This window comes from Lupinus angustifolius, unplaced genomic scaffold, assembly GCF_001865875.1.
Source record: "Lupinus angustifolius cultivar Tanjil unplaced genomic scaffold, LupAngTanjil_v1.0 Scaffold_45_19, whole genome shotgun sequence".
NCBI lineage: Eukaryota > Viridiplantae > Streptophyta > Magnoliopsida > Fabales > Fabaceae > Lupinus > Lupinus angustifolius.
Window position 1 is genome coordinate 85,847 of NW_017721771.1, and position 72,089 is coordinate 157,935.

The 72,089-nt window shown below is 32.9% G+C and overlaps 2 protein-coding genes across 2 annotated transcripts; both read right to left on the reverse strand.

The window, feature by feature from the left end:
- Window positions 1–4,978: 4,978 nt before the first annotated feature.
- Window positions 4,979–9,043, reverse strand: LOC109338818 (protein EDS1-like). Its single transcript, XM_019576143.1, has 3 exons — window positions 8,493–9,043; window positions 6,748–7,536; window positions 4,979–6,076 (listed from the first exon to the last, which is right to left on the reverse strand). Exons 1-3 carry the CDS (start codon window positions 8,823–8,825, stop codon window positions 5,366–5,368), a joined length of 1,833 nt encoding a protein of 610 aa, XP_019431688.1. The 5' UTR covers window positions 8,826–9,043; the 3' UTR covers window positions 4,979–5,365.
- A 16,770-nt stretch (window positions 9,044–25,813) lies between these two features.
- LOC109338822 lies at window positions 25,814–28,916 on the reverse strand. The gene is made up of 6 exons (XM_019576151.1): window positions 28,568–28,916; window positions 28,002–28,032; window positions 27,880–27,893; window positions 27,740–27,784; window positions 26,773–26,834; window positions 25,814–26,253 (listed from the first exon to the last, which is right to left on the reverse strand). Exons 1-6 carry the CDS (start codon window positions 28,802–28,804, stop codon window positions 25,989–25,991), a joined length of 654 nt encoding a protein of 217 aa, XP_019431696.1. The 5' UTR covers window positions 28,805–28,916; the 3' UTR covers window positions 25,814–25,988.
- Window positions 28,917–72,089: the final 43,173 nt, after the last annotated feature.

Below are 72,089 nucleotides of genomic sequence, written 5' to 3' on the forward strand. Positions count from 1 at the left end.
TGATGGTTGATCATTGCGCATCACGCAAGATCCCATGAACTCATACCAGAGGGTGGAGAGAGTGTTTTTACTTTCGTTTTAGGTGTTTTCCCTTTCTCCCAATTATCAGATTTATGTATGACCCTTAAGCTCTCGTGCAGATTGAGGGGAGTGGTGATCTTGCATTTATAGATTCACTACCCTCGGCAACTTCCGCATCAAAATTCAAAGTGTTATCTACTAGCATGTTTCTCTCCAAGAGATCCTCATATTTCACTTTAGGCATTCCCTCCTTCACTACTTGGTTCAACATATCAACTCAACAACATGAGTTCTCAAGAAAAATTTGTTTAATAGATTTAGCAATATTAAATTTAACTTGTTCATCCCATATGCTTAGAGAAAGTTTTCCATTTTTAAAATCAACTATAGCACTAGATGTATCCAAAAATGGTATACATAGTATGATTTGAATTTGTGCACCTTCTTTCATCTCTAGTATTACAAAATCCGCTAGAATGTAAAATTTCTCAACTTTGATAGAAACATCCTCCAAGATGTTTATAGGGAATTTAACTGACCTATCCGCTAATTCAAGTGATATAGTAGTGAGTTTTAGTTTACTCACGTCCAATTTTTTACACACGGATAAGGGCATGAAGCTCATACTTGCTCACAAGTCACATAAAGCACGATCAAAATTAGTTTATCAATTAAGCATGTGATAGAGAATTTATCACGATCTTTTAGTTTAGGTGACAATTTATTTTGAATTAAAGTGTTGTACTCCTCAGTTAGAGCATTTGTTTCATAATCCTCTAATATTCTCTTTTTTATAGAATATCTTTAAGAAATTTCATCTACGCAAGCATTTCATGCAGTACCTCACTGAAGGGCCAATTGATATATAATTTCTTAAGGATATCTAAGAATTTCCCATGTTTCTTTTCTAATTTTGCCTTCGCAGATCTCTAGGGAAAAGGAATTGGTGGTAAAAATTGATATATAATTTTGTTCCCCTTTAGGGAATTGTGTTTCAATATGTTTCTCTTCCACTTATGTATCATTCTCAGTTCAAGGAACATCCTTCAGTTCCTTCTCATTCCTTAATCAGATAGCCTTACAATGTTCATTATTTGGATTTTTATTTGGCTGTCCTAGAAATATCTCTATTTGCCTATTAAGTTACTCGCTTGTTGAACAATTTGTGTTTCTAACATTTTTTCATGGATAGTCAGATTTTCTATCTTAGAATTCAAATCATTTAACATATTTGCAACATTTTTATTAATCGTGATTTGATCCTTTTGAAAATTATTAAGGTTAACACGTAATTTTTTATGACCTTTGATTATTGTTATAAGAGTGAGATCAATAGGAAAAGATTGTACCTTTGGAAACTGTGTTGTAGGTTTCCTATTACCTTGTTCATCCTGATGTTGATGATTTAAAGTATTGTTGCTCCTTTAGGAAAGGTTGGGATTGTTCTGCCTATGTGGTGAGTTGAATTGCTGTCTGCTCCTCTCCTTGTATTATAGTAATTGCATGATTCAGGTTATTCATTGGCACAAGTTTCATGTACAGGTTCAGTGAATTGTTTGCATTCAGACCACTTATGCCCTTTTACTGCACACCCCTCACATGTTGTAGTAGACCTAATAGTATTAGCATGATATTTTTTCAGCTTTCCTAACCTTTGAGAAAGGTTCTCCAGCGTGGAAAGTACATTTTCCATTTGATTTCCTGGATATTGTGCACTAGAATCTCTCATTGGATGATGTCTCATCTCATTCGCCTATTAGCGATGATTGGAAACCACATTCTCTGTGGTCTTTGAAGTAACATCAATTCTTTTGCCCATGAAGGCACCATTTGTTGAAGAGTCCAACAATTGTTGTGATGAAAAGTTTAGCCCACCGTAGAAGTTATGAACCAACATCCAAGGTGGAATACCATGTTGAGGGCAAGCTTTAGTTAAGCTCATTTAATCTTTCCTCATTCCAAGGTGGAATACCATGATGAGGGCAAGCTTTACTATTGAGGCGAACTCTACAGGAGATTTTTATCAACAAATATTTTCCTCCTTCCTCCTCCAAATTGGTTTTGCATCACCATTTCGATTAGAGCAAATGGCGAAGAAAAGTTATTGCCTCAATAGTTGGGAGGATTATTCCATGACGTGAGCTATGAGCATTAGGGGTTGCGTAGTCACAAATTGGTTTTTCATCTCGTTTAGTCATTGTTTGTACATGTGCATGTCTTTCTCTTACTCTTTCTCTTTGTTGCCTTCTTCTTCTACAGAAAGTCATTTCTGGCTCTGAGTAGTAATTCGAACTTTGCATAAAGCAAATGGGCAACTTGCTGAGGTACCAAGAAAAAGAAAAACAAGTAATACATTAGAATAATGTAATGAATTAATTGAGAATTAAAGAAATTTTGACACAGTCCTCGACAATAACACCAAAAACTTGATAGGGCAAATCGCAAGTGCACGATTATGTTGTCAAGTAATAAAATATCAATCCCATGAGGACTGAAAAATTCTTTAATTATAACAATTGATTTATACTTAACTCAAATAGGAATTAAAAGTGAATTTAGAACAATTGAATAATTGACAAGAATAATTATGAAAATATTAAAAAAGATTGAAATCTAATTTAGGAAGAGTTTGTTGGGAAGTAAGTCCCACATCGCGTACCTCATTATCTCGGGAATGGTTTAAATACCTGTTGGGCTACTCCTCTCATTGCCAATTGGTTTTGAGATGGAACCTTAACATGGTATCAGAGCCAGAGCCCAACTTCTTCCTGGTTGTTATGGGCCAAAAGATGCCATTTAATTATGGGTCAAAGGTAACCATTCGCCTGGTCCGGCAGGCTTATGTGGAGGGGGCATGTTGGGAAGTAAGTCCCACATCGCCTACCTCATTATCTCGGGAATGGTTTAAATACCTGTTGGGCTACTCCTCTCATTGCCAATTGGTTTTGAGATGGAACCTTAACAGAGTTCCCACGATTAAACACCGACAAATTTTTGTTTTGCTCATTTTCATGAACTTTAAGTTGCAAGGATGAATTGCTCTTTAATATGTGACATCCTCTCTTGAGCTCCGACACATGTATTCAATTGAAGTCGCACCTACTTTCATGGTACGATTATCAATTGAATCATTTATTTGGATCTTTCTATCCAATCGCTTCGTAGTAACCGAAAGTGAATTTTAGAAACCCCCGAGAATTCTAATACTACTCTCGTGAATTAGGATTCTAGTTTGAATGATTGAATAGTTAGGTTCACCTCTCGGTACTTTCTCAATGTATCTAAGAGGTATAATTTGTTGGCCAAACAACTCACACGAATAAAACTCAGTTTAATGATTCAATCACAACACTCAATAAAAAGAAGTAAGAACAATCGTTTATTGAATGTATAAGGGCATAGCCCCAATCCTAGAAATAAAGGGAATTACTTTCTCATGATGGAGAAGAGAATACCAAATTCTAAATTAAAAATTGTGATGTAAAGTGTGCTCAATCCTCGAGGGAGAACTCTCATTTATCATAATTACAAAATATTGGGCTAAGTCCAACAAAATAAATCTAAAAAATAGAAATAGAATATAACAACCACGACTATGGGTGTATGTGGCACATTTACTTCAAGTTGTTTCTCTTCTATCCAGACTCTAATGTGACTTCTTTTGGCTCTTCGATTGATCTTCGCATAACCTCAGCATCGAATTCTATCTTCTTGCACCCAATCTTTACTCTTTTTGGCTTCATTCCGTCCAAATTGCACAACATAGCCAGAAAGACCTGCTCAATCCAAATAAAGAGAAATAAAATCTAAAAACAATTATAAAGTCATAATTATGTCCTAAAGTGCAATTTAAATGTAATGCTAATGTAGCATAATTTCGCACGCATCAAATTTTTTTAAGTTTATCTTTTGTTTGCCTTCAAGCAAGTGTTATGCCTAACTTTCACAATCATGTATGGATGACGATATGTAACCCATGACCCAAAATAATAAGCAATCTCGTGATAGTTTTGAAACAAACCAGACATCAAGACAAGACAATCACAAACAAATTCAATTCAAGCTAAATATTTGAATCATAACAATTGCATGAATTAGGATCACCCTTCTCTCACCACTCTCATTTGATTAAAGGTCATAGTGTTTTGCTCAAAAAATTTGATTCATTCTTATGACTTTCTAAAAGATAAAGGATGCTTTTTTCTTCTTTTTCAGTTTTTTATGAATTCTTTCACTACACATGGTCTTTTTATGTTTCATATTGCTTCAACCAAACATCACAAATTATCTCAAACTCTCATTTAAATAGTTATAAAAAATCAGTAAAGTTCAAGCTCAAAAATGGGCAACTAATAAATTTTCAATATTTATAGATAGTCAGCCTATGATTTCCTTGATTATTTTGAGATGTCATTGTTTTATTTTGAGATGTCATTGTTTTATTTTTTGTTGTGAGATACAGGGCTTGGAGCCCATGTCAGCTCGAGTGTTCTTATATGCTTACCTTTTCATTGTTGGCTTGTTGTTCTATATCTTTTAACATAATTGATTTGTAAAGAAACGACATGAGGCTTAATCTCCTAAGATGTGCATGATGTAGACACTATGAAATCAATTAAGTGTACCATTTTATTTTTTCGTGTATTATTATGCTGCATGGAGTTTTTGGTATTTTAAACTGATTGTTTAGTGTTCCATAGTTATTCATAGGAGATTATGATCTTCCATCTTATTTTTGGAATTTGGAAAGTGTGTAAAAGCTGTGCGCCTGGATTTTTTAAAAAAAATATCATGAGTAACGATGACTCAATTTTTAATAAACGAGATGCATAAATTAGTTTACAAACTTGTAATCTGTTAGCAGCTCATTGAAGACACACTATTAGTCCGTTTTTTCTTATTTATACATTTTGTTTACTAATAATCGAGTCAACATTAATAATGGTACACATGAAAATCATGGAACAAAGAGATCCAAATCCTTATTTTGGTTAAAGTTGTTTTAACCTTCATACACAAGTCACAAAACTCCTTTTATAAACTTCATGCAAATCTATAAAACTTACGAATCTAATACACAATACAAGTGCTGAACTCCATTATGATACAAATCAAACACATTATACAGTTACAACTTTATTTAGAGAGGAAAGATTGATCACTTTTTTCTTGGTATAACAAGAGTATCTAATTACCTCATGGTAAATGAATTAATGTCTTTCAGAGTGTGTGACTACCCTTTCCAGCAAATGTTAATGCCCGGAATTGAATTTTTAGTCTAGTATGACTCTTGGGGTCTTGTGGGACCGTAAATCACTAGATTAATACTTTGGTGAACTATTAATCACTGCATTCCTATTAATGTAGCAATGCAGGACGTGGCCTTGTGTTCTATAGGTAGAGTTTCCCACCACTTCACAAAAGTAGAATCCTTCAAAAACACATTCCTAGTTATTTCTCCCTTCTCAAACCATCTTTTAATGTCTTGTTCCAGTGTCATAACCTTTTCCTTAATATCTTCAAATGGTTTATTGTTATTACTCCAGCTCCAAAGCTCTTCCACCTCAGCTAAAATGGTGGATTCAGAACTAGCTCCTGTTGGAATCCTATTAGCATGTTCAACCCATCTTTGAGTATATCTATATCTTTTAGGCCTAGCCTTAATCATATAAGGTCCTGTATCTTCATTCTTCAAGTGTCTATAGTAGTTAGCAATATCTAAAGGTTCCACTAGGCGTCTAAAACTAGTTCCAAGCTTAACCCATTCTGAATTTCCTTCAAACTCATCAGGAAGTTCATATCTTTTCAGCATTTCAATTATCTCATCCCATATTCCTGCTAATACAAGTCTCTTCACATTGGCTTGAAAGTCCCTTGTTTCTTTTTGTACCTTGAATGCATCATAATAACCCTTTTGTATCTCACATGTTGCTTTGTATTCTTCAAGTTCCTTCATGCTTGCTAGAGCTTTCTTCTTATCTATTTTGTCTTCATTGTTCTTTTTATGTTTTTCCAACATACCTGCTGCTCTCAGACACAGTCTTGCTCTTGTGCTCTGAAATTTATGCCAAGATCATCACATGTTAGCTTAATTTTTAACATTGTAAATTTTGCTTGAAATACGGCAATTGTGTAACTTTACATAAAGGAAAAAAACAAAATGGTTAAATTAAGTTTTTGAGTAATGATATATCCTCCTGTAAAATCATCCTAAAATTTATTCTATACCATAAAAAGTGACATATGTTACTTGTAAATCAATCTAAATAAACAAAGTACCACTTTGTGACACATGTTGTGTAGAAGGATTTGTCAGAGGATAAATCAATTTTTGTAAGTATTTGGTTCTGTTTTCTGTAATTTTAATTTAGTCCATAACTTTTTGTAAAGGTCTGTTTGCGAGTTAGTTTTTAGAAGAGAAACAAAAAGATTTGAGAGCCCTTGCACAAGTATATTTCATGGTTCCTAAGTCATTGCTTTCTATTCATTTTCTGTCAAAAATCAACTCACAAACAAATCCTAAATGTCTTGATAGTTAAAAATATTTCAAAACAAGTCTCTTACACATAGCTTGACATGCAGTGGGAGTGTGATGTGTGCATGTGCATTGTTCAATTTTTGCAGCATTTCTCTTTGTCAAAATATTAACATAATTATTTTTTAAAGAAATAACAAACAAACATAATTTAACCAAAACTATATAGGTAAAAACAATGTGCTAATTACCAGTCCAAGGCCATCCAAGGCAGTGCTAATTGTTGCAATATCACTATTGGAACCATCATTAGACAATGGAAGCTCCTCAAGTTGGTTTAAGTACACTACATTCAGCATCTCAAAACAATCTTTCAATTCAACTTCATAGACAAGATGCTCCAATATGTTTTTGTTGGCAACTTCAGAAAGTTCTGCCAAATCTCTTAGCTGAGTAGTGTGGAACAAGAGTTGTAAGACAACATCTGAGTTTTTTACCACAATCATTTGTCCATTTCCATTGCAGAAGATGTATGTACCGAAGGGCCGATACGGGCTTAAATCAACAAAGTTAGTTACTGTCTCCAGTAACAAATTACTGCTTCCCATGAGATTACACGCGGCGTGACTTGTGACAGTAGCTGTGTTCTTCATCACAGTTGAGTAAAAATCACAAGTCAAAGTTCCCCTTCTTGTTGAATCTTGGGTGGAAGGTTTGGACTTGGGATTCAAGTACTGGAGAATTGAGCTAAACAATTGTTCAATAGAAGAGTAAGGAGCAAGCATTATTCTTGGCACTATGTCAAATCTCTTGACAAAATGTATGAAGTTGTGAGACCAATTTTCTCTCTTTGTAGCATGAGAGAATATATGATTACCAACTAAGGGAGAACCAAAAGTAATACATAGCGGAGGCTTGTGGTTCTGGTTTGGGTTAAGGTACTCTTCCAAAGCCCAAAATGTTGCAAGAATTGCCACTGCAGCACCACATGAGTGCCCTGTGAACACTATTTGCTTCCCATCTTCCATAGCTTTATTCACCTACAGATCTAGTTTTGCTTAATCACAATAGTTAACTAAAATTGAAAGTTGGGTAAATGAAACCATTCAAATACAATTCTCTCATTGGTAGAGAACCACGAATTGGTTCTCGGCTTCTCGCGTAACAATTTATGGTTTTTTGCGAATTGGTTCTCTATAGTTAATGAACCAGATTTTTACCTATAGTTAAGATAAAGAAAGAACAAAGAGAAAAAGAGTAATTGGTGATATGTACTCACTTACATGAATGAGTTACAACAAACATGAAATAATTTTATGCTAGGGTATTTTTCCTAAGATGAAGTCAAAGTTGATTCAAACCTAATAAGAAGTGACACTAGAAATGGTTGTATATAAAAACCCTGCTAAATATACCCTAACATATCGGTATTTGACAGAAATAATGTACTGCCTATTATATACCTGTAACAAAGAGAACCATGTATTAGGTATCTATGAATGAAACTACAAAAAAACAGAAAATAATAGTATTAATTGAGTAAATCATTTTAACTTTTATTGTAACTTCAAAACTTTCATGTACTATAAATTTTACTCAAACTATCACAAGCTCGTGGATATTGTCCAAATTAGTTAAGCAATGTAAGATTGTTGATTAGTGATTATCATGTTACTTATTCAAATCTTGGAAATACTTTTTAGCTTGTAGAGTAAAATTGTGATGCATTGCACATATCTATCCTCAGAGACTATATTAATTGAAAGTCTTATGCATTAGATCACCCTTTTAGCTGGGGGTTGTCAGACCAATTTGGGGTACTGCATATCTCATGTGAATAAAGAAAGGATTGTGATAATAAAGAAACAAATGAACAGTGTATCACATATCATGAAACTTTGAATAAGACTGCATAAAAAATGAAAGTATTTCATTGTTCTCAAATTTTTATTTGAATCAACTCATAAACAAATCCTAAATATTTTCAGTGACATACCTCAAATTTAAGTGATGAATTGTCTAAAATGTTTTTGAACTTCAGCAGGAAAGCTTCGTTGACCAAAGCAGCTTCATCATTTCCAACACTTCTAAGTGATGGAAACAGATTAAGATCTATCTTAGATTCCCCAAAAGGTTTTTTAGAAAACCAGTTATTTTGATCCCATGATCCAGGAAAACTAATAAAAAGATTAGATTCAGAAGAAATCCTAATCTTTTCAGAAACATAAGACTTTTCTGGTGATTTATGAGCTTTAAAAGCTAAAGAACATGCCTTCTTGATAACCTCTTCTTTCAATCCTATGTTGTCTATAAACAATACTCTAGTCATGTTTCTTATATTTCTCTCTTACTTTGCAGTTTTAGAACCTTTTGTGTTTGTTTAATTGTCTCCCAAAACTTGTTGTCTAAGTGCTTATACTTATAGGGGATGGTAAGTTTCTATATTGATTAAGAGTTGTTAACTATGCAGTTTTAGAAAGTGTTGTTGCTTATAGTTTGGTTTCTATGAAAGTGGGGTTAAATTTCTAAATTGACGAAGACTTTGTAGTTTCATAAACTTTTTTAAAGTTGGATGCTTGCTTCTGGAAATAGATATTCGGAACAAAACTATATTTTAGACCAATTAAAATATAATATATTTTCGTTGGTTAAAAAATATAAATATATAAAAAATATAAATATTTTTTTATATTTTAATATTATTAATTTGGAGTATAAGTTGATAGATCTTGGTCACCTTACTGATGATGGTGAAATCACTCGGGTTCTGTCCTCTTTAACATGGCAGTTTCATATTTTTTAATTTAAAAATAGGTTGAACTTTAGTTGATTAAAAATAATTTTATATCATATGTGATCCTCATCATAGTTCAGATTAGTGAGTTAAACCAGGCAATTAAACAAGCTGATAACGTATTAAAAAAAGTGTTTAAAATATTCACATAAAAGTCAAGTCTTTCATCAAAATAACTTCTTGTTGTATAGTGCTTTTGCTAAAATCAATCCAAATTCCACACGTCAAAGTGATGGGCCACATAATTATGCTTCCTACGTCCAATCAACTAAGGCTAACGAAACTACCTGTGACTTTGGTCCCAAAAGTAACTTCATTATAAAACAAGTGTTTATATCTACTATCTTTTTTTTATTAAGAATAGAAGGTTACTAAAATAGATATCCCCTTCTTTGACACTTGGATTTTAAAGGATTATGTCTGTAATAACAATTTTTATTTCTTTAAAACAATTATTACAAATTAATATGAAAGAGTTCTACAACTTGTATTTATTGCTACAGTTTGTCTAAAGTATAGGGTATACCCTCTACCTTCTAATGTTTTTCATTGTACGGTTAGAAATGTAATCGAGGTTGAGATTTGAAATGAAAATTGAAAAGCATTACAATCTCTCTTTCTCCATTTTCACTCTCCCTCTCTTTCCCCATTTTCACACACACTCTCTTTATTTTCAGCCTCTCACTCTCCATTTTTCAAATATGAGATTCACTAAACCATCAACATTTTTTTCTTCTACAAACTTCTTTCTTCATCATATGCACAACTTCTTCTTCCGTGAAATCAATCGATGGGTTCTTTGTTCACAAGTATGATTTTTCCTTACACTTCTTTATCATCAAATCTTATAGAATGTGGTTCTTTGTCAGGTGAAGCTTATTTGATTTTTTGAGTTCAAGATAATATTTTTTTGTATGAGTTCAAGATAACATTTTTACCCCACACACCAGAGCTATTATCGCTGGAGTCGTCACTGAGCCATTACAACACTTAGGTTAGTCATTTTGATATAAATATCTTATCATTTTAGAAAAAATGATTTATTTCTTATAAGATCAACCTATAACTTATGCATTTTGTCATAATGTCATTTTTATTGTATTTAAGTTATTTTGTGATTTGTAAAGATTTATAGGTTGATTTAAGAGTATATTTATAGGTTGATTTAAAAGTTTTTTTTTGTCATGTAGTTTATTTTTTTATTCTATTAATATTTAAGACTTTCAACTTTGACTAGAAAATTTATTCAAGACCACACATGTATTTGTTCCATGATTCTCACATGGAGTGAATTGAAAAGCTTATTATGATCCTTTAACTATAGGGTTGGTTCTCCTAGCTGTATATTGGTTTTTTAGCTTTACTTATGATAGATTCATTTTTTAGAGCTATTGTACACCAATTGCAAGCTCTCCCATTCACACCTTTTCATAGTTAAGCTTATGAACTTGTTATATGCTCTGATATTATTGTTAACCAAACTTAAATGGTTTTATATTTGTTGTTCATACTTTATACTAGAAACTAGAAACTTAAATGTTGTTACAATCTTTAAATTATGTTGGTTTAATGTTTAGAGTTTAAAACATAAATTAGATAAAGTGACTTATTTGATGTCATTATGTTTACTTTTTTATTATGGTTTGAGATGTTAATTCTTTTGATAACAATGCAAATAACTGATAAAATAAAATCTATTGTATGGACTTACTAAACTTCCTTTTGATCTTACATTGTCTCAATTATATTCAGGTGATTACCTATGGAGAACAAATATATCTCAGAGTCAAAGAAAAATGCTCTTCAAAAAAATGGTTTACCAATGAAGACATTAACTCCCTTGAAGAACTAATTGGAAGGTTAAAGAGGTTGAAGGAGAAGGTAGGGTTTATCATAATGAAGTTAGCAATATGAGAACGTAGGCTTGAAGGAGGTTAGAAATTTGATACTTTTTAATTTTTTATTTTAGAACCCGATTACATCTTATTTAGCCAATTTAGTGTGCTTGATACCATTGTAGAAATTAGTCTTTTTCACAACTACTAAATTTTGCGGTTATAGAATTGGAAGACAAAGAACTCCTCATGATAGTTAGAGGGTATGCTTAAAGTTGTAACAATCCTCATATATAAACTTGAGCCTTTTATGACTCACAAAATTAGACTTCTATCTCACTCATATTATTAATGGTGAAGTTGTCATTGTTTCAAAGAATGACACCTTCTCTTGCAAGTTGCAACCATTGGTTGTTTGTTGAAAACTTAAGATTCAGCAATGTGAAAGAATAAAATAAAAATGTCTTCACAGTAAGAAAATAGAAAAAAGTTGAAACCACTATTAATAACTATCCCTTTAAAGAGAACTCCTAAATCCTTAAAACCATACATTTCACTTTCTTATATTCCATGTATAGATCATTATCGATCCAATTCACATTGATCATTTTCTTTCCAAAAGATCCATGGTTTAGAATTCAGTTGTCTCTTGGAACAAGAGACAGACAGTTACATTAGCAAGTGCACCTGGATTCTAATTTTTATTATTTATTGTAAGCAACAATGTTAAAGTACACTTTGGTCGTCTCTGTTCCGGAAAAAAACATAAGAGAAAATCAACGCAGTCATTATAGTACAATTCAATCCTTAAAGTATAAGGCTAAAATTGAAAATGATTGTCCATGTAAAGACCAAACATATACATTTTGACCTGTGTGATAATCATTTTCACTTTGATCCTTATACATGACAACCATTTTCAAGTTGGTCCATATACTTTAAAAATAGTTATACATTTAGGGACTAAATTGAAGGGAAAAAACATTGTGGAGGGACCAAGTTAGAAAACGAGCGTCACATATTGGGACCAAAAGTATAAATTAATGTTTGATTGCTGGACTTTGATTGCATTCTTTTGGCATGATTGTTGGAGGTGTTCCATGGAAAAGGCAAAATGTGCTAGAGTTAAAGGATGGTTTTCATAATGTGATGTTACTTTGTGTTGTTATGGTACTTTTATACCACTCTGCTTCATTTCCCCAACTCTTTATAGACATATTGTTGTTGCCTGCCAAAACAAGAGAACTCTAGGAAGAAGCTGACCACTTAAAAGGAAATCTTTGCTTAGGAGAACTTCAGGAATAGTAAATTAGGACAGAGGGAGCTACCTTCAGATTTAATGCTAGAAGGGTATCTATGAATCAACATTCAAGTCACATTTTCATGAAAGCACATAGCACATATTCTTTGGTGGTAGAGTAAAATGGAGGTTTGATCAAGTCCATCTTATTCTTTCATGCACTTTGTGATGAGACACAGGTAGCTAAATCATCTTTCCTTCAATCATTTGGTTACATAATTGACAATTTTATCATGCTTTTGTTTTTATTGCACTTGAAAATGCTTTGGTAAAATATTATTTTAGTTAGATAATAATCATGTCTTCAATCTGTATTGTTAGACAACATAAGGTGTTGTAAAGTATTATCATTGATAACATTCATTGTTAGTTATAGCTCATAATTATATTCAATGAATTATAAATTTAACCATTTTTTTAATCCTTGTCAAGTGCTAAATCAAGGGGCATTTTAGATAGTGCAATCGAAACAGAGGACATAAAGCATGAATATTTCTTGAGGCTGTTAATTTGATATATATGATCATTTTCCTTCATTCTTTCTTCCCTCTCCCATGTCTTTTCTCAAAAAAAAAATCTCATTTTATTATTGGTTGACTATATCATAAATACTTTGTTTATGCAGAATCATATTGAAAGATAATTTGAATTGTCTGCAGACAAAGACATATTTTGTCAGTATTGTGAACAAATGTTGATTTCTATGTCAAAGTTTTAAAAAATCTTGATAATCTTTTTTCTTTCTCTATATTTTTGTGAAGTATAGAAAATTATCTTATTAAATGAGAAAGTTATGATGATAAAGGGAGCTCTGGTCCCATAAACCTTCTACGTTTTAAGAAGAGATTGACCATACTAGCAAGTTAGAAAAGGAAGAAAAAAATAGTTCATATTCATTCTGTGGCTATCAAGCTCCTAATAAATATGTTTTTTGTGGCTGTTGCTGCTCTTACTCCAAATGTTCTATCTAAATTTGACTCTTCTATTTTGTCAATAAATATATCAATATCAAATATTATCAATATTTTTTGTTCTACTTAATTTGTTGACATTTTTTATAGTGATCAATGTTATTGACACTACATATTGTCTTTATTAAACAATTATTGTTATAGGTTTTTATTTTATAAAGTTATCATTGATTAATAGGGATGATTACTAAACAATTGAGACTGACAAGAGTAAACTCATTCATAATCAATAATAAATTGTATTTTGTGTGGATGCACAAAATAAATAATTAAATTTATTTTATTATTTTATTTTAAGAGAATGTAATTATTGTTGGTCTTAATACCACTTAGTCGCTTGTTCATAGTTTTCTGAATCCAGATAAACGAAGTTAAAAAAAGTTAAGTTTGCATTGTACTTCCAAAATTTTAAACATAGTAATAATAACTTATGCATCATCTATCATCATTTTTTTATTCTTTTAGATTGATGAAACAAATTATTTAACATCTACAACATTTGTCAGTCCTTAAAAAGGGAAATTTTGGTCAATAAAAAATATGCATTCCTATAAGCAAAAAATTTCAATTTTAAAAAAAAAATCAACTTAAACCATATAAATTGCATCTCATGATTGAGATGTATAACAAAAATGAATTTGGAATTTATGGAGAGATTCTGCCCAAACTAGCACCAATAAGAAAAATGTCATTAATAACAATTTCTACAATCTAGGGTAATACTTGCATCAACAATTGAGATTGTTGATCAAATCAATGAATCTGTTATGAGTATAATTCTAGGTGAATTTGTTTTAGTTATATGTAAATTTCATTATGTTCAATATAATAGATTTATTAAAATTACATTAAAAAATGTTCTGATGTATAACTATAGGTGAGGAAAAGAAATACTTGAGTTCATATTCAGTTGATATGTCTGATGATAATGAAAGTGAAACATTCAATACACTAACTCCTGAATTTCTAAACTCATTTACAACATTTGGTCTTGCCAATCATAAGATCATGTTGAAAGTTGGAACTTCAACAATGCTATTTAGGAAATTAGACCAATATGAAGAATTATGTAACTATAAAAGATTGGTTGTCACTAAAATGACAAATCATGTACTTGAAGCAGAGATCACGTAACAAAAAATATATTGGAAATATCATATATATTCCTTGGATGTCTTCATCTCAATCTTCATGGTCTTTCAAGTTTATCATAAGATAATTCTCTATAATTATTTCATATGTTGTGATAATCAATAAATCTCAAGGTCACTCATCAGAAAATGTGGAGTTATATTTATCTAGACCAATGCTCATTCATGGTCAATTGTACATAGTTATTTTAATAGTTCAAAGAAAAAGGGATTGGAGATATTGATACATGATAATGATGGTCAACCATTAAGACAATAACAAATGTGATTTATAAATAAGTTTTCTGAAATCTATAACATATATTCTACAACTTATTTTACATTACCTTCCAAACATTTCTTCCTAACAATTATTTATTTATTTAATATAACACATTTAATATCATCTATGTTGTCAACAATTCTATATCAACAATCAAATACATAAACTTCTTTTTTATGAGATAACTCAATAATATTTTCATTAACAAATTATGTTTTTATTATTTAAATAAATTCATGCAAAATACATTATCACCCATGCGAATGCATGAGTATCCTACTAGTTTAAATAAAAATAACTTCTTATATATCTCATAACAAATTATTAATTTAATACATAACAAGAATTTTAAAGCTTAAAAGTACCTTAATGCAATTGATTGAAAACAAAAAAAAATTAAAACTAGTAAAAGTTGTTACCCACAATTACATAATATAATATTTAAATCTATAAGCAAATTGGCATTTCTCTTGGGTTTGTCTCTAATGAAACTTGAGTTATTGGGCTCACACAGCCCAACAATTTTTTGCAGTTATAGGAGATTAAAAAATATATTATTTGGGTCAAGATTTTCCCTGAAGTTATTGCGGGATGAGTTGTGAAAGCCAAGTTTGACTTTTACACAAGTTTGAGCCCCCCCTTTTACTTTGATGGATTTCATCAGGCTATTAATAAAAGAATGGAATCTACATTCAACTCAAACTAATTTCTTTTACCAAAAAGTTGTTGGTCGAGTAGTTTAAGGTTATGCTATCTCAAGATAACCAAAAGGTTAAATATTTGATTCATGAGAGCGACATTTGTTGAGAGGGGCAATCATGTACCCCAAAAGACATAAAAGGTTAAATAAATACCATTGATAGTACTAAAAAACTAATTTCTTTTACAGCTAGTTTGATCTAATATGTTGGTTTAGGTAAGCAATATAATGGTATTATTGGAAAAATGGGCTTGGACTGTGCACTCGTGTATGGGTGGGTTGGACATCCACTTTTCTGAATTTGTCTCCTCTGCATGTCTTAAGGGTTTGTTTGGTTGGACTTTGAAGAGATTTATGTTTGAACTAGTTAAATAAAATTATTTTGGTCCAAATCTAATTTTGAAGATTTTATCTGAATAACCCGAGTGAACCAATCCAATTAAGTTTGAGTTGGTTCAGATTAGATCATCGAGTCACTCTTATACTTTTTGAAAAAAATTTCAGTAATTAAGAAAAAATTAGAGAAAAAAAACATTTTCAAGGAAATAAAAACCAAGGTAAGGAAGTTAGGTTAACAAATATTAGTTCATAAAAAGAAATTAACGAATATTAATAAAAGATGAAAATAATTATCAAATTCATCCCCTTTGAACCTCTTGCACTACATATATTCAATGCTTAAAACCAAAATAATAATTTAAAACTATAAATTTATATTGTCGTTGACTTCTCTGTTGTGCTTGAATATTAGAACATATGAGAAGATTGGGAAATTGAAGAGGAGAAAGGGAATTAGGTCAAAGAGAGAGAAGAGAGAAGAAGAAGAAAGTGTAACTGTTATATTGATAAAAATGGAAGTTAGTTACAACAGAATGAGGCAAGAGTGTATTTATAGGATACACTAGAGAGCTTAACACATAAGCATTACCTTGCCAATCTTTACTAAACCAAAAATACAAAGTATAAATGAGAATACATTTTAACTCAGCTAATGTACAATAAAGCTATTCTCTAATATACCCCCTGAAGAGAATGGTTCTTGACTGAGTTGAGAACACTGAAGTAATCCTTAACTTGAAGTTGTTGACGAAAGCCAAGAAACTTGTCACTTGTGAGAGGTTTAGTAAGCACATCAGCTGTTTGAAGAGCTGAGGGAACATGATCATCAAATAAGGTCTTGTTCTGTATCTTGTCTCTCACAAAATAAAGATCAAGCTCAATATGCTTGGTCTTACTATGAAGAACAGGATTGTGAGACATGGCAACAATGAATCTCCTTTAGAAGAGGAGTTTGAAAAGTAAGCTGAATCTCCTTTAGAAGAGATTCTACCCACATGAGTTCTTGGGCAGCAAGAGCTAGACTCTTGTATTCAGCTTCAGTGCTGGATCTGGAGATTGTGTTCTACTTTTTAGACCACCATGTTATGAGATTAGGACCAAGAAAAATACAAGCACCAGAAATCGATTTTCTGTCATCAATGTCAGAAGCCCAATCAGCATCACAAAAGGCTGTGAGGGCTAGAGGTTTGGAAATACCAGCTCTTTGAAGATGAATACCATAAGACAAAGTGCCCTTGAGATACCTGAGAATTCTTTTAACAGCAACCCAGTGAGAGTTAAGAGGTTGACTCATGAATTGACAAACTTTGTTCACACTATAAGCAATGTCAGGTCTTGTTACAGTAGCATACTGTAGGGCCCCCACAATAGATCTGTAGAATGTAGGTTCACTGAAAGCATCATCTCCTAGTTTGGACAGTTTGCAGTTGCTGAGCATTGGAGCAGCAACATGCTTTGTTGTTCCTAAGTTGGCTCTCTCAAGCAAATCTTTGACATATTTGGATTGTGACATCAGAATGGATCCATTGTTGAGATGTTTGACTTCAATGCCAAGAAAATAGTCAAGTTTACCAAGTTGTTTAAGAGCAAAGGCATAATTGAGACCACTAATTACGTTATGAACATGAGAGATGGATGACCTAGTAAAAATAATGTCATCCACATATACAAGGACAAAGAGTTTGTAGGATGTGCATGAGTGTATGAACAAAGAGTTGTCACACTTGCTAACAAGAAAGCCTAATGTGACAAGAGTGGCTTTTAGCTTTTCAAACCATTGTCTGGGGGCTTGTTTAAGACCATAGATTGATTTGTGAAGCTTACACACCAAGGTTTTGTCTGAATGTTGAAATCCAACAGGTTACTGCATTTATACCTCTTCATTGAGCTGTCCATTAAGGAATGCATTGTTAACATCAAGTTGCTCAAGAGGCCACTCATAGGTGATAACTAAAGTCAAAAGAACTATAATAGTGATAGGTTTAACAACCGGGGAGAAGGTTTCTGTGTAGTCAATACCAAATCTTTAATGAAATCCTTTTGCAACAAGCCTGGCCTTGTGTTTGAGAATAGAACCATCAGGATTCTCTTTGATTCTGAAGACCCACTTGCATCCTATGGCTTGTTTGTGAGGAGGTAAAGGAACCAATGTCCAAGTGTTAAGAGCTAGCAATGCATCATATTCAGCTTGCATAGCTTGTTTCCGGACAGGATCAGATAGAGCAACCTTGGTACTAGAAGGTTCAGAATGAGTCAACAAAACCTTAGGAGCAGTTGGTTTGAAAATTCTAGATTTGGATATGGACTGCATAGGATGAGTAGAGCCAGAAGTGAAAGGAAGAGAGGCTGGAACATCATGAACTAGAATAGTCGACTGAGAAGAAGGAGTGTTAGTAGAGGAAGATGCATTAAGAGGTGAAGAGAACTGAGGAACATGGGAAGGAGGAGAACCAATAGGTGAGGGTATGACATGACTAGATTGTGGTGAAGATGTAGTAGGTGTAAATGAAAAAAAAAAAAACAATAGGGGAAGTGTGAGGTGAAGACGTGGAAGACTCAGGTGAAGAGATGGAAGGCTTGGAGTAAAGGAAGCATTAGTGAGAATTGGAAAGGAATATTAATTGAAGACAACATCCTTGGAAGTATAAAGCTTTCCATTGGAGGACAAACATTTATAACCTTTATGTTGAGAAGAGTATCCTTGAAAAACATATTCATCACTTCTAAAGTCAAGTTTGTGATTGTGATAGGGTCGAAGAAAGGGAAAACAGGCACAGCCAAAAACTCTAAGAAATGAATACTCAGGAACTTTTCTATACAAAATTTGATATGGAGAAACATTTTGTAAAACTGGAGTAGGAATTCGATTAATAAGATAGACAGCTGTTGTAAAAGCATACTCCCAAAATGGTAAGGGTAAGTGAGCATGGGCTAAAAGAGTTAACCCTGTCTCAACTATATGCCTATGTTTTCTCTCAACTGTCCCTTATTCATGATAAGCATAAGGACAGGAGAGCCCATGAACAATACCTAAGTTATTCAACATATAGGTAAAAGGCTAGCTTTAATAGTTTTCCCAAACTGAGTTTGAACATACTTAAGAAAAAATTGAAACATTGAAAGTGTATCGGACTTTTGTTTCAACAAAAACAACCCTGAATGCTTAGAATAAGCATCAACAATTGTTAAAAAGTACCTAAAACCAAATTGCGAGTACGTAGGGGAAGGTCCCCACAAATCAACATGAACAAGTTCAAAGGAATTGGAACAATTGGTGGTAGAAGCAGGGGCATAGAGTCTATGAGCCTTGCCCAAACAACAAGATGAACAAAAATCCAGCACAGATTTATTTCTATGTGAAACATTACATTGTTTAAGGACACTATGGACTATGGCCTCGTGAGGATGACCAAGTTGATAGTGCCAAAGTTGAGAAACAGTAGGTAAAAAAGTAATAGGAACAGAAACAGAAGTATGAGTAGCCTTAGAATCAACTTTTGGCAACACAGTAGTAGTATTATTATGAGAAAGTAAAGAACAGCTAGGTAGGTAGCTTGGTGTAAGACCATGAAAAGCATAAAGGCCCTCCTTGGTGAGAGTTCCTTCTAAGAGAAGCTGGTTAGAACCCTGAGATTTCACAAAGCAAGCATTAGAGTGAAACTCAAAATAACAATTATTGTCTTTGGAAAATTGAGAGACACTTATGAGGTTTTTGGTGATACGAGGAACATGAAGAAGATTATTAAGAGAAAAGGAAAATTCAGAATTAGATGAAGAAGAAAAGAATGATTTTCTAGTAGCATTAATATAGATACCCTGGCCATTACCCATGAAAATGTGTTCTAGCCCGAAATGCTCAGTTGGTTCATGAATTAGACCCGCATCAGAGGTGAGATGGTGTGTTGCTCCAGAATCAGGGTACCAAGTAACTGGTTTATGCTCAGCAGAGTTGATGTTGGCAGTCATGGCAAACGAAGTATATTGTCGTGAAGAAGGTAAGGCACCAAGATGTGGTTCATAGTATGAGGGATGAGTCGGGCTAGGTCCAAGGAGTGATGCTCCATAGCGAGAGTGAGAAGATGGAGGAAAGTCACGTGCTGAATAGAAATTATCTGGAGAATAGGGATATTGGGCTTGCAATCTGGATGGCCCAACACCAAAGTTGAATCTCTGTTGACGTGGCCCAGGAAATTGAGATCCACCATACCCTCCCTGATGTGAAGCAGTAGATCGAGGAGCATAAGGGGTATTACCACCATATACATAAGGTGCATAATAGCAAGCAGCAAGATCGTGACTATGATAGTTACAAAATTCACAATACAGAGGCAGTGAACGTTGGTAACTACGTCCTCCCCTCAGACGACCACCACGTCGCAAGCCACGACCACCACAAGGTCCTCCATAATTACCAGAATATGGAGGAAAACCAGAATCTGGTTTGGAAGGATAATGCACCAACGATGATGGTGAGAAAGAAGAACTTGGATATGACTTCGATAATATTGGACCAGGCGACATCGAAGAAGAAGGAGCAGCAGCAACATTGGCAGACATTGCATCAGAAATAGCCTTGGACTTATTTTTCTCAAGACGAGATTCAAATGTCAACAAAAATGATTCCAAATCATGTAGCGTCGGCAAATCAACTTGACTCTCAATTGAAGTTATAACATGTTGAAATTCTTCGTTAAGGCCATCGAGAACATAATCGATATGTTCAGAGGGAGAAATAGGAGCACCAATGAACACAAGAGCATCGACTAAGTTCTTGATCTTGAGAAAGTAAGCAGAAATAGAAGAAGAACCTTGAGAGATAGATCGAAGCTGAGATCGAAGTTGTCTCCCGCGCGCCTTCGACTCATAACTACAAAAATTGTGGAGCTCCTCCCAAAGCTGCCACGAGTGTGTACAACCAATAACACGAGGCTGAAGACTTTCCGATAAGGAGTTTATAATCCACGAGAATATTGCTCGATCCTATTCCTCCCACCGTAAGTACGTAGAACTAATACGATTGATAAGACGATCATCGTCGAAGAGGAATATCAGTTCCAAGCACAAAACGATTGGCACAATTCGATGTAAGTGTTGCAATCATAAAATGCCCCCACACAAGGAAGTTATGTTCAGTGAGTTTCATCGTCGGCGACGGAAGAACCAGCAGCGACGACACAACTTGCAGTGGAGAAGAAGTCAGTGGTGAAGAAGATGGAGAGGCACCAGGAACGGTTGGAGGATCCATCGGTGGCTCTGATACCATATGAGAAGATTGGGAAATTGAAGAGGAGAAAGGGAATTAGGTCAAAGAGAGAGAAAAGAGAACAAGAAGAAAGTGTAATTGCTATATTGATGAAAATGAAAGTTAGTTATAACAGAATGAGGCAAGAGTATATTTATAGGATATAGTAGAGAGCTTAACACATAAATATTACCTTGCCAATCTTTACTAAACCGAAAACACAAAGTATAAAGGAGAATACATTTTAACTCGGCTAATGTACAATAAAGCTATTTTCTAATATACCCCCCCCTGAAGAGAAGGGTTCTTGACTGAGTTGAGAACACTGAAGTAATCCTTAACTTGAAGTTGTTGACGAAAGCCAATAAACTTGTCACTTGTGAGAGGTTTAGTAAGCACATCAGCTGTTTGAAGAGCTGAGGGAACATGATCATCAAATAAGGTCTTGTTCTGTATCTTACCTCTCACAAAATAAAGATCAAGCTCAATATGCTTGGTCTTACTATGAAGAACAGGATTGTGAGACATGGTAACAGTGCTGAGATTGTCACAATAAATGAGAGGAGTTTGAAAAGTAAGTTGAATCTTCTTTAGAAGAGATTCTACCCACATGAGTTCTTGGGCAGCAAGAGCTAGACTCCTGTATTCAGCTTCAGTGCTGGATCTGGAGATTGTGTTCTTCTTTTTAGACCAGCTAATGTACAATAAAGCTATTCTCTAATAGAACAAAATGCAAGAAAGAAAATGATGAAGCCTAGACCTAGGAGAAAAGAGTATTAAAAAGCAAAATTTGTCAACTAGTGCAGGCAAACAAAGATGTGAGAATAGTTTCACAAATAATGGTAGAAAATAACATGAGAGATTGCCTAAGGTAGATATAGTGATAAACGAACTAATGAAAGAATTAAGATAAGGTAATGACAATGGATATGGTAGGAGAAAGTGAAGTGATAGATGAGGATAGTAAAAGGATTTGAAAATTTGGAATTGGAAACTGTACAAGGTGAGTAAGGAAAGAAAAAATAAATGAGAAATTGAGGTGATAGATGAGGATAGTAAAAAGATTTGAAAATTTGGAATTGGAAACTGTAAAAGGTGAGTAAGGAAAGAAAAAATAAATGAGAAATGAAACTAAAATTATTTTCAAATATATAATTTAATTTCAATGGATTAAGAAAATTTAAATCCAAGATTCTAACCAACCAGCCTTAGATTCACATAGAAAAAATCCTAAGCAATAGTATGAACCAATTCAAACTATCAATTTTGGAAAAGTGCAGAGACAAATTTATGAACTTGCTACATATTGATTGAAATATTATAATTTTGGTATACATTTTAAATTAATCATCAAAATGATATACTTTTGAAAAATTAGCATTAAGGTTGGTGTTTTGTACAAAACTTGGCAACAATATTATAAAATTATTATTTTTTTCTCAACTTTTTTATGCATGACTTAAGACTCAATGTCAATCTCCACTCAGTTTTTTAATATGTGATTCTTGCAATTGATTGCTTTTCGCATTTTTGAAAACGTTCTTCTCATTCCATTAATTGCACAACCACTTCTTGATTTACTCAACTATTTATTTATCAAGTTTTGGTGAAATTATTCCACCTACCAACCTTTTTCTTAGTATGTCTTTTTTGAAAAATTGTAGTTATATTATTAATCAATTATATAATTATTCACACTATTATTTTGTGTAACTACTCCTTTTGTAAATATATGTAAAATATTTGTCATCGTTGTCTTTTTAAGTTAAGATATTTACATGATTGTAGGATTTTAAATTTCATCATCTTTTGCTAGAAAAAACGAAGTCCTACGTCAAAAAACCTATGTATACATCGGTTATCTTTGACAACTTGAATTGTCATTGCTTTGATAGTATTATATGTAGGATATTAATATATATATTGTTTCATGTAACTGTTTTTGTTTAATTAAAAATAGATTCTTGTTAGTGGGAAATTTTGTCTTAAAAGCTATATATACATGGGGAAATTGACCAAACCTTTTATAAGATTGCACAACATAAATAAAATAAAATAATATTTGTAATTGATATTATATAAAGTAAAAAAATAGGTAATTGTTATCCCAATCTGTTAAAATAGTAGAGCATTGGTTAGTTGGTTAATTAGTTTAATTAGGATAATTAGTTTTTTTATCCTTTATATAAAGGATTCAATGTAATTTTGTTATCAATCTATTCAAAATTCAATGAATAAAACTCTTTTCTTTCATTTTTCTTGATTCATCAAGAAATCTTTTTCATGCATCCTACCATTTTAACATGCTTTTACCGTTCCAAGATTCAAGATAGAATCATCATCATTCATCAATCATCAAAGTGAAAAGAAGTTGGAGTTTGATCAAGGAAATTCATCATCATATTCAGAACCCTCAAACAAAGAACTCCTTCATTCTTTCTTCCTTATGTTTTCTTCTTCCTTGATCCATTCGAGGTTAAATTCTCATCATATATTGAAGAATGCTCAATCAAGTTTATATCATCAAGACTCATTCAAGAACTTCATCAAGAAATAAAGTGCAACTCTTTTATTACTTCTAGCATCTCGGATAGCATCCATTGCAGCTTAATAAAGAAGTCTTCATCTCTGGAATCATGTTTACATAAAGTGTCTATATCTGTTCCGGGGCCATGCATATATGATCCAAAAGTGAAAATCGTGGCATTTGCTTCATGCACCCGATGTTCATTGAATCCTTTGACTCGACTAATGGTTTTGATTTGTCATAAAAGTCTTGGCTTTGGTGCATATACATTCTTTTCATATTCTTTATCATTTACCCCATATTATGTTTTTTTTTTCTTCTTTGCTACTCTATTTTGTTTACACCTCTCTCATTAAACACCCAATACTTTGGTGTGTATTTTATATCATTGAAGCAGTATATTAGGATCAAAATTCAGACCCATTTTCTCTCTTTCATCCATTATGGTTGGTTTGGTTGGTTAAGCTTCTATCGAAATAGATGGTTAAGCTTTGGATGAAGTTGCTTCTGCCCTATGGTGGATAAGCGTCAGATTGCTTCACATTCAGATTTCAAGACTGGGAGACGAATATTCACTCACCAACAAGAAGAGGTATTAAAGCATATTATTGTGTTCAACACAATTATTTCAAGCTTGGAATGCTTAATACATTCCAGCTTGCAGGAGAATGTTAAAATAGTAGAGCATTGGTTAGTTGGTTAATTAGTTTAGTTAGGATAATTAGTTTTTCTATCCTTTATATAAAGGATTCAATGTAATTTTGTTATCAATCTATTCAATATTCAATGAATAAAACTTTTTTCTTTCATTTTCTTGATTCATCAAGAAATCTTTTTCATGCCTCCTACCATTTTAACACAATTCATTATTTCTAAGATGAAATAAGTACGAAAATAAGTAGATGAAGTTTAATTTTAATGCACTTTTCGATCGTGATTTTAAGAATAATTGTGGTAAAAGTAGATGTGATAAAATTATCCACAATTCATTTGTTAGAGCTGATAGATTTAAATAGATATAATCCAATGGATAGTGTTGATAGTGGATGAATTCAAATTCATCCATTATATTCAATAGATATTCATGGATATATCCATTTGGATAAATATCTAATCCATCCAAAAATAAAAATAAAAAAAATGATTTTATTTGCATTTTCAATTTAAACTAAATTCAAGCAAATTTATCCATGATTCTCACTTTTAATATTTTATTAAATTGATATCAATTATAGGAAACATGTATGTAGTTAATATTAAAATTTTATTCTTAAGTATATAACATATAGATGTATGATAAAAATGTATGCACTGACCAACGTATGAGTTTTATACATTGTCACTGCATCATCACAGTTTATATTTAATTATAATTAACTATTCAAAAAAGTAATCTAAATAAATAGTGAATGATATAACAATTTTGTATAAATCTTTATGCTGACAATGCATATGTATTACATTCTAAAAATATTTGTTAAATAATTTACACGTATAACTTTAAACAGCACATTTTCTATAAAATTTCAAAAAATGCCACCCCTAAGGAAAAGTCACTTTTTTCAATGACAAATGAGTAACAGTATAAAATTACCGGATACATGAAAATTAATTCTTAACATATCTAATAGATTATTTGGAATATGATATGATGTCACACATACACAATGTATACAGATTTTTTGAAGTAGAAGTTGTTTTTCCACCATATGTATGATTACCCATTTAGTACTCATCCATAATCTACATAACTTAAAGGCTAAAGTTATTAAAAACCACAAATAAATATTATATTTCCCCTTACAAATTTATATTATATAGTAGATCTATTCCACTTTAAAGCCTACCTATATTCATGGGTAACAATATGTTTTACAAGTTGTGTTGACCTCTCACCAGGTGAAAAAATTGCAAACAAAGAAATTGTCTAGCAAAAAGGAATAAAGTTGATAAAATTATTATGAATAGAATATTAGGTTTAGCCGAACAGTTTATACGTATAAATTTTCAACACAGGATTTCTGTGTTGTAAAAATGAAACACGAATCACAATAAAATATAATGCATTAACAAATACAAACTTTTAAAAAAATCATACCATTTCCTTCCAAAAACATGTAATAAAAACGATACATAAATTCCACTACCCACTACTATAATCATTATTGTATGCAAACACTGACTTGCAATATCACATATGCCAAACAGATTCAAATCCATTCATTTGACTTAATAAATCAGAAACATCATGTTGCCTAGCCTCAGTTTGAGAAACCACTGAAAACTACCAATAACTGTTTTCTCCAGTTTGCTCCCCAATGGACTCTTATTGTAGAAAAATGTAAGCACAACAAACCCATGAACTATCTGATTATACAAATACAAATTTCAAGAAAACATCCTTCATTGCGATTATCAGGAACAATTTGAAAGAAATCATGACGAATTCTCGGGTCATTTCCTGGTGAACATAATCAGCCAAAATCTCTTCTATCCCCGCACGTATGTGCCAGAATACAAAGAGATTTGCGGCAAGCAGGGAATAGGCATTAGGGTATATCAGAAGAAGCGGAACAAGTGCAGTAGCTTTAAGGAGCTGCTCTCTCTTTGTCTTCAGTCCACTGTTTCCTTCCTTCCTGTACATGCTCACCAATTAGAGAAAAATGAGAATTAACCCAAATATATCTACAATATGCCAGTTTTGATCAAGCGAAATTCAATGGAATGTTCTAATATCCTACAACCAACAACAACTTGTTCACTAGAATCTAGTATAGGCTTTAGGGTTTCTACTGGAGGATACCTATTCTCTTTGGTATTCTCTCTTACCTGTTTAATAATATTTCATTTTTCATAAAAGGGTGGCTCAGTGTACGATGCTCCCACTTAGTTGGGACTGACGACGTAGGTGAATGCACTCTTACCCTCATAAGAGGAGAGGTCATTTCCAATTTTTCTTATTTTATATATATAAAAAATGTCAGTAATGATAAGATGTAAATCAAACTTTCAACAATCTAGCTGTTACGTGCCACCTAAAGAATTCCAAGACTCAAAATCAAGCTCGTCAAAGCAATAGTGGAGGATACATAACAAAATTGGAAGTATGATCAATTTTATCATTGAATGCTTTGAATTATATGACACCAACTAACCTTCTTGTGACACCCCCTGTAGTAGCAGCTGTGGCATAACCAGCTACAGTTTGAGATGGAACCTGCGAGTCATTGGAAGTGCAATGAAAAAAGACTTAAGCATCTAGCTTTACCAGCACAGATACTGAATTAAGAAGTTCCATTCAACTTCCGATATTCAAAGTAGGTGTTTAAAATGGAAAAGTATGTAATCAAATCACGCAACATGATCCATGGGTGCTGTGCAATCGTTGATGGCAAAAGTCATGAAAAACGCTAGTTAGCACATGAACCTATTTTTTTGACGAAGCTGTTTAAAAAAACAAGCGTTAATCCCACTAGGTGGGGTCGGCTACATGGATCAAATGATATCATAATGCTCTATCGTTGATGAAGATGTTTCCATGGGAAAATTATTATTGATTGTTTATCCATTATTATTTTCAACACAGTCCAAGTTAGTTTGTATGTAGCATCTTAACATTTCTGAGCCAGTACTAAATGTCTAAATGGCATATAAAACTATTATTCAACAAAACAATATATTTTTGAGCATGAAGAACAACTTGTCAGTCCTCAAGCAGTTATAAGAATAACACGAAGGGTGATTTAATACTAAAAAGTAAAATGTTATTTATCTTTATAAACAACATTACACAGCCTACAGTTTTTCTATTCACTTACTTCCAAATAAATTGGGGGAAAAGCTCTCCACTTGTTGCTGGAAATTTCTAAAGAGAGTCCAAAAAACACGATGCTATATGAAACCTTTGGAAATAACGGTTCCTTATTAAGGGCCGTTGAGCATATACACATGTGGAGACAACATAACATTCCAATTCAAATACTAGACACGAATAAATTCCAATCACGATAAATAGTTGAAATATACATCATATGTTACAAGTCATATACAATAAATAAAATATAAAATCTCAACCAGGCATTTGAAAACAAAATAAATAAAATACAAAATCTCAGAACAAACCTTGATAGTGGATTTTCCACCAAGAGAGTGATATTGTTTAAGAACCTAATGAGATTTAATAACAACCCAAAAAAATGTTATACAACAATCTTCAACGATATACTATTTCATAATGAATTTCTCGAGTAACTAGTAGTTACCTCATAAGCGTGTCCTGGAAGCAAGCATATCCACCACGATAGCAATGCAAAGTGCATTTGTTAGTAACAGTAAAAATTACATATCGAATCATCACATTTAACAAATCAATTAAAAATTCTACCTCGGTTTTCGAAGAGATTTCCAACTCTAACCTGCACCATAAAAGAAACCATTATGAGCCCTAAAAAAATTCATGGCAGCACCAAATAATAATGCAATAACAATATACTACACGATCTTTAGCAATAATCATTTAAGAAATGGAAAATTACATGATCATCCCTGGAATTTTATTTAATTACTTTAAGGTTATTGTTACACTTCGAAAAGAATCATGTCCAAATATTGGAGACAAATTATTGTTTTTTGCATCGGAGAGACATTATTGTTTTATGCATTTGTATTGAAGGATAAAAATATTGTCTCATTATATCTAAAAAGTAAAAGTCTCATAACATGATTATGTGTTTTCATGTTGTTTTTTGATATACTTTTATTGTATCATAGAAGATCCTAACTCAATACACTTACCTCCACTGAATATGATTGAAATTAAAGTTACGAAAGTGTAGCGTTTGAAACGAGTGGCGTTAATGTAATTATTTCAAATATCAAGGATGTAAATGTAATTTAACCCTTAAGAGACGACAACATAAAACTGGAATAACAAAAAATTGTTAAACTTACATCAGATCCAGAGACTGTGAAACCGCGGCTTTGAGTGGCGGACCACGGAGCAGTGAGGAAGGATGGCAAGGCGGTGCCGTTGGCGGCGGATATCGGCGACGGTGGGGAGTTGGGTGGTGGAGAAGTGGTGGTGGTGGTGGTTGATGAAGATGAATAGGACAAGAGATTCGATGAGAATCTGAAGAGAGGATTTGAATTAGAGAGCCTCTTGCTCAAAGTTAGCGACAGAGATTGCATTTTTTTCTGTTTTTCTTCCTCTCTTCTTTAGATTGTTAGTGCTGCGAGGTGAACCCTGATTGACCTTTTTTATGCACAGAATGGGGAAAATTGCAATGCAAAATTTGTTGGAAAAGTTTGAAGTACACGTGGTTTAGGTTTATTTGGAGATTACTACACAAAATGTTTATTTGGAGAATAAAGTTATTTTATTTCTAAAGTTAAAACAAAAGCAAAAAAACCAAAACTGCATTTTTTAACAATGTAGGCCTGTTGGATGCTTTTCATTTTTTTAATTTTAAGTTTTAAAATTTCTTAAAATAAAGAATAAATATTTATTAGCCATCAAATTTTTCACGTGTATCAGTTGGTCCCTCGAAAATTAAAACACATAAATTTCTCAAAATATTAAATGTAGATAAAATTAGAAATTTAATATATCTTATGATATATCATAAGAACTATTTTGAATAACATTCGCGATTATTAAGTATTAGTTTGAATATGTTTTTTCGAAGATCAAATTAGTTTACTAGAAAATTTATATTAAAGACTAAAATGGATCTACTTTAAAATAAAAATTAATTTTAAATTTTATTATTTCTTATCTACAAAGATTCACTAGGTGGGATAGAGGTGTCAAAATGGACGGGTCAGCCCGCTAAAGCCCGAAAGTTTATAGGGCTTGAGTATTATTTTATATACTTTTTATTGAATTTGAGTTTTTTAGCCTGACCCGATCAGACTATGTTAAAATCAGGCTCGAGCCGGACTTACTTTAGCAGGCTCGGACTACCTGTTTTTTCCTTATGTTTGTAATCTTTTTGGGGACATTTGACTTGGTAACAAGCCTTAGGTAAAAATTATCTTACAAAATAACTTATGAAAAAAAATATATAGCAAATATTGTGTTATGAACTTTGAATAAAAAATAGAGTACTATCTATAACATAAATATTTATAAATTACAATAATGTTATAAAGTTAAGATTATATTATTTTTCATATTTTGCATAATATCCTTTTGAACACAATAACAAAAAAGTGTATCGAAATAAGAAAACATTAAACCATATAGATTTCAGTTTTCAATTTCTAATTGTGTATTTAATTATATTTAACTTATACACAAAAAACATAATAAATAAAATAACTTTTTACAACAAAACTAAAATGCAATATAATTGTTTAACATAGAGAACTCCACACAATCAAATTTAATATAATAGTTCACACTAAAAATGTTGATAAATATCATATAAAGGATCTTCATATTGAAAGTAAAGAATAATAATATTATATTATGATGGTTATTATACTTTGACATATAGAATTTATTCTATAATTGAGTCTATATTATCATTACTATAAACCAAAGTGATAATACTTTGATAATATCCAAATGTTTATATATTAAAGTGAAGTTACAAATTATATTGTGATAGATGATAGAGTCCAACATAAGACATTAGATCATATACGAGGACTTGAGATAATGTCTTAACTCAAACATAAGACATTAGATCTATAAGTTTGATTGCATTGAGTATAACAACTATGTTAAAAAAGTTATACATTATTATCAAATATATATATATATATATATATATGATCACGCACAATTTATGTTACACTAGTTATACTCAATCTCAGTAATTCATTTTCTTAAATCCAACTGACCAAATGAGTGAGTGAAATAAATGATGAGAGAGAAAAGTGAAATCTTAAATAATTTATTGCACTGACTCATTTGGTCAATTGGATTTAAGAAAATGAATGATTAAGAGTGAGTGTAACTAGTGTAACTTAATTTGGGTCTAAACGAATCCCTCCTTATATATATATAAAATAAATATTTTTTAGTATTTTGGAGACCGACCCGCCACATTCTGCAACCCACTTAAGGCGGATTTGAGCTACAATTTGATATGCGTAAAATATATTCGGGCTTTTTAGCCTAGTCCAGTTTAGCCTGAACCTGGTGTGGGCTAACCTGAACTCATCCAGATAGCCCGTTTTGACACCTTTAATTTGGGATTTATTTTTTGGGATTAAAGTGTACAAACTTAATGTATCATTATTAAATATAATAGTTTGCACATATGTCTTTTCATTTATGCGTGAAATATTCGAAATAAGTTAGAAAGAAAATATCAACCTTCTATCACATATTTATATGATATAATTAATTCAGAAAAGACCGGTTAACAAAATCTATTTACTCTTATCTCTTTTAAATTTATGCTACTATTGTTGTACAAGTTTCTATTTTCGTTGATAATTCCAAGTTATTATTTAAAAAAGAATAATATTGTTGCAAACATAATTTACCACTTCTGAAGTTGCTATTTAGTGTTTATAGTTGACACCAAAGCAAAGTTGGGTAATTCGTTCACAAGTCCTACTTAAAAATCACATTGAAGGCTTCCTCCAAGCCTATTTTAGGCTCTAATATTAACATATCTCCAAGCTTCATCAAAGAATGTTATAATTTCTGGTTAATAAGAATGAAAATCTTCGAAGTCCTAGGATTTAGATATCTGAAATGATATAAAAGAAGGTTCATTTATTCTTAGCATAGTTATTGATGGGGTTAAACAATCTAAGTCTGAAGGTAATGGTGACAATAAAAAGATAGTACAATATAATAAAATAAACAATAAAGAAGGGTTTTAATTCTCTAACTATCCTAGTTGAAGAGAGTTAAGGGTTTTTTAACAATTCACATATCAAGCTTGGATAAAACAACATTTTTATTCAAACAAACCATCTCAACTAGTGTCGACATTGTAGGGTTTCACATCAACTCACTTCTTTAACATCACGAAATCGAAATAATATTCCACCACTATGCTTAGCTTGCTAATATCATATGTACTTGAGTTTGTCATTTCAAAGATTGGAAGGTAGAAATTCAGAGGACTAAATCGTCTAGTCTTCATAAGAAATTTTCACACAACTAATTCATCATACTAAGACTGATTGAAAAGATGATCGAGAAAAACTTTGTGATATTACAAAGAAAAAATCTACATGTTAGAAATCAATTATATAAGCTTAAATAAAAGGAGATAAGAGAATGAAGATCGACTCAAGCTTATATATTGTTTCACCCAATATAGTGGGCTACATCTAGTTTTTTTGGGGTATCAAGATTCTACTATAATTCAACATTCATAATATCAACAACTATTCATTGCACAACTAATATCTCCAAGATCAACAACCCAAGTATTGTTTATATACCTAGCCTCTTTAGACTCAATACTAAATAATGGTTTATATTAAAAAGAGTATTACAATTTTTAAAATCTTTCAATCAAACTCATTGAGTGGAATAAATATGAAAGATAAAAACTATAAATTTGATAACAAATGATTGAATATAAATGTTCAATTTAGCTTAATTTTATTTAATACAAGATGAAGATAATGTAAGTAATAAATGTGTGTTGAATGTGTTCCAGATTATTCTCTGTATTCTTTGGTGTTGTTTATTTTATTCTTTAATGTTAATGCTATTTATAGATAATGTATTTAACGTAGCGGTTACTATGGTGGTTGAAGCTTTACTTGGACTTCTTAAAACTAAATATATGTTGAGACTTATCTTCTTTTCAGCTTAATTTTCTCTTTTACTTATGTAACACTATTAATGATTCGTAGTCATTCTAAATTGAACATTTAATGCTTCATTTTTGTTGAGGCTTTTTGATAGAAGACATTGAACGTGGTAATCTAAAAATGAAGTAACCAACATGTTTATTTGTACTTGAAGTGAGAACTTTCTTTTTGCAACAAAAAAGTACCTTTTGGTTTATGTAAAAATAGAGGGGTCAAATGAGCTTTGTCCATTGGATAGTTCATTTATGTATTTTCATTTTAAAACAAAGTCTTCAGAGATTTTAGCAAGACTTTTACATATTGATTCAACTATGCTATTCATTATCATAAATTTAATTAGACTGTGCATTTTCTCATATAATTATAATTATTCCTTTGTTGGCATAGATAAGTTTTTTTCCGTCTATGAGTTCATCAGAGAACTCAAGCATATCATATTTCAAGAGTATTATATCTCTTATAATAAAATATTGTATCTCATAATTAAATCATTAGTAATCATAATAAATGTCTAAATTCAAATGGTTGGACGAGTAGACATGCATACATGATACAAAATGATAAGAGTTAATATCATTGGACGCGATGATCATTGAACATAATTGTCACTTACAGGCATTTTCCTTATTTGCTTATGACTTGATTTTTTTGCACATGTTGTTGGACGTAATTGTCACTAGGTGTATTGTCACTCGAAATAATTGTCTGTTGATGTGATAACTCATTAGTCTGTTGATGTGATAACTCATTAGGACAAGGTTAGTTATCGGATGCATTTGTCTTAACATCAAAGCATATATATCATACAATATAAATATTAGGCCCATTAAACAAAAGTTTCTCATATAATTTATTTTGGAATTTGGTTTATTGAAAACTATTAGTGAGAATTTTTGGGTATGAAATCTAAAAAACTCTCAAGTCCGACATAGAAGAATTTTGAAAAAAACAACTCACAAGTCTAATATTGGAGAGATGGAGAACTTGGAAAAAATCTCATGTTATAAATAAATATTTTCCCCCTCATTATAACTCGCCCTAAATTGAATGCACTTTCATTCAACTTTTTCTTTCACCCTCATATTCTCCGCCGACACATTTCCGACAAACTTCTCCCTATTTCTTTCCGTGACACTAAGAATTGGCACAAACAACCAAATTGTGAGAATTTTGAGAACTAACACTAGTAGTCAGTATTGAGGGAAAAGAATTAGCACAGGTAGCCATATTGTGGACATTTCGAGAACTGACATTGGTAGTCAATATTGAGGGAAAAGAATTGGCACAAGTAGCTATATTGTGGGCATTTCGAGAACTGACACTGGTATTTAGTACTGTGAGAAAAGAATTGGCACAGGTAGCCATATTGTGTGTATTTCGAGCATTGCCATTGGTAGCCATGTTGTGGTGGGTGTATCCGAGATCGGTTCTTATAGTGCAGGAAGAATCCGATAACAGAGATCATGACTGTTTTATCTTGGGGATGACGTAATTGATAGTTTGCTTGCACAATTTGGGCATTGCCACAAAACGTCTTAAAGAGAGCGAACTGATCGTGACTTAGGCAGTAAATATTATTTCATGTCATTTAGAATTGTTGCAAGCAACGACAACAACAATTTATGTTCTTCTAAAGAATAAGTTACAACATCATATTATGTTCCCAAATATTATTTATTTTTATATTATGCTTTCCTAATTTAATTTTTTTTTGTTATTCATCAAAACATTACGAAAAGCATGAAATTCATAAGTTGGTTCCTCTAACATAATTTTTACTTGAAAATGATAAAACCATAAGATAATCTCAATGAGGATAACGTAGTCCTGTAATTGCATAATTCTATTGCTCGTTTGAAAGACTTCATAAGGAGTCATGGTAAATACATACATAGTTCATGTGTATATATATGCTCCCCTACGCACATGGTGACCACTAGAGATTGGAGAGAATGATATAGGCATCAACATTAATATATCATGTTTCCATGACTATAAGGTCATTAGTAGTTTTGTGAACATGCATGAGAGGCTTTGAGCTACCTTTCATGGGTATCCCTAGCGAAATGATAGTGACCTCTACATTGTGTCCCTTCATTGCTTATCTTGTTTCTCTTTTGATTTGTAACCTAACTTTACTTTTGGTTACCACACTATTATAATTTGTGTTGTATACCGTGGATATTTCCAAACTCGTTTATATTGATCTTTGTGTAACATTCACAATCAATAAGATATAAAGATAAAATATTTGTTAATCATGTAGTATTAATTATGCCTATTTTTCTCAAAAGCTGAATGACTATCTACATATTATTAGAGATTAGAATGATAAGCTATCCTGAGACCAAGTCTCAAGCACACATAGGTTTTATAGAATACGCGTATATATAGCCCTGTACTCGGGACCAATGTGTAACTCTAAATAAACAATTTTTAGAATCCTTATGTCGAATGTTGATGTCCACGACTGCATGCCCATACACGAACGGATAGTGCATCATTGCTTAGCATCAGATGTATTACCCATATGGTTTGGATTCAATCAATGCCTTGGTACACAGTCATGGTTGCTACCATACCTTACTTGGAGTCCTCTCTATAATTTCACATCTTCTAGTAATTCGAGAACAAAGTCTTGTATCCCGTATAGCCTAATCGTATTTCACATGAATATGATTCATCTACACAACACTCTTCATTAAGATATTGTAATCCTTATTACTATCATATTAATAACCCACATGTGATTTTGACATGTCTTCAAGTTCAAGAGAAAGGTGATTTGTGGAAGCTTTGATTTCGGTCCATACAAATTTTTGTTTTTGTTTTGATCCTTATATATTTCGAAGTTTTAGTTTTAGTCCATGTTAATAGTGTTAATACCATAATTGCTCACATAAGCAATTAATATGATATATGTCATGTGTGTATGTATTATTCATCTCAACATATGGGACTAAAATTAGATTTTTGAAAAATAAAATAATCTAAATAGAAAATAAGTATACACAATAAAACCAAACCTCACTTGATTTTAAGGGATAAGAAACATATTTAAAATTAATTTAAAATGGACAACAATAGATAACTCAATATCAACTATTTTGCTCTCTATGTCTCTATTTATAAGTTATTTTTATACTATTTCATATGGATTAAGAAAAAATAGATAAAATAGTTATTAGTCTCCAATTTATTAAGAAACACGAAATTACCGATATTTGAATCTTATCACCTTCATTCATTTATCTCTATGATTTAGTTAACACTTTCTAACGTTAAAATTTAAAATAATAAAAATAACAATATATAAAAATATGAAAACATTAATATCAAAATCACAAAATTTAAATATAGCTAGTCAGGTAAATTACACGCTTCATATATAAATTAATGTCAAAGGTGTTGAACACGTCTCGCTGAATATAAGTCATTAGAGAGTCATTTATTCATGCATCTCTCATTCAATTAGGCAACCTATTTTCACAATGGTCATATCTAAAAACTTTCTTTCCATGGTTACTATGATAACAACTAAAATCATTACAAACAAAATATAATATAATAGAAACAAAACCGAATAGAAACAGTAAATTATAGATTACAAAGATTCAAAGAGTGAATAGAAACAATGAAGCAAACAAAGAATAAAAGCAATGAAACAATGTTTGAAGATAATGAATAGAAACATTGCAATGAGAACAACAAGTTAAACATATAATGGAAACAGTGAAACAAAAATAATGAAATAAAAAAGGCAAACAACTATTCGAATGCAATGAATAGAAACAATGAAATGGAAACATTATAAGAGAATGGAAAAAATGAAATGTATAATAGAAATTGAAGATGCAAGCATGCATGAATGAGAAAATTGTGTATGCAAGCATGCATCACATAGATTTTGATGAAGACAAAAGTTGATGAAAAACAGAGTTTGATAAAGACAAGGATCAACAACAAAGATTAATGATCAAGGACAAGCTTGAAGGGATGAACAAATCAACAAACAACAAAATAATCAATAAAGTCAAGACTCAAGTTCATACAAGGCAAAGCATTCAAGAAGATATAGAGGCTAAGTATTTTATATCTTTATTAGGTCTTCAGATATTTGCCTAGTAAGAGTCTAGGCTATGATGAACCCTAATGGAAGTCTCACAAGCTAAAATCAATCATAGCTAAAATGATATTTACATGCATACATACATGATTTACATGCACATGCATACATACATGATCATATGCTTTTGGATGCATTTAAAAAGAGTTTTAAATCATACATCATTCAAAGTCATGCATCATACTTTTATAAATAATGTAGGAGGTTCATATATCATTGAAATTTCTTTGGTAAAACCATTAATCGATTAAGAGATATGTTAATCGATTAAGCATTGAATTCTTGGGAACCCGTTAATCGATTTATGGGTTTAATCGATTAAGGTTTGTTGTTGTTTTTGTTTTCTGATATTTTCAAGAACCCGTTAATCGATTAAGTTTAAAGGATAATCGATTAACTGCAGCTGAAAACAGAATGATATATTTTCCCTAGTTTTTTATATTGCTTAATAATATACATGAACATTGATTCATAGAGTTAGAACAAGTATACGAAAAATAGATTATACATTGTTCTGAAAATCTTAAGCTCTTTTACTTTCATATATTTAGAGAGATTTTCAAAATGTTCTTTTGAAAAAAAAGAAAAGGGTGAATCTTTAGAAAGATACTCATTGAGCTTAATCATTAAATCTTTTGTAAAAAGAAACCTTGTATCTGACTTTTTCTGTATTGTAATTGTGAGATTTGTAGAAGGGGTTTTAGATTCTAGAAGAGTGATAAATCTGCACAATTAGGTGCACATATAACTTGAAAGATTTCTAGATAAAGCAATAACACATTCTCTTGGTGTGATTGGTATCACTATTGATAGAGAATAAGTTTGAGAAAAATCATAGTTGTTGTTTGGTAAGTGTCTTGACGAGAAGCAAAAGAGCTTGGTTTTGAGCGATACATAGGTTGGGGCCAAATCGCGAAAGGATAGGAGATCTTAGTGGGCGAAATAGAGAGGTCAAACCAAGATTGTCAAGTTCATAGGTTCCAAGAAAGTAGCATCTTGCGTCTTGTATTGGAAACTTGTTTGTTAGAGTACATAAACATTCCATAGTGAAGAAAAATCTCCCAAGATCAAAAGGGGAGGCCTAGGTGTAGTTTGTAGTGGGCTGCAAACGAATCAGGATAAAAAGTCGTGTCCCATTCTTCTTATCCCTTATCTTTTTACATTTTCGTATTACTTGATTTACTTAACTTGATATGCATATCATTCCGTGTTAATTGCATATTCTGTATTGTGCATTTACTGTTCTTAATCATTTAAAAGAAATGCATATACCTTTAGTTAAATGTTGGTAATCTTAGAGATCGAAGAATACTGTTTTCATAGAACAAGAACTAAATAATCGATTAAGGTGTTTAGTTAATCGATTATCTGCAGAATGAATTAATCAATTATAGTTGTGTTTAATCGATTAAACAATGTATAAATTTTTGAAATTTGTTTGTTTAATGAGCAACGGTAATTGGATACCATATCACCTATTCACCCCCGTCTAGGTGACTTACAGAATCCTATTGGACCCAACAAGTGGTATTAGAGCTAGTACGACCATGCTAGCTTAGCCGCTTAGATCGTTGATCCTATGCACTTTTACTATGGGCTCTTCTAACCCTTTTCGCAGTGTTGGAGCATCCATCAATCGCCCTCCGGTTTTCAGTGGCTAGGGGTATGCCTACTGAAAAATCCGAATGAAGATCTTTATTGAGACCATTGATACGGATGTTTGGGATACTGTAGAATATGGACCTTTCATTCCACTATACATGGTGGACAGAGAAACTAATAAGAAACCTAGAAGTCTTGTAACCAACGAGGAAAAGAGAAAAGTGCAGCTTGATTTGAAAGCGAAAAATATTACAACCTCCACACTCTCATACGATGAGTTCTTTAGGACTTCCCAGTGCGATAGTGCCAAGGATATGCGAGACACTAGTGAGGTCAAACAATCTAGATTAAATATATTGATGCATGAGTATGAGTTATTTTGCTTGTTCCCACATGAGTCTATTTCTGATTTTCAAAAAATGATTTACTCACATTATTAATGATCTCATTGCATTAGATAAATCATTTTACAAACATGAACTAACAGTTAAAGTCTTGAGATGTCTGGACAAGAAATGACAACCCAAGGTGAATGCTATCATGGAGTCAAAAGACTTAGAACAAATGACGCTCACAACATTATTTGGCAAACTAAAAGAACACGAAATAAAATTAAGACGTTTGACACTCAATGAGCAAATGGACGATAACATCAAAGAAATCTCCTTCAAAGTGACAAAATCATATTCAAGAAGTCAAAAAGAGACATATGATGATGATGAGTCCGATTCCGACACAAGTGATGAAGCAATATCCTCCTCATCAACAAATTTAGAAAGTACTTAAGAAAGAATGGAGGACTCAAGAAGCTTCATAAGAAAGATGAAAAAGGTTCAATAAAAATGAGCAAGTATCCCAAAGACAAAGTAACTTGCCATAAGAGTGGAAAAGTAGGCCACATGAGGTGCACATGTCCTACCTCTCTCAAGAAGATTGAATATGAATAAAAGAAAGACTCTCGGGACATCAAATTTAGGAAGGCATACATCATTTGGGATGCACCCGAAGAGGATAATTCATCAACAAGCATCTCAGAAGATGAAGAATCAAACAAGATATGTCTAATGACTCAAAATCTGATTTCTTGCAAAGTAAGTGAGCAAGATGAGCCTAATGAGGTACACTCATCCGATTATATTTCAAATTCTGATATATTTCCCACGTATGACATACTTTATGATGCTTATGTTGAAATGCGTGAAGATCTTAAAAAGTTATCTAAAAAGTACATGGATGGAAAAAGGTTGATCTTAGATCTTGAAAAGAAAATTTGTGAATTGCAAAAATTCATTGATATGCTTGAAATTGAAAATGATGCTAAATATGCTAACTCTTCATATAATTGTACTACTAATTTAAATGTGATATCTACTTGTGAAAATTGCATTTGCATGGAAAATGAAAATAATGTCTAAATGGATAAAATTGCTAATTTCACATCCAGTAGTCACAAACTAAACAACTTACTTGCTAGATGTAAAAATGTTGCGATTAGATATGGTTTGGAATATATCCATGAAAAGAACACATTTCATAATAAACGAGTAGATGTTCTAAAAATTTCGTATATTAAATCCCCTACTTACTTTTATTGTGGATTGTATGATCATGTGTTGAATACATGTAATATTGGAAGGCTTGATGTTCCAAATGGAAATTATATGTCGATTATCTGCAGAACGAATTAATCGATTATAGTTGTGTTTAATCGATTAAACAATATATAAACTTGTGAAATTTGTTTGTTTATCGAACAATGGTAATTGGGTTTCATATCACCTATTCATCCCCCTCTAGGTGAGTTATAGAGCCATGTGGGACCCAACAGAAACAATGAAATGGAAAATGATAAAGAGCTATATAAAAAACCAATCAACTAAGAAGTGAAACAACATTTGAAGACAATAGAACAGTTTTGAAGGCAAAACTTGGTTTGTGTATGAAACAGAAAATCCCACATTTATGTGTTGTTCAAAGTTCTAACTTATAATTTGGGTTGAAGTTTCTTTTTTCTAGGTTGTTTTTTTCCATGGCAATATATAATTTTTTTAAAAATAAATCATATGGGTGATAATGATTAATATATATATATATATAAATTTTTCAAAAGAATGTTTTCTTATAAACGAGCTTAGTAGACTCAATGGCCCAATACGTCAAAAACTAATCTCTTGTTTAATTTTTGAAGTGTTTAAATGAATTTCTTAACTTTAAATGAAATGATTTTATTATAATTCTCTCCCAAAATTTATTTTCACAAACAAAATTAAAGGAGAATCTTGGAGAAATACTTAATGGATGATTAATGATTCCATAATGACCCATGATCAATCCCTTTTTCATTTTTTAATTTTTAATTTTTTTTAAAAGGTTTTTAAGTGACTTAATGATCACTTATTAGCTTTATATTAGGTAAAATGAATTTTATAGAAAAATATTATGACGAATATTCCTTAATTTCCATTTATATTATTTAATAAAAAAAATATTTTTTTGACCGTACAAAAATAAAACCATGGTTTTATGGAGTTGTTATGAAAGTTGAACCTTAAATCAATGTTTTTAGATACTTTGAAGTATTTTAGAGTCAAAAAAATTATACTACTCTAAAGTAGGTTACAATAATTTAGACTTTTTAATATAAAAAATGTTTAGATATTTTTTATCGAAAATGACACTTTTTGAGTGTCTCAAATTAAAAGAAAATTGAATTTTAATTAATTTTTTTATTAAAATTCGAATATCAAATATTAAGCACATGTGTCAAATACTTAGCTATAAATAGTGGCTATGTTCATACATTAAAGTCACATAAAATAAAAGTAAAAGAGAATCCATAATATTCAGTAGGAAATACATATTTAAGAGGAAAATATCGACAAAATAGAAAAAATATATTTGAGTGAAAAGTATCTACATAGAAAATAGAAAAAAATATATTTGAGTGAAAAGTATCTACATAGAAAAGAGAAAAAAATACACGTGAGAGTCCAGCAAAAAAAGTGAATTTACTAACTTACTTGGATACACAAAAAAATTTGGTGTAGAATTTGAGCCCTAAAGGAGTATTAGCAACAAAAAAAAGGAACCAACAGTAAGCAAAGCATTAGTAATCCACTGCATTTTTACTGAAACAAAATCATCACAATAAGCAAGTCCACGTGTTAGTATTTTATTGCATTCATAAGAATTCTTACATACTTTCATCACAAACATTGATAAAGCATTCAATCTAAAATCACATTCATAAATATTCCTCCATTGGATAAACATAAACAATACATAATCGCAATGAGTAAATTGAATCCAAACCTGTCCTGCTAACCTCTAAAACAGAATCACCATATGCATAACATAAATTGGTAAATTAAATTACAATACTTCACTTCGGCATTGCAGCCTTGCGGAGTAAAACTCCGCTTGACTTAATGATATGCACCCATATCACAGAAATTAGGGGAAATCCTTCGCCTATGTTGCAACACTCGTTGTTGTCGTAACCCCACCATTGCCTAACTACAATTCCTACCGTGAGTGCCCTGTAACTAGACCTGTCCAATATGGGTGGGTAGAAATGGGTAGACGTGGCCGTCCCTTCATCCTCCATTCCAATGGTCCAACAGTGACCAGTTCCAACCGTGGAAGAATGAGGAAGATGGTTGGCCAAGTGACCGACCTCCATCTAGACTTCTTGACCAACACAACCCATATTAACGATCAAGGGTTCTCCTAGGATGTAACGGGTCCTCCACAGTAACCTTCAAACAAGAACGAGAAATAGAAGTGGCCGACCAACCGATGCACTGCTCACCATCCCTCCACCGACATGACCATGTGTGCACGCCTCATATTCTAGTACTGGTTTCTCCAGTACTGGAGAGGAGTTGAACTTGAAGGGAAGGGGCTGGTGCATCCCCAAGGATTTGATTCTTTTATTTCTTTTCTTTTAGTTCCAACTTATTCATTTCAAAAGGGTCCCTTCCTCTTTACGGATTTGTTTTGTTGTTCTTTTTACACAATGGACCTTGGGCCTATCTTTTTTTTCCTTTTTTCTATTTCTCTCTCTCTTTTATCCAGTAAATACATAGTCTAAACCAACCATGTTAATGACAAACATATTAATTGTTTTAAAAGTTAAGCGTTTTCTTATTAATCTGAATATATAGCTCTTTTATACATAAAAAATAGTTTTAATAAATAAATTTGTTCAAATATTTTAATGGAGATTCGATAGCGAGATTATGTCTCTTGTTACATATTTCTTCCTCTTCGATTCGAGAAGCGGTTGTGGTCATTAGTACAACATCTATTATTCCTTGAAGCAAAAAATGGGTAAGTGAGCAATGTCAAATCTTTGTCTATTAATCTTCCTTTAATCAATGTAAATAATTTCCAAAATCAAGCAAATTAAATTAATCATTTAAAAATCAGAACTACGTAGTCTTGATTCTTCATGGCATGTAGGAGCAAGATTTACTCTTGTCAGACCCGAAAATAAAAAAATAAATATTTGTTACTTTACAATTTAATTTATTTAATAAAATAAATCAAGAGTATTTAATTTATGCAATTAGCTAGGGTACAATTTTATTATAGACAGATAAAGTTCCAATACTTTCCTCGAACCGTATAGACTCCTCGACTCTTAACTCTAGTTCGAAAGACCATTTTATCCAAATTGGATTTTATTTGAGTTTTCCTCGTTTTTTCCAAAAAAAACATGGTGACGACTTGATGTGAACCTTTTTGAGAAGTTCATTGTTTTGTGATCGTTCTTAGATTGTGTATCACCTTTGGCCGAGATTGTTTGAACCATGGCCTAGGCTAGCTTTACTTTGGCTGAGACAAAATGTAGACAAAAGCTTAACCAAGACAAATTGCACTTGGATCGAGCCAATTTGTGGACTGGTGTTGTTTGGCCGAGTCAAGAAGCAGTCATGGCCTAGGCTAGCTGTTCTGACTGCGCCTAGGTGTTTCTGGCCCGGTCTGAGTGAGTCTGACTGAGACTGGCTGATTCTAGCTTGGTATATTGATTCTGGTCGAGGCTAAGTGATTTTGGCCAAGTCTGGCTTGGTTCGGCCGAGTCTGACTGAGTCATAATTGGTTTTGGTCGAGCCAAATTGTGTATAGGCCAATTTTATATGGGCAATGAAGGTTTATATGTTAGGATAAAAAAAATGGAGTAGAATGAAGAGTGATGGCGTCACAAACAAGTGAGTTGTTTGATAAGCCAAGCGATAATTGCCACAAGGAAGATTGCTTGATCTCCTCCTCATTCCTTTGACACAGATATCATGAATGTAATGGATGTTATGGTTCAGTATTGGAGCCCAAATTTGAGAGTATTTGAATTCCCTAAGGTGGATGCACCTCCAACCATTGAGGAATATGAAGTCTTACTAGATATTGAGGTGCCTAACAAACAGAAGGTGCATCTATTCGCTGAGGCTCAAGGCGACAATGAGCATCTCACAGAAAGGCTTATTAGGGTGTGTCCATGTTAGATTAGTATCATCAAGCAAGGGATGGTATATGGTCTAAGGTTGAAATTTTTGAAGAAACATAACATTCAGGTGGCCGAACAAGGCAAGTGGGAATTGTTCGAACTAGTGTTCGCCTTAGCAATCTGCAGTATAGTCCTATTCTCATTCATCCATGAAATGATTAATCAAGCTGTCATAAATGTTTTTGTGAAGTTCAAGTTCTTTGAGGCCAACATAGTTCCAGTTGTTGTAGCCGAGACTCTACTGTCCTTCCAGAGGTGCCATGAAAAGAGTCATTTCAAGGTTCGATGTTGTTTTCAACTATAGTATGTTTGGATGATCAACAAGTTCAGGAAGACTGTGAAGAGGCCCATGCCATTGTTCGACTGGAAAGAATTGTTCAATGAGGTTACCCCTATGAATTTTGGGAGTAAAAGTCGCATGGACAACAAGAATGAGAAAGTAACATACTTATGTGGTAATTATCCTAACATGGTTATGATGGGACTGCGAGATTGGATCTCCTTCTCCCTATCTTTAGTACTTGGTTAGATGAAATGGGATATGATGCTAATTCTAGAAGAACAACTACAAGGGTTTGCCCTATGGTACAAATATGGTGACATTACTAAGGAAATTCTAGTTGTTGTTCGAAAATCGTTAAAACATATTCATATCTTTGGAAAAGCAGAATTAGGATAGCACCAAACCTTTTATGTAGATGAACACAAGCTATGGAGAAATGAAAAGAGAAATGGCAAACCAATTCTGATCTCATGTGCACTATTAGAGCCACTTGGTCCATTTGAGAACGTATTGCTAAAGGGAGAAATCAAGCTCTTAGAGGCGAAGCTAGAAGAAGCCAAGGATAAACATGATAAGGATAACTTGAGCCTTGAGAAACTCAACAAAATCATCAATACCATGAAGAAGGAGGATACCATCCTCAAAAGAGACAAAGTTGAAATGTGCTCTCAGTATGAGAATGATTACCTAATTCGGTCTATGAAAGAGAAAGACACATAGTTAGTTGACTTCAAAAAGATTAATAGATTGTGACAAGCACGGGACACACTAAAAGATTAATAGCTTATGTTGGGTGAAGGTCAAAAGAGGAAAAAACAATCTCAAAGTCAACCTGGAAAACACATGGAATATATCCTATGATGCATTGACATATGCGAGTCAACTATCAGAGCAACTCTAGAAACTTTGAACCATATATGATGAACTAGTAGCCAAGCAAGAAAAATGGTCGGGTAACTAGAATGGAGTAGTCAAGGAATGTCGATAGGAGAAAGATAAATAAGAGGGAACATGCAGGCAAATAATTGACGGACTCGGGGATTTTTCTGATGATTGGTTGAGGATGTTCCACAAGGTGAACCAAAAGATGAACTAGAAATAGAGTTTCTTCTATCAATGAAGGCATTATTTGAAACTTGTAAGGGTAGCTAGGCAAAATAAGAGATGGAGGGATGAAGCAACGAGATAGTTCTAAATGTAAAAAAGTAAGAAAAAAAGAATAAAGAAAATGTAGTTTCCTATTTGAAATATCAATAGAATCTCTCGTTTTCGCAACTCCTTCTAGTTATGTATGTAAAGACAAAATTGAGTCCCTCTATCCAATTATAAGTAAATATTATATCAAAGGGGTCAAAAGATCTTGCATTTAGATGCAATCTTGGTCCAAAACTTTATCTTTTCTCTAATGGTTGTCATCCACTTCATGCGACTTTGTCGGGTACACCCAGAAATCACTAAGTGCGGGACAAGATATTTAATGCTAGTAATCTAAAAAATGAAAGCAAACCTAGATGCAATCATGGTGTGAAAGAAAATGTTTCGTCTAAGAATAGTCATCAACACGAGAACAATTAGCGAGGTATGCCTCATAGTCATTAGATGTGGGTCGAAGTGTATTAATATACTGGCCCTCTCAACAAAAAGGAATTTAATTTTTGTTTCATGCATTTTTCTCTTTTCTCATCTTAAATAAAAAGTAAATTTTATAATCAGGTACCGTCAGTCATTGCTCCTACACCAGACTATAATCCAAGTCAATCGCAGACTCATATTCCAGCATTCGGGAGAGAAGGTTAGAGTTTGTTGTCTTGAAAGAATATATGAAAGAGATTATGAAGCTTATCCAAGGCTTATAAAGGGCCAAAACCTCGGATGAGAATACCTTTTCCCTAGGCATCCGACAGCCTAGTAGCCAACACCCACCTCCAGAGTCTGTAGTGAGGGTCGATCCAAATACGATTGTTGAGGCCATCCACCATAGGGAAGCTGTGATGAAAAGGCCTATGTATGGTCTACCACCTAACTATAATCCTCTATATGGGGATGCACGTGAGGAAGGTCCTCACTAGGAGCATCATGTATGCATCATTGGGCAAGATGAGAATCCCACCCATTGCCTTCCACCAAGGAGCACAACAAACAAAATGGTGCATTACAGCCAGACATAGGCACCCCCAGCTTCAGTAGGGACTCTGCTCAGGACCAATATTACCACAGTTACTCCTAGGGTCAGGATAAGGAAGAAATGGAGATGATAAAGGAGAAGCTAAATTGAATTGATGGAGCAAGTTGCCCAAGTCTAAAGAATACTTTTGGAATGTGCTTGGTTCTAGGTGTGGTGCTTCCACCCAAGGTGCCAAAATTGGAGAAGTATAATGAGATTACGTGTCCCAAAAACCACTTGCACATTTACGTAAGGAAAATATATGTGCACCATGGAAACTGCAAACTCCTAATACACTACTTTCAAGATAGCTTGGTAGGCAAGGCATTGAACTTGTACATCCGTCTGGAAAAGTCACATATCATAATCTTTTTGGAGTTGTCGGATGCATTTGTTAAGCAATATAAATACAACGAGGTTGCAGAATCTGATAGATCTCACCTACAGAGTATGTGTTAAATGCAATCAGAGAACATGAAAGAATACGTCCAACGACGAAGATGGTTAGCTTCTCAGGTCCTTCCCTATTCAAAAAAAAAGAAGAGCAATTGTCGATTTTTATTGACACCTTACAAAGCAATACTATGAACTCCTCATGGGAAATGTTGCAATTAACTTCAACTCCCTCATCAAGGTTGGAGAAACATTGGAAGGAGGATTAAGGAATGTGAAGATTACCGAAGGTAACGCAAACTCAAGGAAGAAACCCAATTTATTTAACAAAAAGGAAGGAGAAACACATTTTGTAATTGCTAAGCTTAAGAAGTTCCAAAACCAAAACACACAATAACTATCATGCACTCTATCAGTTCATGCAAACTCAAACCCAAAATACAAACGCATACCCCCACGAAATCAAAACACCATTGTCTATCACCCACCAAATGCTAACAAAAACACCATATAATCCAAACATCAACTAGTGTCCACCCCAACACAATAACACTCACCACCCAAAACAAAACACATTCTCCCAGAAGCCTAATGAAAAGAGGACTCCACATTTTGACCACATTGCCCAGAACACAAGTAACAGGAATGAGGTCGAAATGTGGGGGGTTGGGGTGGATACCAGTTGGTGTTTGAATTATATAGTGTGTATGTGTTAATGTTTCGTGGGGGGTTGACATTAGTGTTTTGATTTCGTAGGGTATTTGTTTATATTTTGGATTTCAATTTATGTAAACTGGAAGGGTGCATGAAAGCTATTTAGTGTATTTTGGTTTTGGAACTTCTTGGACTCAACACCCACAATATATGTTTCTTATTCCTTCTTTTTTAAACAATTAGGCTTGTTTCTTGAGCCCACACTAACTTCAATAATCTTCACATTCCTCAATCCCCCTTCCAACATTTCTCCAGCCTTGATGAGGGTGTTGAAGTTATTTGCTACATTTCATATGATGAGTTCATAGTATGGCTTTGTACGGTGTCAATAAAAATCGGCAGTTGCTCTTCTTCTTTTGAACGGGTAAGGACCTGAGAAGCTAACCATATCCACTAATGGACATATTCTTGCAAGTTCTCTAATTGCATTTTACACATATTTTGTAGCTAAGATCTATCAGGTGTTGCATCCTCATTGTATTTTTATTGCTTAACAAAAGCATTCGACAAGTCCAAAAAGGTTTTGATATGTGCCTTTTCTAGACAGATGTACTAGTTCAATGCCACGCCCACCTAGCTATTCTGGAAGTAGAGTATTAGAAGTTTGTCGTTTCCATGGTACACATACATTTTCTTATGTACATGTGCAACTGGCTTTTGAGACAAGTAGTCCCATTATACTTCTTGAAATCCAACATCTTAAACTTGGTTGGAAGCACCACATCTGAAATAATGCACATTCCAAAAGCATTCTTTACATATGAGGAACTTGCTCCTTCAATTTCCTTTAGCCTCTCCTTTACCCTGACCTTAGGAGTAATTCTTGTAATGTGGGTCATAAGTAGTGTCCCCGTTGAACCTACGATGTGCCTGAGTATGGTTGTAATGCATCATCGTGTTTGTTGTGTTCCTTGGTGGAAGACCAAGGTGGGACCCTCATCTTTCCTAGTGATGTCTACATGTTGTTCCTGGTGAGGAGCTTCCTCATGTGCATCCTCACAGAGAAGATTATAGTTAGGTGGTAGACCATAAATAGGTCATTTCATTTCAGCTTCCAGGTGGTGGCTGGCCTCAGCAGTCATATTTAGATCTAACCTCGGTGCATACTTAGAGGTGGTTGTTGGCTATAAGGTTGTCTGATGCCTAAAGTAGAGGTATTCTCATCCGAGCGTTTGGTCTTTTGTACGCCTTAGATAAGCTTCATCATCTCTTTCATATGTTCTTTCAGGTTAGTGAGTTGTGACTTAATTTTTCATATGTTCTCTCAATGGTTGACAATACCTCATTATGAAATTTATTTTTTATTTAAGACGAGAAAAAAGTAAAATGCATGAAACAAAAATTAAATTTCTTTTTGTTGACAAACTTGTATAGTAAGACACTTCGACCCGCATATGATGACTTTGAGGACTACCCCGCTAACTCTTCATGCACTGATGACAATTCTTAGTCTCTGACCATGATTACATATAAGTTTGATCTCTTGTTGTAGATTACTAGTATTAAATAATTTGTCCTTCATTTGGTGATTAGTGGGCGTACCCGACAAAGCCGCATATAGTAGATGACAACCATTAGAGAAAATATAAAGTTTTGGACCAAGATTTCGTTTAAATACATGATATTTTGACCCTTCCAAGATAATCTTTACTTATTATTGGATAGAGGGACCCAATTTTGCCTTTACATACATTACTAGAAAGAGTTATGAAAATGATAGATTTTATTGATATTTCAAGTAGAGAACTACACTTTCTTTATTCTTTTTTTACATTTAGAACTCTTTCGTTGCCTCATCCCCCTACCTTTTAAGTTGCTTAGCTACCCCCGTGCAAGTTTCAAAGAATGTCTTCACAAGGGTTTTCCATCTAAACCATATTGGGATAGTTACCACATGATTACATTATTTTCTCATTCTTGTCGCACGTTCGACTTTTACTCCCAAATTTCATGGGCCTCATTGAACAACTATTTCCAGTCTTCCTAAACCTGCGGAGTAGATATCTACTTCAATCTGATATTGATGATGTTTAAACTTGGTGACCATCCAAACATACATTAGCTGAAAACAACATTAGGCCTTGAAGTAACCCTTTTCATGGCACATCTAGAATGACAGGAGAGTCTCGGCTACAACATCTAGAACTAGGTTAGCCTCAAAGAACTTGAACTTCACAAAAACATTTATGGCGGCTAAATCAATCATGTCATGGACACACCCCAATAAGCCTTTTTATGAGATCCTCATTAACACCTTGAGCCCCAGTAAATAGATACACCTTTTGTCTGTTAGGGACCTTAATATCTAGCAATACTTCATATTCCTTAATGGTAGGAGATGCATCCACCTTTGGGAATTCAAATACTCTCATAGTCGGGCTCCAATTCAGAACATAACACCCATTATTTTCAAGGCATTTCTGTAAATGGAAATAAGGAGGAGATTAACTAATCTTTAACACTCTTTAGCGAATTAATCTTAGACTTTTTAAGGGATCTTGGAGATCTTGGGAATTATTTAATAATATGAATGTATGATATATGATGTGCTTGACATGTAATAATGTATGATATGCAGTACCGTATGATATATAATAGTGTATGATATAACCTTATTTACAATATATATAAGTGTCATGGCACCTATTATAACGTTAAGGCTTACATGAAATTCCAAGATATGAAAAAATTTCATCATTGGGGCTTTGACCCCATCAATGGGTATGATGACTATAGGTGGTAGTTAAATGATATAACCTTAGGCTTGTTGATTTGAGGAGAAAACATCCCTAGGGAGTTTTGGCCCATTGAAGGGTTTGCTGTAAATGAAATTTTGTCCTTAGGGCATTGAGCCCTTTGATGGGTATATAATGAAGGTTGGTCGTCTTTGTGACTTCAGATCATTATGGTATAATGATATTTCTTACATCACTCGGGCATATGAGTTATCTAACTTTGAAATGATAAATGATATGTATGGATTAGGAGTGGACATGATTTGCTTCCCGTGTCCTAGTTAAGGTACATTTTATATGTATTTTTGGTACGTCTATGGATCATAACCCTATTAGGTCTTATTTAAAGTAGTCTCGATAAAAGCTCTAAACTTATAAAGGTCATCATATTGCATTCAATCTTAAAAGAAAGGAAACCAAAAATCAAGGGTTAGTTACAAGAAGAGACTAGCTCCTCAAGCGACTAATTCATATTACATGGAAAGAATCTGGATGGTCCATCATGCCAATACCATATGTGACATGAGGCCACTTACCAGCAAAACATATACCTCTTCAATCTCAAACTTAATCTCTAATATTTGGGTATAAGACATATGTGTGTGCTAACTCAAGTGTATGTGTAAGTGTGTGGGAAACATACCAATTGAAAAATAAATTTCACCCTCAAAGATGCACAAAACATAGATAAGTACATTCACATAATTAATATAATTGAATAAATTCACATAATTAATATAATTGAATAAAAGGATGAATGCATGTACTATTTATTTATTTTATTTTATTTTTAAAAATGAGGGTATTTAGATCCACGCAAATAGCAGTAATGGACCTGACTCTCTTAAAAAAATCCATAGTGGCGTTGCCAACTGTCGCGTCCCGATTTTCGGCTACACAACCTCTTCGGATTCGCCACCATATTTTTTGGGTTAAAACGTGAAAAACTCAATTTAAGCCCAATTCATAAACGCGTCCCGATTATGAATCGATGAAGGTATTAGCATCTCATCCGCCCATAATTAAATGGTAGCCTAACTAATTGCATGAGTTAAATATACCTTTGTTTTTTTAAAATTAAATTACTTAAAAAAATTATTTTTTTATTTTTGTGTTTGACAATAGTTAATCTTGCTTCTACGTATCCCTATATATAATAGGAAATCGAGACTTAATGGTTTTGGTTTTAGATTAGTTAGTTTGATTGCTTTGGTTTTAGAAATTCATTGAAGGGGAATTAGTAGACGAAGAGTCAACATTGCTCATTTACCCCTTCCTCTTTGAAAAATAGTAGAGGCAGTACTAATTACTGCAACCGCTTCTGGCTCGAAGTGAAAAATAATATGCGACCTTAACCGTAACATCGCTATCAAAATCCAATTGAAACATTTATTTATTGAATTAATTTTTTTATAAATTTGATTGAGAGAATATTTATTTAATTTTAAAGTGGCATGATTGATCATCTAAAAATGAGTTGGCTAAAGAGTGTTTTTTAAAGTGACATAATGTTTAAATATTTTTTATATTAATATCTTTAGAAAATAATTATTTTAAAAGAGTGTTTTTTGCACATCAAAGAATGTATTTTCAATAAGGATGTCAAATGGATGGATGGAAAGTTATGCATTAATCTATATAAATCCACTTAAACTATATTTTAAGTTATCCTATTTATCCATATCCAATTTTAATGGATGAATTTCAACCATCCATGACTCCATATTCATGGATTTGGATTGATGAATATACAATCTATTTGATTTTTTTATTGGAACTAAAAACACTATTGAAGAAAATCATTATTTTAAAATTACTATCTCAACAAAACTTTTTTAAAATCACCTTCTAAAAAACACTTTTAAAAATCATTTTTCAAAAAAACTGATTTTTTTTTTAAATTTATTTTTTGAAAATTTAGGAAGAATTTGTTTTGTAATATTCTGCAAGCATGTGACGTTTAAAGTTCTACGTATATTTTTTTTAACAAATACTTATGGAGGGTAATATCTAGGCATTGTTAATGTAAAGATTTATACAATATCATTACATCACCCATCATTCATTTAGATTTTTTTTTTGAAAAGTCAATGATGATTGAATATAAATAGTGAATGAGACAATGATAATGTATAGTACATATTTTTTTTCAAAACTTATATGTATGGATGAAAAAACTTTCAATATTAATTACATACACATGTCCTACAATTGATATCAATTTAATAAAAATATTAAAAGTGAGAGTGAGAGTCATGCATTGATTTACATAATTTAATTTTTTTAAATATTAAATAAAATTGAAAAGCAAATAATGTCATATTTTGAATTTGTTTTTTGGGATGGATGGATATATCCATGAATATTCATTGATTATAATGGATAAATTGAATACATTCATTATCAACATTATCCATTAGATTATATCAATTTAAATTTATCATTTGTTCTACTAAATAGATTTAAATGGGTTTAATTTAAATATATTTGAATTGATTATGAATAATTTTGTCACCTCTAATTTTTTATCATATCTTATTACATATGTTAATTGTATTTCACCAATTATACCCTATATGCCACAAAACATGCACAATTGAATGTGTCATTCTTATTTAATTAAATACTCATTATTACTACTAGCATGTTCAGAGGTAGTGTTGTGTATGTCAATCCGTTTTCTATCATTTATAATGTGTAGTTTATATGTCATAAATATCAAATATAATATTTTGTGTTAAATATTTGTAATCTACAGTTGAATTTATTTGATTGGTGTAATTGAACATTCATATTGTATATCAAAAAGTTGATAGTTATAACGTAAGAAGTAAGAAATAACAAGTAGTTAAACAATTAATATGAGACATATATTGAATGGAGAAGAACATTGGGTTATATTTGATTTTTTATGGTAAAAATTAGAAAATAGTAAGGACAAAACAGGGAGAATCATAAACTACACCATGGTGGCTGATTATTTTGGATTTTCCAGATACTATTAATTATTATTAACAACTAAAAAATGAATGAAAAGAAAAACTTACCTGCATGGGGATTTATGAAAAAAGCACCCACTCTCTTCTCTTGCACTTGAATTTTGGAGGCATATTAAAAACCGCAACCCAGGTGTTGGAAAATGATGCAGCATTCCATGGTTTTATAAGAGTGTCCAAAAGGTAAACCTCTTCAAAATTTCCATTCCTAACTCCTAAAGCATCAGGACCAAGACCAACCAATTCTCCATTTTTACTACCATAAAGTGTGTGGGGATGAATATTGAGTGGAGAACATTGTTGATATTTCCATTTGTTTGGTGGTGGTGGTGATGAGTACTCACTCCTTCTGCTGTTTCACTTCTTGATGTTCTTCTCTTGATGAAGAACATTTACAAGTAGAGATGAGGGTATATAGAAAAATAAAACTATCATGTATAAAACGTTATTCTTGGTTGCTAGAGCAAAGAGAGTGTTAAGTTGAGTTAGTCTGAGATTATGTGAGATGATTTGGGATTGTAAGTGATGAAGAAAAGACAACGGTAAGGGAATCCAAAGGGATGGGTAGTTACTCTCATAGTTACGTTTTTTTCTTTTTTCGGCTTGCCTTTATTTCTCTATCTTTTATAAGTGCACCTACCTCCTATTTTTAGCAATTGAAAATGGCACATGTGCAAATAGGGAGAGATTCTCTCAATTAACCCCTTGGAGGAAGATAAGGACAAAATCAGTTTTGTGTTAAATTCACAATACAATCTGATTTATATCATTATGGTAAGTTTATATATACATGAATATAATCATTATCATGGGAAAAGTAAAAGTGTTTATTGGAATTAAATATAAAATAAAATTAATCATGAGTATATTTAGTATAAATATTTAATATCATAAAGTCATTAGGAAAAATCTTTTCACTCATAACCCATAAATAGTGTCGATAGAAATACTTACAACTAATTACAATGGCATTTTTTCTAACTCCAATAGAAACACTTCCTCAAGAAGACGTTACGAATCATGAACATTTTTTTGTAGCAGATATAAAAGATATATTGGATATTTTAGAAAAAAATAGCATTTTACATAAATTTTTAGTTTATTGTATTTTATTTTTCATCTTTATTTTAATATCTTATAATCCTTGGAGAAGATATTTGAGTTGTATGAATTCATTCTCATTGAATTGAATTTCTTACATACAAATGGCTAACTACTTACTATTTATAGTAAACAATTAAATAATTTCCCTAACAGATTATAAAGGGAAATAAGAATAAACCAGTCTATCCCTCAATGAGGATAGCTGAACCGAAAACCAAACAGTGCCTAAGCAAGCTATGAATCATATACAAGCTATTTACAAGCTTAACAGTCCCCCTCAAGTTGGGGAGTGGAGAGAACACAAACCCAACTTGGAAATGAATGAGTGAAATGAAGCAGAGGGCAATGGCTTGGTAAAGGCATCAGCTAACTGATCAGATGAAGCAATGGGAAGAAGATGGATGAGGCCTTGTTGGATCTTCTCCCTTACAACATGGCAATCCACTTCGATATGTTTGGATCTTTCATGAAAAACAGGGTTGTGTGCCAAGTAGATGGCAGACATGTTATCACAATAAACAGAGGCAGGATTTAAGAGAGGGATGTGCAGATCAGTGAACAAATAGTTGAGCCACTGTACTTCACAAGCAAGACTACCCAAAGCCCTATACTCTGCCTCAGAAGAAGACATGTTGACTGTGTTCTGCTTCTTGGACTTCCAAGAAATGAAAGATGATCCAAGAAAGATGTAGAAACCTGTGATGGATTTCCCGGTATCCAGGCAACATGCCCAATCTGAATCAGAGAAACCAGAAAGTTTAAGAGCAGATGTGGAAGAGAAGAACAATCCTTGAGCAGGGGAAGACTTCAAATAGTGAAGGACCTTTAGGGCTGCCTTATAGTGTACAACCATAGGCTTACACATAAAAAGGCTAAGTTGCTGAACTGCATAGGCCAAATCAGGTCTGGAAATGGTGAGGTATAGCAGCCTGCCTACAAGCCTTCTGTAGTTAAGAACATCATAAAGTGGCTCACCTTGTTCAAGTTGTAGTTTGAGAGAAGGATCAAAATGAATCTTAGAAGGCTTGGCAGCCAAGCAACCTGAATCCTTAAGAAGAGCCAAAGCATACTTTCTCTGATTTAGGTGAATACCATCTGGTCTTTGGGCAATTTCAAGACCTAAAAAGAACATGAGTGTTCCTATATCCTTGATTTCATCAAGATTAGGTGAAACTGCTTAACATGCTGGATTTCCTAAAGATTATCTCCAGCTAAGACCATGTCATCCACATAAACCAAGATAGCAATAAAAGAGGAGGAACTGAACTTGGTAAAGAGGGCCCGATCAGCTTGTGAGTGTGAGTATCCCAATGAGATTAAGGCAGAAGATAAAGTAGTGTGCCACTCTCTACTAGCTTGCTTTAATCCATAAAGAGACTTACGGAGTTTACAAACTTGATGAGGATTGTCAAGAGAACGGACATGAGGAGGAGACATATAAACTTCTTCATGAAAATCTCCATCAAGGAAAGTATTATTCACATCAAGTTGTTCCAAGTGCCAAGACTTGATGGCTGCCAAAGCTAAGACAGTTTTGACAGTGGTGATTTTCACCACAGGAGAGAAGGTATCAAAGAAATCCACACCTTCTAATTGAGTGTAACCCTTGGCAACCAACCTGGCTTTTTATCTCTCAAGGGAACCATCAACATGAACCTTAGTTTTATACACCCATTTGCAGCATATAACAACCTTTCCAGGGGGAAGGGAAACCAGTGACCAAGTATTATTCTGACTTAAGGCTATCAATTCAGAATCCATAGCCTTTCTCCAATGATCCAACTTAGCAGCTTGTTTATAAGTGGTAGGAGCAGGGGCACTAGAAATTGTAAGAAAAAATTTCTTATATGTAGGTGAACACTTGGAATAGTCTAGAACATAGGATAATGGATAGAGAACTTGAGAAGAAGAAGAAGAAGAATTAGTGTTGGCAAAACTATGAGCAAGAGAACAATGATAATCTTGCAAATAAGTAGGAGGTCTTCTCTGTCTAGAAGATTGCCTATGAGAAAGAACAGAATGATGAGTTGTGTGTGACTCGGGAAGAGATGTATGAGACTGCTAAGATATAAGAGACTCAACCAGAGGAGTTGTGTTTGACTCAAAATAAGGAAGTGTGTATGACTCGGGAGATGATTGACTAGAGAGTAGAAGAATAGTGGAAGAAGATGACTCATGTGTAGGTGATGAGTGACTGGATGGAGATATAGGAAAGAAATGTTCATAGAATACAACATCCCTAGACAAGAAAATGTCATGAGAAGATAGATCATAGAGAATGTACCCTTTAGTCCTCTCTCTATATCCTAGGAACATGCATTTTCTAGCCCTTAGGTCTAGTTTACTCCTCCATACAGCAAGGGTGCTAGCATAAGCCAAACAACCAAAAGTCTTCAATGACTCTAAGCTAGGTAGAGACCCATGGAGTAACTAATATGGACTTGAATTTTGTAATAGAGGGCTAGGTAATCTATCAATAATGTGGACATCATGTTGGATAGAAAAATTCCAAAGGGTAGAGGGTAAATGTGCCTGGAAAAAAATGGCTCTAGCCACATTGAGAATGTGTTGGTGCTTTCTTTCTACCACACCATTTTGCTTAGGTGTGGCAACACATGATCTTTGATGCATGATTCTTTTAGAAGAGAAGAAATCATTCATCAAAATTTCAGCCCCATTGTCACTTCTAATGGTTTGTAAGTGAGTGTTATACTGTTTTTTTAATGAGATTGACAAAGGTTACAATATGCTGCCTAGTTTCACTCTTGTGTTTCATTAGAATTACTCAAGTAAATATTGTAAAATTATCAACCAAAGTAAGGAAATAGTTGTGACCAAGAACAGAAGTAGTGGAGTAAGGGCCACATATATCAGCATGCAACAACTGAAACACTTTATTAGAAATTGTATTGCTATTACAGAAAGGCAATCTTCTTTGTCTAGAAGTATGACAAATATCACAAGGTAAAAGTTCTCTGTTACAAACATGAATAAAAGGAAACTAGCTAGACAAGGTCTTCATTAGAGATGTTGGAGCATGACCAAGTCTGAGATGCTAAAGAGTGAACTCATTGGTGAGACTAGTAGATGAATGAGAGACATAGACTGATGAATATGTCTTGTGTGAGAGATCTATGACAAACATGCCTTGTTTCAAGCTAGATGTACCAATCACCTTCTTGGTAGTACTCTGCACAATGGTACAAGAGTTGAAATGGAAGGTTATATGACAATGTAAGGAATGGATCAACTTATGGACAGACACTAGATTGACATGGAAGTTGGGAACGTACAAGACATTAAACATGATAAGAGATTCAGACAAAATGACAGTGCCACAGATAGATTTGCTAACTCTACTTCCATCAGGCAGAGTAATCATGACAGGTGAAATGCATCTTTGTGTGCTAAAGCTATGCAGATCATAAGCTATATAATCAGTTGCACCAATATCAATTAACCAATCTACACATTTGTTACATGTAGGTGAAGGTAATGCAGTGATGTTGCTTGTTGTCAGATTATTAGAGATCACAGAATTGACCTTGCTAGCATCATTTTTGCTTCTATCAAGTAATTCTAAGATAGATTTTACTTGATCATCAGTAAAAGTTTGCCTCTAGTTTCCCTTACTAGCAACAAAAAACTTCTCAGTCTGATGATATGAACCATCATGTCCATGTTCAATCTCTATAGGAAAAGTAGTGGTAGCATTTGCTTGTCTTCCTGATCTATTGTAATGATAACCAGGTGGATAACCATGTTTTAGAAAGCATGTATCCACTGTGTGGTTAGTTTTCTCACAGTGAGTGCAAAACCTAACATTATTTCCTTTGCCTACATTATTGTAAGGCATTCTACCTTTTCCTCTAAATGAATTACTTCCCCTGCCTCTATTTCCATTAGAGGACCGAAATTGAGAATTTCCTTGGGAATTAACTGTTAAGGCCTTCAAATCAGAGAGAATTGGTACATTGACCTGTCTCTCTTGTTGTATCACCATTGAAAATACTTTGCTGATGTTAGGAAGAGGTTCTAATAACATAATCTGAGACCTAACTTGTGAAAATTGATCATTCAAGCCTTTAAGGAATCTTATAACATAATCTTGTTCCCTATGCATTTTAACCATATCAATAACTCCACAATCACAAGGATTCACATATTTATAGTGACCTATGGCTCTATAATTCTCAATTTCCTCCCACAGAATCTTCAATTCAGTGAAATAATCAGAAATAGATTGATCACCTTGAGTCATTCTGTAGAATTCTTCCTGAAGTTGAGCTATACGAAACACATCTCCTTGTGAATACCTATCATGGAGATCCTTCCATGCATCAGCTGCCTCATCAATCCAGAGAATGGATTTCACAATTGTTTCATCAACATAGTGTTGTAACCAGGGTTGGACCATAGTATTGCACTAAATCCATTGTTTATGAAGGGAATGAAGCAATGGCGGTTGAATCATTGACCTATCTATGAACTTCAGCTTGTTTTTGGATTGAAGAGCTAGTTTCACAGATCTGGACCAGGAGTGATAGTTTTTGCCATTGAGATGAGGAGAAACCAGAATTAATGCAGGATTCTCATTAGAATAAAGGAAGTAAGGATTCGTAGGATTCACAATATAATCATCAAAGCTCTGATTCGCCATTGTATTAGAAGAAGAGAAACGAAGAGATGAATTCAGTGAAGAATGAGAAGAAATTGAGAAATCGAGATGGTGAGAAGACGAAGGAAGAAGGAGAATCACGATGAGGAAGAGGATGAAGACGAATCAGAGCAAAACTTACTTTGATACCATCTTAGAATCCTTAAAGAAGAGATTTGAGTTGTATGAATTCATTCTCATTAAATTGAATTTCTTACATACAAAGGGCTAACTACTTACTATTTATAGTAAACAGTTAAATAACTTCCCTAACAGATTGCTATAAAGGGAAATAAGAATAAACCAATCTATCCCTCAATAAGGATAGCTGAACCGAAAACCAAAAAGTGCCTAAGCAAGCTATGAATCATGTACAAGCTATTTACAAGCTTAACATAATACAAAAAAACTGAATTAAATTTTTTAGCACAACACTAAAGATACCACTCTTTAAAGAGTGAGAATTCTAACCTGGTGTGAGATCCTATCCCCTAAAAGATTAGTTAATGTAGAACCAGAAGTTAACAGATGCGTACAAAGGTTTTTATGGGAACCAATTATTACGCCCAACTAATATTTCAATCATTGAATGTGACATAATTGATACAATCATGTGCAATAAGAAATTAAAATCACACAAGGGTGTACTATTTCTCATAAATGACACATGAAAATTGTTTGTAATATTTTTACACATAATATAAAGATTTATACTCAGTGAGTGCATCATTCCCTATTTATTTGTATTACTTTTAATTAAAAATTAATAATAATTAAAAATAAATAATGCAATGATATAAAAAGCTCTTATATTATCATGAAAATTTCATTATGTTTTATCATAAAAGTTAGTCCGGTTTCAAATCACATACGGCTAAACTTCTCCTTAAAGCGCTTCTCGGCATAATGCATAATGGCATTGTCCAACTCAGCTTTGCAACCTGCTTCAGTGTGCTCTTAACGCGTATAATATTATGATTGTGAGTCAAAATCAGTGTCATTGGGACCGAATCAGCCGATCCGACCGGTCCGATCATGACCCATTATTAGAGACGGCTCCGTACAACACAAATAATCGGATTGACTTCCCAGCCGTTTTTGGCCATGATAAAACCGGTCCAACTGGGTAAAATCGAAATAATCTGGTGGTTTAAACAGGCTGGCTAACTCCAACAAAGCAAAGAGCAGCAGCAAACACAGTGCAACTAGAAAATATGAAAAGTGAGAAAACCTAGCACCTTTCACGATCTCTTGTGAGTCTCTCCAGTATGAATAGAATAAGGGGAGATTTGACATTTGGTGGGTATAGAAGATGAATGCATAATCACTAATGCAAGAAGAAGCAATCACCTAAACAATAAAATAGAAATAATGGCTAACCAAAGAAGAAGAAAAAGCAACACTGCTCGTTGATTACTATTAGGTTTAAGTTTTTTACAAATATAATGTGCATTTGGGCCGGGTATTCCTTGAGTAGGTAATTTGGCCTATTTCTGATAGTTATTTTTTATTATATGTATATATATAATATATTGTTGTACGGTTCAAACGGACGGTTAAACCAGTTAAACCGGTCATACGTTATACGAGGTATTTTTTGGTTTGATATTCGGTTCGTATTTCATAACATTAGTCAAAATAGTCTATATAAAAGATCTTAACGAAGTTTAGAAATAACTAATTGATTTACATTTGATATTTTAGGATCATTTTAAGTTTTTCAATTTTTGAGGGAACAAATTAATACAAACAAAAAATTTAAGGAATAAGATGTGTCTTTACTCTAATATTTTTTCTTGTGAATAACTAGAATTTGATTCCACAGTCATTATTTGCATCATTAGGACATTGTTCCTACTTCCTATGCATAAGTTGGAAATTGAGTGCAGTAATTTTAAGATATTTACTAAAAAATCATTTGTTTTACTTTCATGTAATAATAAAGTCAAAAATAACTTTCCAATGTCATTATGTAATTAGTCCTTTGCACGTAAAATACACAGGTCAATTTTCTCTATACATTCTAAGTTTTATCCTCATGTATTGAGAGAAATAATAGAAAAGAAATCAACTTTAATTCGTCTGAAAGTTCTGAAAATCATAACTTCCAAGATGCTGCAGTTGATGATATGCTTCTACTCAAATCTTCTTGTATAAATTAAAAGTTTCTCTTAATTCTTTAAGAATTAACCGCAAATATGAAATGTGAAGAGAATATCTTCATTGCTCCTCAACTAACATATGATAGTACCAACAACATGTTGATCTAATGGTATAAGGTTTTATTAGATTTTTAGTATGACCAAAATGTTAAATATTCAATTTATAAGAGGAACACCTACATACAAAAGAAAAACTAACATATGATAGTACCAGTCTACTATGCACATTTTCCCTTGACTATGGTGGACTATATTCAGTATCTTCAAAGTTTCACATGATACTTTCATGGGACGCATATTCCGTAGTTTGATTTCTGTCCAATTTTTTAAATTATTTTTTAATTAGGCGCGATATATAAAATTACTAAAAAAATCATAGTTACAGTTGTTTAAATGTTGACATTTTTGTTATATTACACAACAGTTGAATTATCTTGCAAGTTTTTTCTAGGGAAGTTGCATTTAACATCTTTGAATTTTTTACATAAATTCGTGAGTGTGGAGTGAAATGAGGAAGACTTTCGAATTGGGGTTTTGATTTTCTTTTTACACATGTCTACTAGAAAAAATAGGAAGCACATCTGTTGTCTCCAATATGTGTTACTCTATGTGCTAATGATAATTAGTTGAAAAAATATATTAAAATTAAAATTTTAATAATTAATTATTTTTATGACCAATCACAAGCAGCGACACATGAAATGATACATTGTTTTGGGACAACAAATGTCTACCCAAAAATATGAAGATAATGACATAGGAAAAGGCATCTTTACGTCTTTACAAAGAGAAAAAGATTTATATATCGACAGTGTAAAAGTTTTTTACAATGTCACTGTATTATCCATCATACATTTTCATTCAATATTGACTTTTCAAAAGAAAGTAACCTAAATGATGAGTGAATGATGTAATGACAGTGCATAAATTTTTATAATGTTAATGATATTACTCTACTTTCCAAATTGACATGCCTTTTCACTCAACTCAATGCAGAGTAAATTTCAGTAGATAATTTTATTCTATATTTGTATCCACATAAGAATGATTTATTTTCACTTTATTTGAATTTATTTATGATTTATGTTTGTTTTTATTATTTGGGTTGTTATTATTTTAGCGTTTGAATTGAATTTTGTCTATACAAAAATTATTTGGATTAATTTTTGTTTGAGTTTGACTAACTTGTATCATCCTAATGGATCAGAGTGGTTTCAATCCCTTATGACTTATTTGATCATTATTCTACTATCGAGGTATCGAAATTCGATTAGTCATCTTCATTTATAGTGCCACATTCTGGTTTGTATTTATTCATTTTTTTCTCGATCTCACAATTTCATATTACGTGCAATAAATTATCCAAATAAACAAACACAATATGCTTCAATACATCAATTCATTCTCTTCCTTTATATATATATATATATATATATATATATATATATATATGTTAATCTTCTCGCACACAATTATTCTAGTAGTGTTTTTTTCTTCCATTTACAAATTATATTAGTAGTGACTTGTTTTCCCATCAATGATTATTTCGTGGTGATTATACCACTTTGTTCTAATCGATGTTTATTCTGGTGGTCCCTTCTCACATTAACGAGTTATGTTAGTAGTGATTTCTTTTCCATCGATGATCATTTCAATCTGATTATATTAGTGTTTCTTTTCTCATCAACAATCATTATGATAATGTCTTTTGTCTTAGTGATGTATTATATTAGTAGTAACTTCTTTTCACTTCCACAATCGTTCTAATGTTGATTATATCACTAGATTTTGAAGTTCACAACACCTTTCAACAATTCTTTGTGGAGTTCATTTAATTATTTGATTATTTACATTTTTAAATAAATTTCTTGTAAAAAGTGTTAAAATATGGTAAGAGTCATGGATAAGACATATTTTCTTGATGAAACAAGAAATATGAGAAATTAATGAAAAAATAAAGAAAAGTTTGAAGAAACAAGAAAGTGAAAGAATGGAGAATCAAAGTCTCCATTGAAATGTAACATCTCTCATTATTGTCATTGAATTGAATTAATAAGAAGAGAACCAATGTGACTTATTTATACAAGAGAAAAGATGAAAAGAAAGCTTGTAAAGCAAGTAACTAACACAAACCTAACTTGCTAATTCTTAACTTCCTAACCAATAATCATCTTCTAAAAATAACATCTAATATATTTTTAATATCCCCTCAATCTGGTGAGTGATAATTTTCACTCTCCAGCTTGGAATTGATTTGAATTGATTTGAATTGATTTGAAGCAATAACAACGCTTAACCACGCACGGCAGAAGCTATATCATCAAACGAAATTTCGAATTGACATGTTAGATGATATTTGAGATGACATGTTAGATGATATTTGAATTTCTAGATATCATCTTATCTAGGATTTAATAAGTTTTGTTTTATTTGAATTTATCTATAATTTATGTTTATTTTATTAGTTAATTATTATTTAGATTGTTATTATCTTATCATTTGTAACAACTTTTGCTTATATAATAAATGTGAATTATTATTTAGGTTGTTATTATCTTATCATTTGGAAGCCTGTATTCAACCACCATAACACCACAATCACCCACACCTTCACTCCATGTTCTCTCTTCCTATCTTCCACTATAACATTTAATTCAAACCAATCACCCACATTTTTAATGTTGATTCGTCTTTCTTCATGTACCACGATATAAGAAAAAAAAAGGTGATGCTTTCAAAAAAGGGAAGAGGAAAAAGTATTCTTAGTGTCAATCCAACAGTAGAGTCTGGTTCTTTTTAGAAATATTAACAAGACTCAAAAAGCCCAATGTGGTTGGGCTTTAAAGATTTTTCTACATTTTTAACTATAAAATGTAGTGGCAACTCCTGAAGATGTCACATAGCCTTAGGGATAATTTTCATTCCCTTCGATAGGCTCAACGCCTTAGGGATACTTCTCATTTCCCTTCGATGGGCTCAACGCCCTATGGATAATTTTCATTCTCTTCGATAGGCTCAACGCCTTAGGAATACTTCTCATTTCCCTTCGATGGGCTCAACGCCCTAGGGATAATTGTCATTCTCTTCGATAGGCTCAGTGCCTTAGGGATACTTCTCACTTCCCTTCGATGGGCTCAATGCCCTAGGGATAACTTTTCTAGCATATTAATGAATTTGGAGTTTAAACGTTTAACTCATGTTCATGCACCCATGCATAAAATCATGCATTCATTTGGAAAAGTTAATCACTCAAACATCCATCTGAAATATATATTATCTAAATATTCATAAAAAATTTATCATTCAAACATTCATAAAACATCATAATTCAAGCATTTATAACACATTCATCATTCATTCACATAAAAAAGAAAAAAATATATCATTCATTCATGAACTCATACATTCATATACTTAAACAAAAAATAATCATTCAAACATTATATTTCACACATCATTACACCATAAATTGCATACACCATGCGTTATTGAAAATAAGTCTATTCATTCACACACACAAAAACATACATACATTATTCATGCATCATCCTCACATTTCTCCATACACTTCATACCCAAAATTGTAACATGCATTTCATTATCCATTGCCAAGGGCGCTCATGAATTAAAATTGATTTTAAAGGTGATATAATTGGACTTGACTGAAGCAATCCAGAAAGAGGAAATAAATCAATGGCCCAAATTGATACACCATCCTCAGAAGCTAGTTTGCGAACTTTTTTCCATATGGAGATCCCAGTTGAACAAGACAACCCCAATCACTCTACCATTCCCCGTGATCGAGAGGAAATAAATGACATAGAGAAAAGAATTAGAGCCATGGAAGAAGCCAATTCATATGGTTTGAAGGATGTCAGCGACACATGTTTAGTCTCGGGTTTGATTGTGCCACCAAAGTTCAAAGTGTCAACATTCGACAAATATCAAGGAACTTTTTTCCCTAAAGACCACCTGACTATGTACGATAGGAAGATGACTCTCTATATCAGAGATGACAAGTTGTTGATCCAATTCTTTCAAGAAAGCCTGACTGGAGCTGCCACCACTTGGTACTTGCGACTTGAACGTTCACATATTCAGTGTTTCAAGGGTTTATGTAATGCATTTGTCAAGCAATATGATTACAACATTGATATAGCTCCTGATAGGACATAACTCAAAAATATGATAAAAAATATTGATGAAACTTTCAGTGAGTATGTCCAAAGGTGGGCAAAAGTGGTCGCACAAGTTAAGCCCAAGATATTTGATGAAGATAGTATTTCAACGTTCATCGACACTCTCCAACCACCATTCTATAATAAGATGTTGGGATTAGTATCTTTGGGATTCCGTCACCTGATGACCATAAGGGAAAGATAGAAAGTCGTCTGAGAAGTGGCAGAGGCGTGAAAGATCCAACTCAACACATAACTCGAGATCAAACTACAGGTGAAGGGATAAAAGGTGATTCATCATTCATCGAAACCTTCAACTAACCTCAACGACATCATTCATCGAAACCTTCAACTAACCTCAACGACATCATCATCTCCAAAAAAAATTATATTTCAACTCACAATCAAGTAGGACCATCTCGAAAACAAAAGAGAAAAAGTCTTTATGATGTGATCCCCATGTCTTACTCTGAGTAGTTGCCAAAACTTGTTCAGAGGGGTTGGTTAACTATCCTTCCCTTTAAGGAGGTGGTGGCTCCATATCCAAAGGGTTTCAAACTGAATGCTCATTGTATGTATCATGGAGGGACATTATGACATTCGACAGAGGGTTGCAATCAATTAAAGAGCAAGATACGAGACCTGATTAATGAAGGCTTGATTAAGTTTCAAGGAGATGATTTGATTTGAGGAAGACATGAAACAAACTCCATTCGTGAGGAACTCACCCCAACCAAGTGCTATTTCTTTAGAACTATATTGTATTACACCTTCTTGGCTTCACCCTAGGGCTTTAGGGTTGCAAAATAAAGGGTCTCATGTTTTCTTCTTATGAATAAATAATTTATTACATGTATTTTTAACAAGTATATACTAGTACTTTGATCTTGCAAATTTACCATCCCATAATCCATCTCACAAATCATATTCACCCAAAAAATAAAAATAAATTCATGCATTAAACTGAGATATAAGATTTAAAAAAAAATGGAGGATGATGCAAATGTAAGACCAAGGTGGTGTGGATCCTTAGTCAAATTTTTCTGATGACATAATGCTTCTTTGGTAATTCCCAAACACTAAGAAGATATCATTAGTCACCCATTTGAGCCATAGTCATTATGAAAGGAGATCTCTTTTGATTAACCCATAAAACATCGATAGCATGGGGAGGGTAGCTTTTCTTCAATTTTCCATGACATTCAGTTATTAGGAAATAAATAAACTTTACATACATCGTTCACCATATCTTACCCAAAGGATAAAAAAAGGGTCAAAATCCAAGTCATACAAAAATGTTCATTTGGTCCAAGTGCAAAATAAAGTACAAAATAATAAAAGCTCGCCGAGAACCTTCAATATCTCAGGCAAAAGTTAGGGCAAATGAAATCACTATTAAAGACCTACAAAAGAAATATTCACATGCTATCGGGTAAGGTTACGATGTTGACCTATCACATTACAAAAATCCGACAGAATCCTAGCAATTGAATGTCATGTCAGAAAACTATTGAAAATAGGACAAAAGAGATATGAGAAAGGAGAAATGGGTATGGGAAACACATATTTGAGCCTTATATCTTTTCATGTACCTCGAAGTGAATTTTAAGCTTTTCGGATCTTGTACCTCGATGTGAAATTTAAACTTTTTGGGTCCTGTACCTCGATGTGAAATTCAAACTTTCTGGGTCCTGTACATCGATGTGAATTTTAAGCTTTTCGGGTCCTGTACCTCGACGTGAAATATATGCTTTTCGGGTTCTGTACCTCGATGAGCATTCAAAACCAAGCTTTTCGGGTCCTGTACCTCGAAGTGTAACCAAAGTTTTTCGGGTCTTGTACCTCGACGTGGAAATTAAAACTTTTCGGGTCCTGTACCTCGATATGAAATATATGCTTTCCGGGTCCTGTACCTCGATGAGCATTCAAAAGCAAGCTTTTCGGGTCCTATACCTTGAAGTCTACCTTTCCAAGGCATCAACCTGCGTCTGTGGTTTCAACCTTTCAATCCAAATTCTAGCAGTACACCAAACTGCGTCTTTGGTTTTAACTTGTCATTCCAAGTTCTGGCAGTACACCAACCTGCATTATTGGCTTTGACTCATATGTCTCCAAATTCTGACAGTATACCAACCTGTGTCTTTGGTTTTAACCTCTCACTCCAAGTTTTGGTAGTACACCAACCTACGTTCTTGGCTTTCACCCTTATGTCTCCAAATTCTGGCAGTACACCAACCTGCGTCTTTGGTTTCACCTTTTCAACCCAAATTCTGGTAGTACACCAACCTGCGTCTTTGGCTTCACCTTTCTACCCCAAGATCCGGAAGTATACTGATTAGCGTCTTGAGTTCACTCTAACTTTCTATCATGCATCTTAAGAACAAACTCGAGTCATCTTGAAGACAACTCAACTCATAAGACGATAGACATTTTCAAGCAATGAGTTGTTGTCATGTAAGTTTTTATGGACCTTGACAAAATTAGCATTCATTTCTTTACTAGTTACTTGTCATGATATCTCTCAAACCTCAGTTCGTTTGCTATCATGTAAGTAACAAGTAAAGAGGAACAGCTGTGAATACCCAATCTTTTCTGGCACATAATACTTTTTTCAAAAAATGACAAATAAATAATATAAATATTTTTTGCAATTTTCTATCGAAAAATGACATTTTTTTTAAGTATCCCAAAATACCCACAACATTCCTCAATCCCAAACCACCCACTCTCCCCTCTTGGAAGCCTGTATTCAACCACTCATAACATCACAATCACCCACACTTTCACTCCACGTTCTCTCTTCCTATCTTCCACTATAACATTTAATTCAAACCAATCACCCACATTTTTAATGCTGATTCGTCTTTCTTCAGGTACCACGATATAAGAAAAAAAGGGTGATGCTTTCAAAAAAGGGAAGAGGAAAAAGTATTCTTAGTGTCCATCCAACATTAGACTCTAGTTCTTTTTAAAATTATTAACAAGACTCATTTAGGGAGGCAATGCCAAAAGACTCATGATTCCAAACACATCACCAGTCTCACTTACATCCTAATATAACATACATTATCTCAAAAACAAACATGGATCTTCATCTCTTTCTCTCCACCATCTCAGCCTCAAATTACATTTTTCAATCTCCATATCCAACTCAATCTTCATCTTCTTCAAAACACAACAAATAGAAAGAAAAAAACCAACCCCATTTTCTAAAAAAAACACAAATTTCGTGTGGTTTCACAGTTGACAATTATGCTTGAGGTATTCATTCTGATCCTAATAGTTTCTCCATCATCCAAACAAAAAACAGATAATACACAATCCCCTAAACCATAAAATCATCCAACAACATTCACAAAAAATCCTTCATCATCAAACAATTGTCTTCAACCAAAAACAACATAAAAAAATCCAAACAAAAATCACTTATAAAGTCTTCATCTTTCTTTAACCACCATGAACTCAATGTGAGGTGTCAAAACCTCCCAGATTACTCTGACCATCGTGAGATCGCTATGAGATGTCGGAGGTTTCATCAACAAAACGACCAGAGAATGATGAGCATGGGTCGGCTCCTGCAGTCCCTTCGTTGGGGAACATGATATCCCTTGTGTTGGCAACGACAACGCTCCTTGCTGCCCCGTTACAACCCAAGGTTGCAGCACCGCTTGACGTCTTCTCTCCACCGAATTGAGGCTCTAAGGCCACCATGGGAGGATGGTTCAGAGCAATTTGCCGCTCGCCGATAGAGGTGGCAAAACGTGTCGCCCGGCCCGTTTAGCCCACACCCGCAAATGCCTGCAAAATTTAAGCGGGCATGCCCACATTGGTTAACTGAAAAAATTCAATGCCCTGACCATTTTAAAACGGGTTTGCGGGCGCCCACGGGCATTGTTGAATAATTAAAAAAATAAAAAATTCATATAATAAATGAAATTAAATAAAGTAGTTGAAGATAAAAAATCAACAAATTTTTTGATATTTTATATGAAGTTTAACAAATTACATTAGATTACAATTTTTTTAGGGATTAAAAATCACATTACATTATAACTAATCTAAAATTTTCTTATTTTTTCCTTCAATTATGTTTATGGGTCGCCCGCATGCCCAACGGAAATGCCTGCAAACTTGGTGGGAAAAATGAGTCGGGCAAAACGAGAAAATGGGCAAAAAATTTATGCCCTGCCCGCAAAAAAAATTGCGGGCTATGCGGGCGCGCCTGCGGGCAATGCCCGTTTTGCCATCTCTACTCGCTATCTATCCACCGCTAGGGGACGTTGGTCGCCACTGGAAGAGGAGGATTGGTTGGTTTAGGGATTTCAATCCCTTTCCTTCTTCTTTTTTTGTTTCTTACATTACTGAAAAGTAATAGGGGTAATCCATTTAACTAGTGTTGATAAAACTGTACCGTACCGTACCGGCCGGTTCAACCGGAGAACTGGTGAACTGGACCCCTTACCGGTACGGGATGGTTGTTGTACCGGGTATGCACTAGATCCGGTAGAAACCGGTCAAAACCGGCTGGTATTCCTCAAAACTAGTGAACCGGCCGAGTTGCTGCATTAAAAAAAAGACCCAACCTAGACATTGAACCGACTGTTTTGAAGAGTTCCGAGACAGAGATGGAGAAGAAAAAGTGAGAAAGAGATAAGGGAGAAGAAAAACCTGTGAGTGAGAAGAAAAAACGTGTGAGAGAGTGATAGAGTGAGAGAGAAGGGAAAGATGGTGTTGGGGAAAAAATAAAAGAAAGTAAGGAAGAGAAGGTTGTGAGACCGTGGGGGAGGGCAAAAATAAAGCAAGAGAAAGAATGATACTATGTTTGATACATGGAGAATTTTGATTGGATGAATTGGATTTTTTTTGTTATCTTCATGCCCTTTATTATCCAAGTTATACACGCATTTAAGAAATCAATAAATGATATAAAATAAAAAATGTGTGTAAAAAAAATTAAATATGAGAAAATGTAAGTACTCATAGTGCAAAAAATTTACACAGTATTAGTATATTATCTACCATATTATAGGTTTATATATATATATATATAAGCAGATATGTCCAGTTTAACCGGCATGCAGTTTAATTACTGAACCATCGGTTGAACACTGTACCACTATATCAATATCTTGATTGGTTTGATAATCAATATGGTTTTAATAACACTGCATTTTACTCATCCTTTCTTTTACTCTTTTTTATATTATTATTTAATCCTTATAATATATTTTTTATACATAAATACTTTTAGGTTGCTTTTAGCAATTATCATATCCATGAAATGTAAAGTCCATCTTAACCATTACAATGATAACTCTGTAATTATGCTAGTATACTTTTTTTATAGGAAGTAAATGATTTCTCTAATAACAGCATAGTTAAACGTTATAATTCTTTTTATTTATTTGAAAATAATAACCATAGCTTTACATTTTCGAATTTAAATGTTTAGCCTCTTTAATTAAGCAAATAAAAATGTTTTAATGATGATTCGATAACGAGGTTACAACTCGTATTGTGTCTTTCTCCTCACTTCGAGCTAAGAATCGGTCGCGGTCACTTCACTGCTTCTGCTATCTACGAAGTGAAAGAAGATAAGCAATCAATGTTGACTCTTCGTATATTTATTCCATTTAAGTCAAACTCAAATAAATTTATAAGCTTTACTTTATAAAAATAATAACAAATTTTAATTGTTTTAGGATTCAATAGCGAGGTCACAACTCGTATTGCATCTTTCTCTTTGCTTCGAGCCGAGAATCGGTCGCGGTCACTTGTACTGCTTCGGCTATCTATCAAAGTAGGAAGAGGGTAAGAAATCAACGTTGACTATTCGTCTATTAATTCAACTTCAATTAAATTCAAACAAATTTCTAAACCTTTTAAATACAACCAAATAATTTTTTTAAAAAGAACCATGTAGTCTTGATTTCCCTATTGCACCCAGGGATACGTAGGAGCAATATGAACTTGTCAGACACAAATAAAAAATAAAAACATATTTTGTTTAAGCAATTTAATTTAAATAAATTAAGGGTATTCAATTTATGTAATTAGTTAGGGTACCATTTTATTACGAGCGAACGGGGTGCTAATACCTTCCCCAATTCGTAATCGACTCCCGAACCTAGATATCAAAAGTTCAAAATCCCAATGTGGTTGGGTTTTAAATATTTTTCTACATTTTTAACTATAAAATATGGTGGCGACTCCTGAAGAGGTCGCGTAGCCGAAAATCGGGATGCGGCAATAAATTACTTGAAAAGAGTCATATTTGATTTTTAGCAACGTTTATCATTCTGAACTACTCCAAATAACCCTTTGTAGTGCAATATTTTTGCATATATATTGAGTGAAAGGCTAATGATTTATTTTATGAAAAACCAAAAATATAATGAAATGAATTACACAAATTCTCATGTAACAAAAATATAACAAATCTCCAATGAAAGAAAATAAACAAACCAAGTAGTAGTGAAAAGGTGAGATGAGTGACAACAATATATTATCATATATGATCTATAGGATGACACTAGCTAGCTTAAGACTTTGATTAAAGTTATGTTCAATTTAATTTAGGCATTAGTTTCAGGCACTAATGTAGAAAAACAGATATGGCAAAATAGATTGCGTTGTCCATTTTGTTTGTGCTTGCAATAAGCTCACAAAATTTAAGCGGATGTAGGCATGTCAGTATTAGTTTTATAGACAAAAATTCATGCCTAGCCCATCAGTAGTGCGGTAAGCTACTCTAACATCCCCAACTATTTCATCCAGTAAAAGCAAACAAGCAGTTTTTACTTTGTAAGTTTAAAATTTCAATATTCTCAAGTTTTATTCTTGTGAACCCAACAATTTTAGTCATGCTCAATTTCCCTATGCTCTCACATACAGTCTTAATCTTATGAACCAAACAAATTTCAATGTGTTTGAGGCCAAACAAATCTTTTGTTATTCTTAATAGTGGATCTGAGTTGAGAGATCTTGAAGAGATTTCTTTTCTTCTTTTACCTTTATTGATTGATTGGTTATATTATCTCTTTGACTCAAACTTCTAAGGAA

What these genes read in the sequence shown, in the direction of transcription:
- LOC109338818 (XM_019576143.1), bottom strand. Translation starts at nt 8,825, where the DNA reads ATGACTAGAGTATTGTTTATAGACAACATAGGATTGAAAGAAGAGGTT. An exon ending in ATTCATCACTTAAATTTGAG is followed by an intron (nt 7,537 to 8,492) that starts GTATGTCACTGA and finishes CTAGATCTGTAG; the next exon opens with GTGAATAAAGCTATGGAAGA. An exon ending in CCTTGGATGGCCTTGGACTG is followed by an intron (nt 6,077 to 6,747) that starts GTAATTAGCACA and finishes CATAAATTTCAG; the next exon opens with AGCACAAGAGCAAGACTGTG.
- LOC109338822 (XM_019576151.1), bottom strand. Translation starts at nt 28,804, where the DNA reads ATGCAATCTCTGTCGCTAACTTTGAGCAAGAGGCTCTCTAATTCAAAT. An exon ending in TCACAGTCTCTGGATCTGAT is followed by an intron (nt 28,033 to 28,567) that starts GTAAGTTTAACA and finishes TTTATGGTGCAG; the next exon opens with GTTAGAGTTGGAAATCTCTT. An exon ending in GTGGAAAATCCACTATCAAG is followed by an intron (nt 26,835 to 27,739) that starts GTTTGTTCTGAG and finishes AATGACTCGCAG; the next exon opens with GTTCCATCTCAAACTGTAGC.